This window comes from Sminthopsis crassicaudata, chromosome 4 (assembly GCF_048593235.1).
Source record: "Sminthopsis crassicaudata isolate SCR6 chromosome 4, ASM4859323v1, whole genome shotgun sequence".
NCBI classification, from domain to species: Eukaryota; Metazoa; Chordata; class Mammalia; order Dasyuromorphia; family Dasyuridae; genus Sminthopsis; species Sminthopsis crassicaudata.
Window position 1 is genome coordinate 357,420,556 of NC_133620.1, and position 72,089 is coordinate 357,492,644.

Genomic DNA, 72,089 nt, shown 5'->3' on the forward strand with positions numbered 1-72,089 from the left:
TGGGGGAGGGGAAAGGAATGACAAGGAATTCAGGATGACTTATAGGTCTGGCAGGATATTATTATTCTCTATGGTTATAGGGAAAATAGAAAGGAGGGAGGGTTTAGGGGGAAAGATAATAAATTCTGTTTTGGTTCATATCAAGTTCAAAATATCTATTGGACATCCAATTCAAGATATCTGAAAAACAGTTGCACATGCAAGATTGGATGTCAACAGAGAAGCTGGAAGGAAATAAGGAGGTGGTAATTAAGTCCATAAGTTACACAGTGAAGTAGTATAAGAGGAAAAAGAGAAGAGAACCCAGGATTGAAACCTGAGGGACAACTATGATTAGACAACATGTTCTAGAAAAGGATCTAGCAAAGGAGATGGAGAAGGAATGGTCAAAGAGGTTAGAGAAAAACTTGGAAAGAGTAGTGTCACAAAATGTAGAGTATCAAGAAAAAAGAGATAAATAATATCAAAGATTACAGAGGGCCCAAGGACATAGAGGATTGAGAAAATGCCATTAGATTTAACGACTCAGAGATCATTAGAATCTTCAGAGAAAGCAATTTTTTTAGAATGATTTTAGAAGCCAGATTGTAAAGGATTAAGAAGAGAGAGAAAGTATAGGTGCTCACAATAAACAGCCTTTTCAAGAAGTTTAGCCATAAAAGTAGTAATTATATAGAATGTTAGATGGCACGGATAGAGGGATCAAGTGAGGATTGTTTTTTTCTAGGATAGAGGAGAGATGAAAGAAATGATATAGTACAGAGGGAGAGTCTGAAAATAAGTGATAGCATGTGGATGACAGAAATGTATAAAATATATGTACAGTATTGTATAATATCAACTCAAATTTTACAATAAAGTACTGTAAATACTCCTTAAAAGAAAAGGAAAAAAAATCAGATTTTTTATATAGTAAGATGGGAGGACCCAAAATTTTAATGCAGATCAGGTTGCTCCAGCACCTAATCCCCACAATGTGGAAGGCATAACTGTATTCTGCAAAGGCTGAAAAGGATGACTAATCAACCTGCACCTGGCAAACTCAGCCACAACCCCAGGACCCTCTGGATTTCATATCCTATAACTTCCATTTAGTTTTTGGAGATGCTAAGAGAATACTTTGCACATACCATTACCTTCTTTTGCTAAATCTCCCAGGGAGAAAGAAATATGATATTATTATGCTTCCTATTGTAGCAAAGAGAAAAGTAGATCCAGGGTGGTTAAGTGCCTTGCTCCAGGGGTCCCAGTTAGCTAAAGCTAGATTGAACTAGTTAATTGCAGGCACTGAAGGATTTCTTACTGCTTAGCCAAGTTTGCTTCCCATTAGTTTTGACTTCTGCCTTTTTCTTCAGGTATTAAAATGGTACTTAAAATTTTTATGAGAAATAGAAACAGTTCAGAGTAAAGCTTTTTGGCAGATAAGCTGGTCTCTTCAGCCCTGCTCAGTTTTCTCTTCTTCCACCACAGTGGGGTAGTTAAGAATTGTTGAGCTATTGTTGGAATTAGAAGCATTATGATATGTTTATTTGGGGGGATAAGGGAAAAGAAAAGATCTAGGGGAGGCGGCAGAGAAATGAGAAAATCTTTTGTTCTGAGTCTTATAAATTTCTGTGATTCTTATAGCATTTAAGCTCTTTATTTATTAAAATATATTGCTTCATTTGACTTTCACAATAATCTGTTGTGTGTACTAAGAGCTAGAATCCCTGTTTCTCAGATGAAGAGAAAACCAATGTGAAGTAATGGATAGAGAGTTGACTTTAGAGCTAGGAATTATTGTATTCAAATCTTACCTCTGACAAATATTGTCTGCTATCTTGAGCAAGTCATAGAGCCTATCAATGCCAAAGACAGCCATCTAAATTAATTAGTTGCAAAGAAGGTGCTAACCTGAATCTACAGCAAGAATTTCTTCTTTCCTCAATTTCTCATATAAATGAAATCACAGGTCCTGTCTTCCTGCTTGTCATAGAAGAAGAAAATGACATTCTGAGAAGTGAAATGACTAGTCCTTGCTTATTCAATTGAAAAACAAAACAAAAGCAAAACAAAATAAACAAATATACTACTTTCTCCAAAAGTTTCATTAGATATTTCCCCTAAGTCAGAAATAACTTTTAGTTTATCTTTCTTTCGCCCTCAGTCTCCTGAGTCTCCTTCTCCTCTCTCCTCTTTCTTCCTTCTCCCTCCCTCTAACCTTATGTTCTTTTCCTCTCACAATTGTCTCTTTATTGCAGTGAGAGTGGAAATTCAATCCTAATGTTGAAACTTTAACCTGCTTCCCTTTATTGATGTTTGATCTGTTTACCTTACAATCCACAACCCAGTGATCTGCTCTCTGTGTTTGTACTTAGTGTGGATAAATAATTGACTTTAGTCTTGCTGAAACTCTGAATTCCCAAACTCCTCAAGCAATCTGCCTCAGCTTCAGTCTCCCACAGTGGGAGGCATTACAGGTATATTCCACCACATCAGACTCCTTTATCTCTCACAGAACATTTTGTTTATGTTTTTTTCAGCTCCTTTCATTTTTAGATATTATATTTATTGTATAATTATTACATAGTTATTTCCTCATATTAATAATTCACCAATATATGTTTATAACTAAATAGGCTATGAAGGTAGAAAACATTTTAATTATCTAATTATCTTCCCCAGGTTCCAGAGGAGGGTCTTTTCCATAGTAGCTCTTTGATAAGTGGTTGCTTACCAGGAAGATGAATATAATATGGTATAATGTAATGTGATATAATATATAATGTGATTTTCTTTATCTTTGCTAGATTATATTTGCTTTCCATCCTATCTAGTAGTGGGGGAAACATTGCCCTGTGACTGAAAAGTTGACCATCGTTAATCCAAAGATGAAATAATATACAATTGACCTTTTGAGGAAATTGGGTATATTTTTATCAAGATGAATATATGGAAGTGCTATCAGGGCTTCCTTTCCAACATGTGCCTTTCTGAGGATGATGTGGAATTGGGGTGCCTACTGATGCTGTCTTGTTCCTATTAAGAATCCCTTCTTTCTCTCTGGTACAGTGGGAGTAATACTGAGTTTGAGGTCAGCTTGGGGGGAAGGAGCTAGGGTTTGAATGTGGACCATGAAAAAGAAACCACTGGGCGGAACCAAGATAGTGGAGAAGGCACATATGAGAATCTGAGCTCCTCTCACCCTCATTACCAATTTTTAAAATCAGCCTCAAAATTAGCACTAAACTGGTAAGGTTCAGGAAGATTGGAAGTACAACAACTCACCAGCCAAAGATAATCTGGAATATCACCAGAAAAGGTTTTTCCTGAGGAGATGGGAGTAGACCAGCACAGGGCAGGGATAGAATCAGGAGCGGGGCAGCCTCTGTGGTTGGAAGGTTTACATAGAGCTCTCTGTCACAGCCTGACTGCTTTGCTTTGGTGGCAGAGTAGAGGACCAGCAGAGAAGTGGGAGCTTAGGGTAGTGGGTACACTGAGGGACACCAGAGCTTGAGAAGATCTGGCTGTACCCACCTAGGACCGGAAGTGACTCAGCACAGACCATAACACAGCTCTTCACAGCATTCTGCAGCTAGGGTCTCTTGTTGGGTGGCAGTCACACAAATCAGGGGCATAGCCTGGGGCAGCCTCTCATCTGCACAGTATGGGACTCAGCCTGGAGCAGTGGAATTTCCCCAGCTCGACTGCACTCCCCAGCCAGAGACATTTCTAGTTCGGTGAGAATAATGCAACTGCTAATACTCAAAGCCTGCATTTGGGGGGGGGGGCGGTAATACTTTTGCTGCTTAACCTCTAGTCCCAAGGCAGTCACTAATCTCACAGAGGGGCTCCTGGCAGGGCACTTATATAGCCCGGCCCTTGATACCTAGGCCTACTCACTTCCATATGGAACTTTTCCCAGAGCCCTCCCCCAGCTCTGCCATTCCTTGCAGCCCATTGAGAGGACAGTTACTGTCCATATACCCATCCTTGCTCTTCAGAGGAAGCTGGTAACCTCCTTGCCCTGAAGGCAGACCCTAAAGACTTTAAAAAAAAAAAAGTTAAAAAAATGAAGAGAACTATAGATAGTTTCTATACAGAAAGAGAGTGGGTTTCCAACCCCGAGGAAACTAATAGCAGACAGCCTCCAGACAATACCCAAATAAAGCTCTCCTAGAAGACACTATTAAAAATCTCAAAAGAGAGTTAAAAGAAAAATGGGGAAAGGAAATAGAAACTATGCAAGAGAATAACAACCTCCTGAAATATGAATTGGAAAAGGTAAACAACTTCCTGAAATGTGAATTGGAAAAGGTAAAGAATTCATAGGAAGTGCAGGGAAACAGAATTAGGGAATTGGAAAAGGTAAAAAAATCACATGAAAGTAGGATTTGTGAATTGGAAAAAGAAAATAACTCACTAAAAAACAAATTTAGTGAAATGAAAAAAAATTCCATAGAGCAAAACAACTCATTTAAAAACTCAATTGGACACATACAAAAAGAAGTATTAAAAAAAAAAGCTAATGAAGAAAATAACTCATTAAAATCAGAACTGAACAAATAGAAATGAGTGACTTATTGAGACACAAAGAATCAGTCAAGCAAAACCAAAAAAATGAAAATCTTGAGAAAAATGTCAAATATCTACTTGCCAAAATGACAGACCTGGAAAATATATCTAGGAGAGATAATCTGAGGATCATTGGACTTTCTGAAATTAAAAAAAAGAGCCTAGATATTACTTTACAGGAAATCATCAAAGAGAATTGCCCAGAGGTAATAGAACCAGAAGGTAAAATAGGCATTGAAAGAATTCATCAAACACCTTCTGAAAAAGACTCTAAAAAAACCAAAAAAACAAAAAACAAACAAACAAACAAAAAAACTCCACGAAACATTGTGGCCAAATTTCAGAACATCAGAGTAAGGAAAAATATTATAAGCATCCAGGAAAAACAAACAAACAAACAAACAAACAAACAAACAAACAAATTCAAACAACAAGGTGACACAATAAGGGTCATTCAAGATCTGGATGCCTCTACATTAAAGGATAAAAGGGCCTGGAATCTGATATTCTGAAAGGCAAAAGAACTTGGAATACAGCCAAGAATAAACTACCCAGCTAAGTTTAGCATTTTCTTCCATGAAAGAAGATGGACATTTAATGAAACAGATGAATTCCATATGTTTCTAAGGAAAAAAAACAGAAAAAATTTGATCTCCAATCGGGACTCAAAAGAAGCAGAACAAGCTAAAAGGAATCCTTGAAAACTGTATTTCTGTTGTGGATATACACTAAGGCAATATGTATAATTTGATTTTACTGATATAACAAAAAAAAGGAAGTAGAAATGGAAAGGGGATAGTGTCAGAAAAAGGGAAAAGGGGAGATAAAAAGGGGGAAACTACATCCCACAAAGAGGCAAAGAAAACCTATCATATCTTAGGGAAGTTGTGTGAACCTTACTCTCATCAGATTTGGCTCAAAGAGAAAATAATTGACAAATTTCTTTACAGAAAATTCTTTTTCACCTCATTAAAAAGGGGGAGATGAAAAGGGAAAAGGAAAAGAGTAATAAAAAAAGAGAACAAGAAAGGGAAAGGGATTTTTTTATAGTAACTACTCTTTATTTAAATTAATTTTTATAATTCTAACTTTTTTTGGACAGTACATATGCATAGGTATTTTTTTTACAACATTATCCCTTGTACTCCCTTCTGTTCTGAATTTTTCCCCTCCTTCCATCCCCTCCCCTAGATGGCAGGCATTCCCATACATATTAAATATCTTATAGTATATCCTAGATAAAATATATATGTGCAGAACCGAATTTTGTTGTTGTTATTGATGCAAAGGAAGAATTGTATTTGTAAGGTAAAAATAATCTGGGAAGAAAAACAAAACAACAACAACAACAAAAAAAAAAAAAAAAAAAAAAAAAGCTCACAGTTTACATGCATTTCCCAGTGTTCCTTTTCTGGATGTAGTTGATTCTGTCCATCATTGATCAATTGGAATTTGATTAGCTTTTCTCTATGTTGAGATATCCGCTTCCATCAGAATACATCCTCATACAGTATCATTGTTGAAGTGTATAATGATCTCCTAGTTCTGCTCATTTCATTCAGCATCAGTTAAGGTAAGTCTCTCCAAGCCTCCTGTATTCCTCCTGTTGGTCATTTCTTACAGAGCAATAATATTCCATAACATTCATATACCATAATTTACCCAACCATTCTCCAATTGATGGACATCCATTCATTTTCCAGTTTCTAGCCACTAGGGCTTCCACAAATATTTTGGCACATACAGGTCCCTTTAAGGGAAAGGGATTTAAAGGAAGGAGGGAGGGATACTACAGAGGGAAGGCTGTGTGACGCAAGTGAGGCTCGTAAGTTTAATACTGGGGAAGGGGTTCAGGGGCAAGGGAAAAAAAGCATAATCTGGGGATAATATGATGGCAGGAAATACAGAATTAGTAATTTTAATTGTAAATGTGAATGGGATGAACTCTCCCATTAAGCGGAGATGGATAGCAGACTGGATCAAAAGTCAGAACCCTACAATATGTTGTTTACAGGAAACACATTTAAAGCAGGGAGATACATACAAAGTAAAGGTAAAAGGCTGGAGCAGAATTTATTATGCTTCAAGTAAAGTCAAAAAAGCAGGGGTAGCCATTATTATCTCAGAGCAAGCAAAAGGAAAAATTGATCTAATCAAAAGAAATAAGGAAGGGAACTATATCTTGCTAAAGGGTAGCATAGACAATGAAGCAATATCAATACTAAACATATATGCACCAAGTGGTATAGCATCTAACTCCCTAAAGGAGAAGTAAAGAGAGTTGCAAGAAGAAATAGATAACAAAACTATAATAGTGGGAGATCTTAACCTTGTACTCTCACAATTAGATAAGTCAAGCAACAAAACAAATAAGAAAGAAATTAAAGAGGTAAACAGAATATTAGGAAAATTAAGTATGTTAGCTCTTTGGAGAAAACTGAATGGTGACAAAAAGGAGTATATTTTCTGTTCAGCAGTTCATGGGACCTATACAAAAATTGACTATATATTAGGATATAAAGATCTCAAAATTAAATGTAAGAAGCCAGAAGTAGTAAAGGCTTTCTTTTCAGAGCACAATGCAATAAAAACTACGTTCAACAAAAAGTTAGGGGTAAATAGACCAAAAATTAATTGGAAACTAAATAATCTCATCTTAAAGAATGATTGGGTGAAACAGCAAATTATAGACACAACTAATACTTTCACTCAAGAAAATGACAATGATGAGACATCATATCAAAATTTGTGGAATGCAGCTAAAGTGGTAATAAGGAAAAAAATTTATATCTTTAGAGGCTTACTTGAAGAAAATAGAGAAAGAGAAGATCAATGAATTGGGCTTATAACTTAAAAAGCTAGAAAAAAAAAAGATCAAATTAAAAACCCCCAATCAAATACTAAACTTGAAATTCCAAAATTAAAAGGAGAAATTAATATTGAAAGTTAAAAAAAAAACTATTGAACTAATAAATAAAACTAAGAGTTGGTTTTATGAAAAAAAACAATAAAATAGATAAATCTTTGGTAAATCTCATTAGAAAAAGGAGAGAGGAAAATCAAATGTTAGTCTTAAAAATGAAAAGTGGGAACTTTCCACCAATGAGGAGGAAATTAGAGAAATAATGAGTTACTTTGCCCAACTTTATGCCAATAAATTTGAGAACCTAAGTGAAATGGATGACTAACTCCACAAGTATAGGCTTTCCAGATTAACAGAGGAGGAAATAAATAGCTTCAACTGTCATATTTTAGAAAAATAAATAGAACAAGTAATTAATCAACTTCCTAAGAAAAAAATCTCCAGGACCAGATGGATTTACATGTGAATTATACCAAACATTCAAAGATCAATTAGTTCCAATGTTCTATAAACTATTTGAAAAAATAGGGAATGAAGGAGTCCTACCAAACTCCTTTTATGACTCAGATATGGTACTGATACCCAAACCAGGTAGGTTGAAAATGGAGAAAGAAAACTATAGACCAATCTCCCTAATGAATATTTATGCTAAAATCTTAAATAAGATATTAGCAAAAAGACTACAGAAAATCATCCCCAGAATAATACACCATGATCTAGTAGGATTTATACCAGGTATGCAGTGCTGGTTCAATATTAGGAAAATTATCAGTATAATTGGCCATATTAATAACCAACTTAACAAAAATCATACGATCATCTCAATAGATGCAGAAAAAGCATTTGATAAAATCCAACATCCATTTCTACTTAAAACACTTGAGAGTATAGGAATAAATGGACTTTTCCTTAAAATAATCAGTAGCATCTATTTAAAACCATCAATAAGCTTTATATGTAATGGGGAAAGACTGAAACCATTCCCATGGGTGAAACAAGATTGCCCACTATCACTATTACCATTCAAGATTGTATTAGAAATGCTAGCTTTGGCAATAAGAGTGGAGAAAGAGATTAAAGGAATTAGAGTAGGTAATGAGGAAACCAAATTATCCCTCTTTGCTGATGATATGATGGTATACTTAGAGAACCCCAAAGATTCTACTAAAAAGCTATTAGAAATAATTCAGAACTTTAGCAAAGTTGCAGGATACAAGATAAACCCACATAAATCATCAGCATTCTTATATGTCACTAACAAAATCCAGCAGTTAGAGTTACAAAGAGAAATTCCATTTAAAGTAACTACTGATAGTATAAAATATTTAGGAATCTATCTGCCAAGGGAAAATCGGAAACTACAAAACACTTTCTACACAAATTAAATGTGATCTAACCAATTGGAAAAATATTAAATGCTCTTGGATAGGGTGAGCGAATATAATAAAGATGACAATACTACCTAAATTAATCTATTTATTTAGCGTTATACCAATCAGAGTCCCAAAAAAACTATTTTAATGACAGAAAAAATAACAACAAAATTCATATGGAAAAACAAAAGGTCAAGAATTTCAAGGGAATTAATGAAAAAAATCAAATGAAGGTGGCCTAGCTGTACCAGATCTAAAATTATATTATAAAGCAAAGCAGCGGTTACCAAAACCATTTGGTATTGGCTAAGAAATAGACTAGTTGATAAGTGGAATAGGTCAAGTCCAAAGGACAAAATAATAACTCGAATAATCTAGTGTTTGACAAACCCAAGGATCCTAGCTTTTGGGATAAGAGCTCAGTGTTTGATAAAAATTGCTGGGAAAATTGGAATTTAATATGGCAGAAGCTAGGCATTGACCCACACTTAACACCATATACCAAGGTCAGGTCAAAATGGTTTCATGACCTACACATAAAGAATGAAATTATAAATAAATTAGAGGAACATAGCATAGTTTACCTCTCAGACCTGTGCAAGAGGAATGAATTCATGTCCAAAGAAGAACTAGAGATCATTATTGATCAGAAAAAAAGAAAACTTTGATTATATCAAATTGAAAAGTTTTTGTACAAACAAAACTAATGCAGATAAGTTTAGACGGGAAATGATAAACTAGGAAAAAGTTTTACAGTCAAAGGGTCCAATAAAAGCCTCATTTCCAAAATATATAGAGAATTGACTCTAATTTATAAGAAATCAAGTCAATCTCCAATTGATAAATGGTCAAAGGATATGAACAGACAATTCTCAGATGAAGAAATTGAAACTATTTCTAGTCATGTGAAAAGATTCTCCAAGTCATTATTAATCAGAGAAATGCAAATTAACACAACTCTGAGATACCATTACACACCTGTCAGATTGGCTAGAATGACAGGGAAAGATAATGCAGAATGTTGGAGGGGATGTGGGAAAACAGGGACACTGATACATTATTGGTGGAACTGTGAATACATCCAGCAATTCTGGAGAGCAATTTGGAATTATGCTAAAAAGTTATCAAACTGTGTATACACTTTGAGCCAGCAGTGTTACTACTCTTCTTAAAGAAGAGAAAGGGACCTGTATGTGCAAGAATGTTTGTGGCAGCCCTCTTTGTGGTGGCCAGAAACTGGAAACTGCATGGATCCCCATCATTTGGAGAATGGCTGAATAAATTGTGGTATATGAATATTATGGAATATTATAGTTCTGTAAGGTCATTTCAGAAAGGACTGGAGAGTCTTACATGAACTGATGCTGAGTGAAATGAGGAGGACCAGGAGATCATTGTATATTTCAACAACAATACTATATGATGATCAATTCTGATGGATATGGCCGTTTTCAACAATGAGATCAACCAAATTAGTTCCAATACAGCAGTAATGAACTGAACTAGCTACACCCAGCAAAAAATACTCTAGAGATGACTATGAACCACTACATAGAATTCTCAAACCGTCTAATTTTGTCTACCTGCATTCTGGACTTCCTTCACAGTCTATTTGTACATTATTTCTTTTTTTTTAATTAATAATTTTTTATTATATATATATATATATTTTTTTTTATAATATTATCCCTTGTATACATTTTTCCAATTTATCCCCTCCTCCCTCTATTCCCTCCCCCCGATGACAGGCAATCCCATACATTTTACATGTGTTACAATATAGCCTAGATACAATACATGTGTGTGAATATCATTTTCTTGTTGCACAATAAGCATTAGATTCCGAAGGTACATGCAACCTGGGCAGACAGATATTAGTGCTAACAATTTACATTCACTTCCCAGTGTTTCTTCTCTGGGTATAGCTACCTCTGTCCATCATTGATCAACTGGAAGTGAGTTGGCTTTTCTTTATGTTGAAGATTTCCACTTCCATCAGAATACATCCTCATACAGTATTGTTGTTGAAGTGTATAGTGATCTTCTGGTTCTGCTCATTTCACTCAGCATCAGTTGATTTAAGTCTCTCCAGGCCTCTCTGTATTCCTCCTGCTGGTCATTTCTTACAGAACAATAATATTCCATAACCTTCATATACCATAATTTACCCAACCATTCTCCAACTGGTGGACATCCATTCATCTTCCAGTTTCTAGCTACCACAAAAAGAGCTGCCACAAACATTTTGGCACATATATGTCTCTTTCCGCTCTTTAGTATTTCTTTGGGATATAAGCCCAGTAGTAGCACTGCGGGGTCAAAGGGTATGCACAGTTTGATAGCTTTTTGGGCATAATTCCAGATTGCTCTCTAGAATGGCTGGATTCTTTCGCAACTCCACCAGCAATGTATTAGTGTCCCAGTTTCCCCACATCCCCTCCAACATTCATCATTATTTGTTCCTGTCATCTTAGCCAATCTGACAGGTGTGTAGTGGTATATCAGAGTTGTCTTAATTTGCATTTCTCTGATCAGTAGTGATTTGGAACACTCTTTCATGTGAGTGGATATAGTTTCAATTTCTTCCTCTGAGAATTGTCTGTTCATATCCTTTGACCATTTATCAATTGGAGAATGGTTCGGTTTCTTATAAATTAGGGTCAGTTCTCTCTATATTTTGGAAATGAGACCTTTGTCAGAACCTTTGTTTTTAAAAATATTTTCCCAATTTGTTACTTCCCTTCTAATCTTGTTTGCATTGGTATTATTTGTACAGAAAATTTTTAGTTTGATGTAATCAAAATCTTCTATTTTGTGATCAATAATGATCTCTAGTTCTCCTCTGGTTATAAATTCCTTCCTTCTCCACAAGTCTGAGAGGTAGATTATACTCTGTTCCTCTAATCTATTTATTATCTCCCTCTTTATGCCTAAATCATGGACCCATTTTGATCTTATCTTGGTATATGGTGTTAAGTGTGGATGCATATCTAATTTCTGCCATATTAATTTCCAGTTTTCCCAACAGTTTTTTCCGAATAATGAATTTTTATCCCTAATGTTGCTATCTTTGGGTTTGTCAAAGATTAGATTGTTATAGATGTACCCTTTTTTGTCCTTTGTATCTAATCTGTTCCACTGATCGACTGTTCTATTTCTTAGCCAGTACCAAATGGTTTTGGTGACTGCTGCTATATAATATAGCTTTAGATCAGGTACACTTAGACCACCTTCCTATGACTTTTTTTTCATTAGTTCCCTTGCAATTCTCGACCTTTTATTCTTCCATATGAATTTTGTTGTTATTTTTTTCTAGGTCATTGAAATAGTTTCTTGGGAGTCTTATTGGTATAGCACTAAATAAATAGATTAGTTTGGGGAGTATTGTCATCTTTATTATATTCGCTCGGCCTATCCAAGAGCACTGAATGTCTTTCCAATTATTTAAATCTGATTTTATTTTTGTGGCAAGTGTTTTGTAATTTTTCTTATATAATTCCTGACTTTTCTTTGGTAGATGGATTCCCAAATACTTTATACTCTCAACATTTGTTTGGAATGGAATTTCTCTTTGTATCTCTTGCTGTTGCATTTTGTTAGTGATATATAAAAATGCCGAGGATTTATGTGGATTTATTTTGTATCCTGCCACTTTGCTGAAATTTTGAATTATTTCTAGTAGCTTTTTAGCAGAGACTTTGGGGTTCTCTAAGTATACCATCATGTCATCTGCAAAAAGTGATAGTTTGATTTCCTCATTTCCTACTCTAATTCCTTGAATCTCTTTCTCGGCTCTTATTGCCGAGGCTAGCGTTTCTAGTACTATATTGAATAGTAATGGTGATAGTGGGCAACCTTGTTTCACTCCTGATCTTACTGGGAAAGGTTGCAGTTTAGTTCTATTGCATATTATGCTTACTGAAGGTCTTAAATATATGCTCCTGATTATTCTAAGGAATAGTCCATTTATTCCTATACTCTCAAGAGTTTTTAGTAGGAATGGATGTTGGATTTTGTCAAGTGCTTTTTCTGCATCTATTGAGATGATCATATGGTTCTTATTAATTTGATTATTAATATGGTCAATTATATTAATAGTTTTCCTAATATTAAACCAGCCCTGCATTCCTGGAATAAATCCTACTTGATCATAGTGTATTATCCTGGAGATGATTTTCTGAAGTCTTTTTGCTAATATCTTATTTAAGATTTTAGCATCAATATTCATTAAGGAGATTGGTCTATAATTTTCTTTCTCAGTTTTCAATCAACCTGGTTTAGGTATCAGTACAATGTCTGTGTCATAAAAGGAGTTTGGTAGGACTCCTTCATCCCCTATTTTGTCAAATAATTTATATAACATTGGGGCTAATTGTTCTTTAAATGTTTGGTAGAATTCACATGTGAATCCATCTGGCCCTGGGGATTTTTTCCTGGGGAGTTGATTAATAGCTTGTTCTATTTCTTTTTTCTGAAATGGGACAATTTAAGCAATTTATCTCCTCCTCTGTTAATCTAGGGAGCCTATATTTTTGGAGAAAGTCATCCATTTCACTTAAGTTATCAAATTTATTGGCATAAAGTTGGGCAAAGTAGCTCCTTATTATTTCTCTAATTTCCTCTTCATTGGTGGAAAGATCCCCCTTTTCATTTGTAAGACTATCAATTTGATTTTCCTCTTTCTTTTTTCTGATCAAATTTACCAAAGGTTTATCTATTTTATTGGCTTTTTCATAAAACCAACTCTTGGTTTTATTTATTAATTCAATAGTTTTTTTTTTACTTTAAATATTATTGATTTCTCCTTTTAATTTTTGTATTTCAAGTTTAGTTTTTGGTTGGGGGTTTATAATATGGTCTCTTTCTAGCCTTTTAAGTTGTAAGCCCAATTCATTAATCTTCTCTTTCTCTATATTCTTCAAATAAGCCTCTAAAGATATAAAATTACCCCTTATTACTGCTTTAGCTGCATCCCACAGATATTGGTATGATGTCTTATCATTGTCATTATTTTGGGTGAAATTATTAATTGTTTCTATAATTTGCTCTTTCACCCAGTCATTCTTTAAGATGAGATTATTCAGTTTCCAATTACTTTTTGGTCTATTTAACCCTAACTTTTTACTGAATGTAGCTTTTATTGCATTTTTATCTGAGAAGAAGGCATTTATTATTTCTGCCTTCCTACATTTAATTTTGAGATCTTTATGTCCTAATATATGGTCTATTTTTGTATAGGATCCATGAACTGCTGAGAAGAAAGTATATTCCTTTCTATTGCCATTCAGTTTTCTCCAAAGCTCTATCATACCTAGTTTTTCTAATGTTCTATTTACTTTTTTAATTTCTTTCTTGTTTGTTTTGTGGTTTGATTTGTCTAAATCTGAGAGTGCAAGGTTGAGATCTCCCAGTATTATAGTTTTACTGTGTATTTCTTCTTGCAATTCTCTTAACTTTTCCTTTAGAAAGTTAGATGCTATACCACTTGGTGCATTTATGTTTAGTATTGATATGGCTTCCTTATTTATGCTACCTTTCTGCAGGATATAGTTTCCTTCCTTATCTTTTTTTAACTAGATCTACTTCTGCTTTTGCTTGATCTGAGATAAGGATAGCTACCTCTGCTTTTTTGGCTTTACCTGAAGCATAATAGGCTCTGTTCCAACCTTTTACCTTTACTCTGTATGTATCTCCCTGCTTTACGTGTGTTTCCTGCAGACAACATATTGTAGGGTTCTGCTTTTTGATCCAATCTGCTATCTGTCTCTGTTTGATGGGATCGTTCATCCCATTTACATTTACAGTTAAAATTACTAATTCTGTATTTCCTGCCATCATATTATCCCCAGATTATACTTTTTCCCTTGACCCCCCTGATCCCCCTCCCCGATATTTAATTTACAGACCCCCCTTGTGACGCGCAACCCTCCCTTTTTTTTTTAGTATCCCTCCCCCCTCCCTCCAAGTCCCTTCACTTATTCTCCTTTTCCTTTTCCCTTTTCCTCTCCCCACTTTTAATGAGGTGAGAGAAAATTCTCTGAAAAACAAATATGTTAATTATTTACTCTTTGAGCCTCTCCTGATGAGAGTAAGATTCACACAATGATTCTCCCCCTCACTAAATTCCCTCAGATATGGTGTATTTTCTATGCCTCTTCCTGGGATGTAGTTTCCCTCTTTTTATCTGAACCGACCTCCTTCCCTTTACTACACCCCCCTTTTTTTTCTTTTATATCAGTAAAATCAAATTATCCTTGAGTACTTTTTATATACCCACAACAGAGTTACAGTTCTCAAGGGTTCTGTGTACCTTTTTCTGTTTCTCTTCAGTCTTGTGGATGTAGATCAAATTTTTTGTTTAAGTCTGGTTTTTTTCTTAGAAACATATAGAATTCCTCTGTTTCATTGAATGACCATCTTCTTCCATGGAAAAAGATGCTAAACTTAGCTGGGTAGTTCATTCTTGGTTGCAGTCCTTGATCTTTTGCCTTACGGAATATCAGGTTCCAGGCCCTTCTATCTTTTAATGTGGAGGCAGCCAGATCTTGAGTGACCCTTATTGTGGCCCCTTGGTATTTAAATTGTTTTTTTCTAGCTGCTTGCAGGATTTTCTCCTTTGTGTGGTAATTCTGCAGCTTAGCCACAATATTCTGTGGTGTTCTTTTTTTAGGGTCTATTTCAGAAGGAGTTCGATGAATTCTTTCCACATCTACTTTCTCTACTGTTTCTATTATCTCTGGACAGTTCTCTTTGATAATTTCCTGTAAAATAGAATCTAGGCTCTTTTTTTGGTCATAGTTTTCGGGAAGTCCAATGATCCGCAGATTATCTCTCCTAGATCTATTTTCCAGGTCTATAGATTTTCCCAGTAAGTATTTGACATTGTTCTCCAGCTTCTCATTTTTTTTTTTTTTTTTTTTGTTTTGTTTGACTGATTCTTGGGTTCTCTGTGAATCATTCATTTCTATTTGTTCCATCCTGACTTTTAAGGAGTTATTTTCTTCTTTCACAGTTTTTAGTTCTTTTTGTAAATGCCCAATTTCGTTTTTAAATGAATTATTTTGCTCTATTGAATTTTTTTTCCATTTCCCTAATTTTTTTTTTTTGAGAATTATTTTCTTTTTCCAATTCAGAAATTCTATTTTCTTGAGACTTTTTTATCTTTTCCAATTCAGAAATCCTACTTTCCTGTGATTTTTTAACCTTTTCTAATTCACAAATTTTGTTTCCCTGCATCTCCTGTGAATTCTTTATTTTTTCCAACTCCAATTTCAGGACGTTGTTATTTTCTATCATAGCTTCCCTTTCCTTTCCCCATTTTTCTTCCAACTCCCTTAACTTTTTAATAGTCTCTTCAAGGAGAGAGTTATGTGATGGGGGGCAGGAATCATTCCCCTTTAGGTTGTTATCTGCTGTCTCTCTGCTATTAACTTCCTCGGGGTTGGATACCCACTATTTCTCTGTGTAGAAGGAATCTATGGTTTTTCTGGCTTTTTTGTTCATATTTAAAAAATCTTTTGGGGTCTGTCCCTGGGGTAGGAAATTATTTATTTACTTCTTTACCAGCTTCCTTCCAGAACAGATGGATGTAGCCGTTCTAGCGCCTGAGCTAAGATAGAGCTCTGGGAGAGAGTTTCCCACCCCCTCCCTGGAAGTGCCTCAGAGGTGATTAGCACTGCTGTGCCCCGAGGGCGCTGTGTTTTAGCGGCTTCCCTCAGGTTGAGATTGAACAGCAAATACAGCACAAAGCCTAGCCTATGTGTCCCAGTGGGGCGTGAATGTCTGCAGCAGGTGACGTGAAAAGCCCCTGTGCTCAAACTGGAAGTGTCTGCCAGAAACCGTGGTCCCTAGTTCAAAGGTTCTGCTTCTCTGGGACTTCCGGATCTGAGTTCCACTCCCTCCAGCTAAGCTAGGCAGTGTGTGTTGCCTTGGGCCGTATCCACCCACTTGTCAATCTCTTAACTATTCTCAGGAGGGAGCTGACGCCACACCCCCTGGTGCCAAGATCTGCTGAGTCACCCCCAGGGTCCTGAAAAATCTAATCTATCTGAATTTTTAAGGTATTTTAGCTTTCTCTTCTGAACTGCTATATTATAAGCAGAGAAGAGCTAACAGCCTGTGCCAGATTCCTTTATCTCAGTGGCTTCTCTGATCCCAGAGCCCTCCCCAGCGCGATTGGCGCTGTATGCTAGCACCCAGCCGTCTGTGCTGGCCTCTCTTCTTCCTCCCCTGGGAACTGACCTTTTCTGTTGAAACTCCAGATTCTCTTCAGCTGGTAAGTCGTGCTTCCAGTCTTTGTGGTATCTATCAGTCCAGGGCTATTTCTGAGGCTGATTTATCTAATTGGTTGTGAGGGAGTGAGGATGTTCACAGAGTCGTGTGTTTCTTCTCCGCCATCTTGGCTCCGCTATTTGTACACTATTTCAAAATTTGATTATTTTAGTACAGCAAAACAACTGTTTGGACATGTATACTATATTGTGTTTAATTTATACTTTAATATATTTAATATGTATTGGTCAATCTGCCGTTTGGGGGGGGTGGGAAGAAGGGGAAAATTAAGAAAAAAAATGTTTGGCAATTGTCAATGTTGTAAAATTACCCATGCATATATCTGGTAAATTAAAGCTATTAAAATAAAAAGAAAACACCTCTTTTTTTTTTTTTTTTTGACTGAAGTTTCTTATCTATAAAATGAGATACCTCTGAAACTATGTGAGAAAAAAAAGTGAGTCTGAAAACAAGAATCAATCAGGTAATTAACAAGCATTCGTTAACTGTGTGCTGTGTGCCAGGCATTATGTTAGGCACCGGGAATAAAAAAGGAAAAAAAAAAACCCTTAAATGTCTGATCTGTAAGAATTTTCATTCTGTTGAGATAAGATACAAGTTTTTTTTTTTTTTTTTTTCTTTTTGTTTCCACAGATAGTTCTATTTTTTTTTTTTTTTTTTTTTTTTTAAAGAGAGAATATATTTTGCCTAGTCTTCATTCTTGGCCAATGATACTGCCCATTTTTTCCCAACCTAAGGCTGAGACAAAACCTGCTTTAGTGCTTGTACTATTTGCATCACAGTACAGCAATATGATTAAGGAAATTCTGACCTGTTAGCATTACTCGCCTTAAACAATAATCCTAATAAGTCCTGCCATGGAATTTTTCTTGATGGGATCCAAGTACCTTCAGACATCATACACAGGCAATAATTTTGTGTTAATGGCCATGCTCATGGGCCCTTCAATGCTTTTAAATCATTCTTTAGTATTAAAGGGACTTCTTTTCTCCAAATTGCCATATAGCCAGACAAGGCATATGTCAAAAAAAGTATTCAGAAGGAATCAGAAGTGCCTAAGTCAACAAGGATAAAGACTTTTCCCTTCCACAAACTTTGTTTTACCAAATAAAGCTGCCTCTCAGGCATATTTTGAGATTAGAGTTAAAGGTAACATTGTTTCTACTACCTACTCAATACTGAATCAATTCGATTTACTTCCTACTCAATAAATAATCAATAAATATTGAATAAGAGTTTACTATGTATCAAGCACTATTTTAGGAAACCAGGATACTACAAAGAAAAATAAAAAAAATATTTTCTTCAAAAAATTGTTATTTGTGTCTATCCCTTCATGACTTCATGTACATACATAATATATTTATAGTATGTGTGTGTCTTTGTGTGTGTGTCTATGTGCGTGTGTGGTGTTGGTATTGAGGCTTGTCCAACTCTTTGTGACTTCATTTGGGGTTTTCTTGGCACAAATACTGGTGTAATTTACCATTTTCTTCTCCAGCTTATTTTACAAATGAGGAAACTGAGGCAAATAGCATTAAGTGACTCACCCAAGGTCATAACTCTAAGACCAGATTTAAACTCAGAAGAATGAGTGACTTTCAGCTTATGACTCTATTCACTGTGTCAACTAGCTGTAACATACACACACAGACATATGTAAGGATATTTATATATATGCACATAGATACAAATGTATTTGTGTATATATATCTGTATGTATATAAAGTTCTTAGATTTTCCTATACATGGGTAAAAAACTACTGAATAACAATAAGAAACATAAACATTATATAGATAGATAGATAGATAGATAGATAGATAGATAGATAGAGATATAGACATAGATATAGATATAAATATAGTATGATGTATAATAAATTATGATGCATATGTATATGCATATATATATATATGAATATGTACATGGATACCTATATGTTTCTCTAGCTAAATATATTTATCAATTATGTATAAATTTACATAGTCATTTATATATATATATATATATTATATACATATATATATATATATATAAATATATGTGTTCAGTTCAATTTTCTACAGACATTCCAATATTTTCCTTTTTTGGCAAATTTCCATTTTCACAGATATGATGTGGAACTTCACAATTGCCATAATTTGCTTTTGTTTAACTATTAGTGATTTGAAACTTTTGAAACTTTTTTTTTGCATTTGTTGATAGTTTAGATTTTATTTCTTGAAGACTCTTGCTTTGTACACATTTACATACATATATTTACATGTGTATACATATATATATAATATATATACATATATATACACACATATATATATATACACGCACATACACACAATCTCCTTTGGCAACTTATTAGTTGGGAAATAGCTCTTATTCTTATGTTAGAGTTTGTAAGGGGTGACATTCTAACAGAATAGCAACACATACATAACTAAGTACATACAAGGAAAAAAAAAAACAAAAAGTAGTATGAAAAATAATCTTGAAGGAGAAGATACTACTAAACAAGAGGTCCTTTTTATACCAAACATATTATATGATGGGAATACAAGGATAGAGTAATGAATCATAGAACATCTATCACCATAGTCACAGAGATTATATCAAAGCCAATGTTCCTCAGAAAAGTAAGAAAATGCTCTTATATTCAAGGATTAGTTTTATCATGATTTGTGCATAAGAGAGACACCTCTGAGTACTGAAACATAAATTTTCTAGATAATCTATTAATAGCCTTCAAGAACAGAAATATCTTTTAGAAGTTCTAGCGCACTTAGTATAGAATAGTTTATGAATGAGAAAGATCTGTCTTTATATACTATAGTACTGATGGTTTCCCAGAAACTTCCTCAACATGGTGATTCTTGATGATTAGATTGGAATGCTTCAGATTTCAAGCCTATTTATACATTGGATTCTATCCACCCCTCTAGCACCTGTCGATATGTTCATTTCTCTCATTTTAAAACATTATTAGATATTGATAAATTAATTTCCATGGTAAAGCAAGTATATATTCCTTTGAAATGCATATATTGACTCTTTGAGAAGAAGGTTATTTCCTTTAGAGACTTGTCTGGCAATTAATTATGGAAAATGGACGCTATTAGACTGCAGAATATTCATTTCCAGCTTATTGGTTCAAATACAATCTAGTTTGATGCCAATGAAATAATGTTCCTCTAGTACTTTTCTGTCTATTATTGATACAATGTAAAAAGAACAACTTCTTCTATGATACAGTGACAACTATGGTGCAGTAGAAAGAACATTGAAAATGTAGTAATTGGACATGGGTATGAATTCTGGGTATAGTACATACTAATTGTGTTCATTTAGGTATTTCCCTTAACCTTTCTAGACATTGATGTACCTCTTTATCAAACAAGTTATTAATATCTAATTCACAATTCATGCATCCACTTCCACATATATTATATTGTACATATCATAATACATGTACAAGTGTGCACATATTTATGACATAAACAATGTGAGAATTTATTTCAGTTGATCATCCATATTTGGATTAAGGTTATACTTTTCCTTCGTTCCTTCTTTTCTTCTTTCCTTCCTTGCCTCCCTTCCTTATTTCCTTCCTTCTTTCTCTTTATTATTTCTTCTCTCCCCCCATATTTTTCTCTTTCTTTTCATTTGCCTTTTATTTTTCCTTTCAATAGGGAAATGAGAGGGAGAGAAAATAGATTTTTATTAAATTAATGTCTTCCTCAGTTTCTCTGAATGATTTGCACCCATAATTTCTTATGGTTCAATATTTCATCACATTCATAACACTATAGGTTGTTCAGTAATTCCCTATTAGATGAACTTCTACTTTCTTTTTGGTGCTTTGCTATTACAAATACTGTAAATAATACTGACTCTTTGTGGTTTGGTCTTATGATACATACTCTTAAACTCCATGAGAGCAAGATCTATGCTATAACAAAATCTTTTATCTCTATTAGATTTGCCTTGGAGAGGACTCTGCACTTTTGAAATTGTTTTTGAAACACCAAATGAATGAATAAACTTCTGTCTTCTTCAAAATGAAAGAACATTATAAAAGAGAGTTTTTTAAAAAGTCAGTTATAACTTGCTTCCCTCTTTTATACTATAGCCCCCAAATCCTGTCAAATAAATCTCAGAGATCAAACAAATATTATAAATATTATAAACAGATTTTTATTCTTCTTCTTTAGATTAGCTATATATTTAACATTTCAAGTTCATATGTCTTTAGGAAGTCATATTCTATCCATATCTGATTAGTTTATATGCTATATATATTGGACTGCGACTCACTCTGGAAAATATCTAACTTGAAGAAAACAGAATAAATATTAGGATACTGGGGTGTCATTTGATATGTTGAGGAAATAATTATTTTTACGTACTTGGAGACTGTGTCTCAAAGATCAATGTGTTTGACTCTGTCTCAAGGAATCTGAGGTTACTCTGAAGGACTGTGCTTTGAAGAAACTAAGGATTTGGGGAAAGAAATATGAGAATAGACTGGATTTCAGACATGGGGAACTACTCATACAATGGCAAGGAGATTGCATATGTGTTTTACATATATATATATATATATATATATATATATATATAATAGACACATATAGACACACACATATATGTGTATGTATAAATATTCTTATGTTCTCCTAGAAGAATAGAAGAATAACTGAGTACCAATTATCGCTTTAAAACATCCTAATATTCATTCTACAGATGTCAAGATGATTCCAAGAGAGAACCTCAGATCAGATATTTTAGCATGCAAACTAATCATACATGGGAAGACTATAACTTGCTGAAGTCATATGAACTTGAAATATTAATTGCAGAGCTAATCTAAATAAATACAATAGAGATATGACAACAGTGATGTTTTCTTGAATTTGTAAAATTGAGAGAATTTGGAGGTTCTAATGTAAAGCAGAGAAGAATTTTACATCTGATCTTTTAAAAAAATTAATGAAACCACAAACTCTCCTTCATCTTGTTCTTCTATTTTGAGGAAGGCAGAGGTAGAATACAAATTCAAAGGAATGCCTTCTTACATTTACTTATTCATAATAAGTTCTTCTGGCATGATGACCTTTCAGATACCAGATTTACGAGGGAAAACTTAAGCGACTAACCTCTCTTCAGGTCAGTAAGAGAAGAGAAAATTTCTAGGAAGAATTAAAAATCTCCATCATATACCTATCTATATCTTGCCACTCTAGAGATTTCGGGGAAATTTCCCTTCTCATGAGCTCTTGGACTTTCTCTTCGTTTTCTGGAATTACCTTGCTCCTAACAGGAGAGTTCTTTCAATCTGTATTGTCTGTTAAATATTCTCATATGTATACTTTCTCTAATTTATATTTTGCAACTGACTTGGATAAATGGATTTCTTTGATATTTGCTATATGTGTTCATCAGGGAAATGGCATTTGATGGAAAGGAAGCCAAGCCTGGACATAAAGCCTGGGGCCTTCCTTTCACATCAAGAAATAATCAGGAGCTATAGCTTGAACCTTAAAATTACTTCTATAGAGTAACAATATTTAAGAGAGTAGGTAAATGTAATTCTTGCCAAATACTTTCTTTCTTTAATCAGAGTAGAGTGGGTGGCTTATGGCTACAACTTGCTTCTTTTCTTGGCAGAGATCAATGATTTCCTTGAATAAGATGGGGAAAAGATATATATTCTTGAATCCCTGTGACTGACATAAAAACATTATACTTTGAATGCATATTGTTCAAGGTAGCCTGGAGATTTAAAATATTAAAGAAAGCAGCAGTCATTAAAACGTATTTCTTAAGGTTTTATATGGGTCATTTTTTTCTTTTTGTCAAAAAGCTTAGGCAATTTGTTGGGAAAGGAGATGATAAGTATCTTCAAGTGGAAGGGTTAATGTGAAATGATTAAATTTGTTTTGTTTAGCCTTATTTTGTGAAGAAACAGAGACAATGAATACAAGTTGTAGAGGCAGATTTAGGTTTAATGGAGAAGCTTACTAACTAGTAGAAATGTACAACAATATAATGATCTGCCAAGAGAAGTATCAAGTTTCCCCAAGGTTGTGCTTATAAATGTTTAACAATGTGGTCTTAAAAAAAGGTATACAAAACGCACTTTCAAGTTTATCACATGGACCCACAGTTAATACCACATACTAAGATAAGATCAAAAAGAGTCCATGATTTAGGCATAAAGAACGAGATCATAAATAAATTAGAGGAACAGAGGATAGTTTACCTCTCAGACTTGTGGAGGAGGAAGGAATTTGTAACAAAAGAAGAACTAGAGATCATTATTGACTACAAAATAGAAAATTTTATTTGCATCAAATTAAAAAGCTTTTGTGCAAACAAAACTAATGTAAACAAGATCAGAAGGGAAGTAACAAATTGGGAAAACATTTTTACAGTTAAAGGTTCTGATAAAGGCCTCATCTCCAAAATATATAGATAATTGACTCTATAAGAAATCAAGCCATTCTCCAATTGATAAATGGTCAAAGTATATGAATAGACAATTTTCAGATGATGAAATTAAAACTCATATAAAAGAGTGTTCCAAATAGCTATTGATCAGAGAAAGGCAAATTGAGACAACTCTGAGATACCACTACATACCTGTCAGATTGGCTAAGATGACAGGAAAAAATAATGATGAATGTTGGAGGGGCTGTGGGAAAACTAGGACACTGATGCATTGTTGGTGGAGTTGTGAAAGAATCCAACCATTCTGGAGAGCAATCTGGAATTATGCCCAAAAAGTTATCAAAACGTGCATATCCTTTGATCCAGCAGTGCTACTACTGGGCTTATATCCCAAGGAAATACTAAAGAAAGGAAAGGGAGTTGTATGTGCCAAAATGTTTTTGGCAGCCCTTTTTGAAGTGGCTAGAAACTGGAAAATGAATGGATGCCCATCAATTGGAGAATGGTTGGGTAAATTATGGTATATGAATATTATGGAATATTATTGTTGTGTAAGAAATGACCAGCAGGATGAATACATAGAAGCTTGGAGAGACTTACATCAACTGATGCTGAGTGAAATGAGCAGAACTAGGAGATCTTCATTTCAACAACAGTACTATATGAGGATGTACTATGATGGAAATGGATATTTCCAACATGGAGAAGATCTAATCCAGTTCCAATTGATCAATGATGGACAGAATCAGCTACACCCAGAGAAGGAGCGCTGGGAAATGAGTATAAACTGTTTGCATTTTTTGTTTTTCTTCCCAGGTTATTTTTATCTTCCAAATCCAATTCTTCCTTTGAAACAACAACAACAACAAAATTCGGTTCTGCACATATATATTGTATCTAGAATATACTATGACATATTTAATATGTATGAGAATGCCTGCCATTTAGGGGAGGGAAGGAGAGAAAAAATTCGGAACAGAAAAGAGTACAAAGGATAATGTTGTAAAAAATTATCTATGCATATGTACTGTCAAAAATGTTATAATTATAAAATTAATAAAAAAAATTTACAAAGGTTTATCACATTTAATCTGCATTATCAACAATTTATCCATCACTTTCTTAAGTTTAAAAATCAACAAAACAATAATTCAAACACTGGCTTATAATGTTTGCTAATTTCCAAGGTGTAAATTCTCAAATTGAACATTTAATAATTTGCTCTCTCAAGTCAGTAGGAGCTGACTCCACATCCCTGATTCCTACTCAATGGATATGACTCCCATTCAGATTTGAATTAGATCCATTCAGATTTGAATTAGACCAGATAGCCCTTCTAATTCTGATATTTGATGAAAAGATCCATATGTTTAATTCTGTTCATGTACAAAACTCCCAAAGGAAGAAACTCCCTCTATCAAAGCACTTTGATAATTTCTCTATAAATATATTAGGGAGTTGCTTATAGAACTGAGAGGATAGCCACAATTATATGGCAAGACTTTGTTTTTATGAACAAAATGATCCTTTCCTCCCAAACTCTTCAATCTGATCCCCTCAGTATTCTACTTAAGATCAGCCCATAATTCCACTCTATTCTTTGGGATGCGTACTCCATAGTTAACAAAATTAGTTTTATTTTAAACCTTTTCCCTCTATGATTCCCTTATCACTCCTTCCATCTTCTGGCTCTCTGAAAACTGTATCTTTCCTCACAACCTCATCCAGGCATTTTAATTTCATTCTCCATAACTCAATGGTCCTAGAGGGAATTAGAATGTTCCTTGTTCTCTATGATTACTTTCAGACTCTTCTTTCATTACCACTATCACTCCTTCTTTAAAGTTCATTCTATCCAAATCATCCAGTCACAATCCTGGAAGCTGTTATTTACAAAACCCCAGAACAATCTTCTTCTTCCCTCAATGAGTTCAGTGCTTAGCTTATAGTATTTCTCTTCATTTCAACAGTTACCTCCTATTCTAAGGGACATGCTATACATATTGATAGTCCCTCAAATCACCTAATTTTTAAATTCTTCAACTAACTCAATTCCCATGACTCATCTATTCTATCCTAGCTAGACATAGAAATGGTCATATCTTTTTTTCCTTGTCATCGTCCATGAAAGCTTTATTTTGATATTTACGAATTCTAAAATTCTTTTATATAATCCCTTTTATTATTTAATTTTTTTCCTATGCTTTATGAATCTCAACTATTTTTTGCCCTCATTGTAACCTCTAATTCTTTCATTCTTCAGTTCTTCCTTCCCTATCTTGCTGAATGAGTTCAATTCTATATTAAGCCCTAACCTTAGAGTAATTTTACCATCATTCAAATATTGCTGAATGGAAATGGGGAAAAAACCATAAAAGTGTTCTGACTGGTTGAACTACAAATTTATAAGATCTCAATTGGCCTTTTACTGTGGCTAGGCAATCTCTAATACTTTTCTATTGCACTCATAATGATTTTTCCAAGCCTTCTCTTCCTTCAAACATTCTTTTCATCCTTCTTTCACATCTTCCTTTGTTTTCTTCCTCCTATTTTCTCAAGTAAGAACTCTGACTTTTTCACTGGCTTAAAAAACAAACAATTGAAACTTTTTGCCCAGAGTAACCTCTTCTTTTCTCCTCATCAAAGTCTCTTTCTTCATTTCTGTCTCACATGAACTCTTGGGCCTTCTCATTGCCAAGGGAAAACTTATATATGTCTTAATATTCCATCTTTTATTTTTCTTTAGCTGATTGCTTATACTACTATTCCTACTTTCTCACTAGTCAATAATCTTTCATTATTTACTGGTTCCTTCATTACTGTCATACCACACAAGCATATGTCTCTCATTTTTAAAAAGGACATTTGATCTATCAATTCCACTATTGTCTCATTTCCCTTTTGAGACTGAACTTCTTAAGAAATATGTATTTGGGACTTCCGGCCAAGATGGTGGCATGGAGGCAGACAGCTGCTTGACCTCGCTGTTTTCTCTCAGGATTTACTTCATGAGAAGCCTCGGAGTTAATGCTTGACCGGAAAAGAAACCCACAAATAATCACCAACAGAAGACATCCTTGAAATTCACCAGAGAAAGTCTGTGTTTGCTTGGGGGAGGGGACAACAGACTGGGCGCAGACTGAGGGCAGGCAGCCAGAGCAAGACAGTCAGCTCACACTGCAGACCAGAGTGGGAAGGGGTACGATCTCTTCCATTTCTGCAAAAAGACTTTTACCCCAGAGTGGATGTTCCCTCTTGGCAGCAAGAGAAGGGGTAATTACCCGAGATGAAGAATAAAACCCCAGAAAGCTAGCATCTCTCAGGACCAGCTACCCCCACCCCCACCAAGAGTAATTCAGAGCTTTCTTAGAGCCTCAGAGCATAGACACAGCACAGCCATCTCCTCTCTGCTGTCTCCCTCAGTCTATAGAGGAAGCTCCATAACAACATCTAGCTCCACCCCCCCCCAAAACTGACCAATTGTTTCTCTTGTCAAACTATTTTCTTTGATTCTGCTCTGACAAAATGAACAAAAAATTTAAAAGGGCTCTAACCATTGACAGCTTCTGTATGGAGAGAGAACAGACTTCAAATACTGAGGACACTAAAAGGAGATTGTCTCCAGAGGAATCCCCTAAGGGGGATATGATCTGCTCTTCAATACAAAAGAATCTCATAGAGGAAATCAAAAAAGCTCTCACAAGAGAGCTAGAAGAGAAATGGGAAAAGGAAAGGGAAGCTTGGCAAGAGAGTCTGGAGAAGTCATTCCACACATTTAAAGACAGAGTGGATAAAGAAAATAAATCATTGAGAAATAAAATTAGTGAATTAGAAAAGGTAAACAACTCTAAGGAAAACAGGATTAGTGAGCTGGAAAAGGAAAACAGATCTGTAAAAAATAAAATGGATGAAATGGAAGAAAATTCCATAGAAGAAAAAAACTCACTTAAAAACTCAATTGGACAATTACAAAAAGATATAAAAAAGTGATCAAGAAAATACATCATTGAAAATTAGACTCGAACAAGTAGAAATGATTTTCTCAAGGAGAAACCAAGAAGTAGTCAAGCAAAAACAACTGAAAAGAATGTCAAGTACCTTATTGGAAAGACAACAGACTTGGAAAACAGATCCAGGAGACACAATTTGAGAATAATTGGACTAACTCCAATGCTATATAAACTATTTGAAAAATAGGGATTGAAGAAGTCCTGCCAAATTCCTTTTATGACACAGACATGGTACTGATACCTAAACCAGGTAGATTGAAAACTGAGAAAGAATACTATAGACAAATGTCCTTAATAAATATTTGATGCTAAAATCTTAAATAAGATGATGTTAGGATTACTAAGTGAGAACTCAGGTTTTCTGGACAATTACAAGGTGAGAACTCAGGTTGACTTGATAGAGGGGGCAAGCTCATTGGCTGAGGTGGTTCTTCCCAGAAGCCCTTGCATTATCCCACGCCCATTCTCTGGGAGAATAAAAGAGAGGACAGCACTGGGCGCAGAGAGCAGATCGGCCTGAAGAAGAATAAGAGTTGGAGGAGATTCAGAGCCAGGATTCAAGAGGAAGACTCTGAATTGCATCAGGCTTGACGGGGCTCTCTGCAGGAAGGGAAGTCACTTCTTTGGACAAGAGTTAACAGCAACTGCCTGGAGACAACGGTTTGTTACAGGAAGAAGAATCTGTCGGAGAGATTTGAGTAGACACAGCAGATCTCTTCCCAGAGAGTGATCCGGCAGCTTCTGGAGACAACAGCTCGCTACAATTGGCGCCCAATGTGGGGCAAGGACATTTGCTTATCCTGACAAGAAGAGCTAGACCAGACCTTCGCATTTTGGCGCCCGAACAGGGACAGACACGGTCCTGATTCCAGTGGAAAAGCTTCCGATCCAGATCTCAGTCTCTCTGACCCAGAACAGTGAGTAATGAGGAAACTTTGTTAAAGATTAAGTGAGCGTGCTAATAGATAAATAAGGAACTTAACTTGCTAAGGGCTAAACCAGCAATCTCTTATAGTGAAACAATAGTGACTTCCCTTCCTGCAGAGAGCCCCGTCAAGCCTGATGCAATGCAGAGTCTTTCTCTTGCATCCTGGCTCTGTATCTCCTCCAACTCTTATCCTTCTTCAGGCCGATCTGCTCTCTGCGCCCAGTGCTGTCTCTTTTTATCCTCCCAGAGAATGGGCGTGGGATAATGCAAGGGCTTCTGGGAAGAACCACCCCAGCCAATGAGCTTGCCCCCTCTATCAAGTCAACCTGAGTTCTCACCTTGTAATTGTCCAGAAAACCTGAATTCTCACCTTGTCACTGTCCAGACAACCTCAGTTCTCACTTAGTAATCCCAACAAGATATTAGCAAAAAGACTTCAGAATATAATCCCCAGGATAATACACCATGATCAAGTAGGAGTTATACCAGGAATGCAGGGCTGGTTTAATATTAGGAAAACTATTAGTATAATTGACCATATTAATAATCAAATTAATAAAAAACATATGATCATCTCAATAGATGCAGAAAAAGCATTTGATAACATATAACATTCAATCCTACTAAAAATGCTTGAGAGTATAGGAATAAATGGACTATTCCTTAAAATAATAAAGACCATATATTTAAAACTGTCAGTAAACATCATATGTAATGGCAATAAACTGGAACCTTTCCCTGTAAGATCAGGGGTGAAACAAGGTTGCCCACTATCACCATTATTATTAAGTATAGTACTAGAAATGCTAGCCTTGGCAATAAGAGCCAAGAAAGATATTCAAGGAATTAGAGTAGGAAATGAGGAAATCAAATTATCACTCTTTGCAGATTATATGATGGTATACTTAGAGAAACCCAAAGACTCTGCTAAAAACTATTAGAAATAATTCAGAATTTTAGCAAAGTTGCGGAATACAAAATAAATCCACATAAATCTTCAGCATTTTTATACATTACCAACACAATCCAACAGCAAGAGATACAAAGAGAAATTCCATTCAAAATAACTGTTGATAGTATAAAATATTTGGGAATATATCTACCAAAGGAAAGTCAGGAATTAAATGATCAAAATTACGAAAACTTGCCACAAAAATAAAGTCAGATTTAAATAATTAGAAAGACATTGAGGGCTCTTGGATAGGCCAAGTGAATATAATTAAGATGACAATGATCTAAAACTAATCTATTTATTTAGTGCTATACCAAACAGACTCCCAAGAAACTATTTTAATGACCTAGAAAAAAAAATAACAACAGAAATCATATGGAAGAACAAAAGGTCGAGAATTTCAAGAGAAGTGATGAAAAAAAAATTGAATGAAGGTGGTCTAGCTGTACCTGATCTAGAACTATATTATAAAGTAACAGTCACCAAAATCATTTGGTTTTGGTTGAGAAATAGACCAGTTGATCAGTGGAATAGGTTAGGTTCACAGGGCAAGATAGCGAATAAAAATAGCAATCTAGTGTTTGACAAACCCAAAGACCCCAACTTTTGGGATAAGAATTCATTATTTTACAAAAACTGCTGGGAAAACTGTAAATTAGTATGGCAGAAACTAGGCATGCACCCACATTTAACACCACATACTAAGATAAGATAAAAATGGTTCCAAGATTTAGGGATAAAGAATGAGATCATAAATAAATTGGAGGAACATAGAATAGTTTCCTCTCAGACTTGTGGCGGAGAAAGGAATTTGTGTCCAAAGGAGAACTAGAGATCATTATTGATCACAAAATAGAAAATTTTGATTACATCAAATTAAAAAAATTTTGCGCAAATTAAACTAATGCAAACAAGATTAAATGGGAAGTAACAAATTGGGAAAATATTTTTACAGTTAAAGGTTCTGATAAAGGCCTTATCTCCAAAATATACAGAGAATCGACTCTAATTTATAAGAAATCAAGCCATTCTCCAATTGATAAATGGTCAAAGGATATGAACAGACAATTTTCAGATGATGAAATTAAAACTATTTCCACTCATATGAAAGTGTTCCAAATCACTATTGATCAGAGAAATGCAAATTGAGACAACTCTGAGATACCACTACACACCTGTCAGATTGGCTAAGATGACAGGAACAAATAATGATGAATGTTGGAGAGGCTGTGGGAAAACTGGGACACTGATGCATTGTTGGTGGAGTTGTGAAAGAATCCAACCATTCTGGAGAGCAATCTGGAATTATGCCCAAAAAGGTATCAAACTGTGCATACCTTTGACCCAGCAGTGCTACTACTAGGCTTATATCCCTCCCCAGTGCGACCTTTGCAGTGTGCCACTATCCCACCATCTGCGTTGGCCTCTCTTCTTCCTCCCCTGGGAGCTGACCTTTCCTATTGAAACTCCAGATTCTCTTCAGCTGGTAAGTCGTGATTCCTGTCCTTGTGGATTCTATCAGTCTAGCGCTATTTCTGAGGCTGATTATATCTAGTTGGTTGTGAGGGAAGAAAGGAGCTTACACAGTAGTGTGTATTTTCTCCGCCATCTTGGCTCCGCCCCTGGGCTCCTCTTTGATAATTTCCTGGAAAATAGTGTGCAGGCTCTTTTTTTCCTCACATTTTTCAGGGATTCTGATTATTCTCAAATTGTCTCTCCTGGATCTGTTTTCCAAGTCTGTTGTCTTTCCAATAAGGTACTTGACCTTCTTTTCAATTGTTTTGTTTTTCTGGTTTTGCTTGACTACTTCTTGGTTTCTCCTTGAGTCATTCATTTCCACTTGTTTGAGTCTAATTTTCAATGATGTATTTTCTTCACTCACTTTTTAAATATCTTTTTGTAATTGTCCAATTGAGTTTTTTTCTTCTATGGAATTTTTTTTCTCATTTCATCCATTTTATTTTTTAGAGAGCTGTTTTCTTTTTCCAACTCACTAATTTTATTTCTCAATGATTTGATCTCTTTATCCACTCTGGATGACTTCTCCAGTCACTCTTACCAAGATTCCCTTTCCTTTTCCCATTTCTATCCTAGCTCTCTTCTGAGAGCCTTTTTGATTTCCTCTATGAGAGTTTTGTATATTGAAGAGCAGATCATATCCCTCTTAGTGGATTCCTCTGGAGACAATCTGCTTTTATTCTCCTCACGGTTTGAAGTCTGCTCTCTATCTTTACAGAAGCTGTCAATGCTTAGAGCCCTTTTAAATTTTTGTTTATTTTGTCAGAGTGGGAATTGAAGAAAACAAATTGAAAAGAGAAACAATTGGCCTCTTTCTGGGCGGGGGTGGGGTGGGGGGTGGGGCTGGATAGTGTCACTGCTCTTCCTCTACAGAGTTCGGGAGACAGCAGCGAGGCACTAACAGGACAGTGGTGGCTGTGATGTATCTGTGCTCTAAGGCTCTAAGAACGAGCTGAGTCACTCTTGTGGGGAGTGGGGCTAGCCAGTTCAGTAGAGATGCTAGTTTTCCAGGGTTTTATTCTTTACCTCCAGTGTTTACACGCTCTCTGTTGCTCCTGGCTGCTGCCAGAATATCCACACTGGGTTAAAGATCGTTTCCCAGAAATGGAAGAAATTGCACTTCTCCCTCCTTGGGTCTGAGCAGTGTGAACTGCCTGCCTTGCTCTCGCTCCTGTCCTCAGCCTGAGCCCAGTCTGTTTTTCCTCTCCCCTGAGCAAACACAGATCTTTTTAGGCAAATTTCAAGGATATCTTCTGTTGGTGATTATTTGTGTTTGTTTGTTTGTTTGTTTGTTTGTTTGTTTGTTTGTTTTTCTGGTCAAGCATTAATTCTGAGGCTTGTCATGAAGTAAATTCTGAGAGAAAACGTGGAGCTCAAGCAGCTGTGTGCCTCCTTGCCACCATCTTGGCCTGGAGGTCTATCCCTTTGAAGTTGATGCTCAAATCGGTTTATTCTATTCTACCCTCTCTCCTGACCTCTATTCTCATATTACCAATTGCATATTAAAATCTTCAACTAGTTGACTTGTGGACATTTTTAAACTCAAAATAGTCAAAGCAAAGTTCATTTTCTTCCTCTCTTATACTTCTTCTGAACTTTCCTTCTTCTGAACTTATCTATTACTGTTTTGGACAATATCTCCCAGAGGAATTTTCAACTTCTCATTGACTCTATATTAAATTTTATTTAAATATTAAATTTTTATTTAAATTCAAATTTAAATTGAAAATTAAATTTTTATTTAAATATTAAATTGGCATATTTAACCTGTTGCCAGTTCTTGCTATTTCTACCTTTATAAGGTTGAAATCTTATAACATCTTTCATCTAACATTTATAATATCTCTCATCTACCTCTCCTCTATTATCATACCATTAATACCCTGAAAGAGGTCTGTATACCTCATACCTAGAATATTTCAAACATCTTCTGGTAAATCTTGATTCAAAACAAAATTTCACTTCAGTCCATTCTTCACTTAGCTAGCAAAGGTACTCCCTTACCAATATATTATAATGGCTCCAAATAATCTCTAAGATCAAATACATTTTTTGTCTCTTAAATCTCTTTACAATGGTGCCCCTCCTATCTTTCTAATATTTTTATACTTTTCCCCTTCTACATATTATACACTCCAGCTACTCTGATCTTTTCCTTCACAGAACACTCCCTTTATCAACTTTGTGATTTTTTTTTTTACTGGTTGACCACCTCAACTCTACTTTATGACTTTTAGATTCAACTCAAAACCACCTTCTTTAAGAAGCATGACCATGTCCAGCCTTCCTCCACAACTGATAGTATCTTAACTCTCAGTTCACCCTTTTGTATTGTATATATTCTATTTTTGCATACTTATTTGCATGTCATTTTACCCATTAAAAAGGGAGCACCTTGGGGGCATGGATTATTTTTGGGGTGGCAAGCTTCTTTGTATCCCTAGTGCTTATCACAATGCCTAGAACACAGTAAATATTTAACAAATTGATTGAATGATTATCCAATATGTCATGCTGCTTCTAATTTTTTTGTGAATTAAAAAAATGGATTTGATTCAACTTTCTTAGGTAACTTGGCATTTCTTTCATTTGAAGTTTTTCAAACATTTTCTGTTTCATTGGGAACATGGTAAAAAATATTTCATACTAAGATTTTATATAAAGTAAAATATGCTAGGGGGAGAATGACAAATTGTTATCTTCACTATTATCATCTTCACTATCCATCCTTCACTAGTCCATCCATCCTTCAATATATCAATCCATCATACATCCTTCCTTCATCCTCCATACATCCACCTTTTATCTGTTATTCATCATCCCTATAATTATTGTTCCATTATAAATAACTACAGAGCTCTATACTGTACTATAGTTGTATACTATAGTATACAAAGTATACTATCCTATATACTGTATATAAGGTGCTATAGAGTTATAAAATAAGTACCTACCATCTTTAATGATATTTAGATAATTAAACCCTAGTTAAAGAGGTAGGATATATGCATATGAAAAGATAAATAATGATACCATGTAGTATGGTGTAGTAAAAGAAATTTTGAATTTGGAGTCAAGTAAGGACTAGGTTGTCTTCTTGCCTCTAATTAATGTCCCCTGAGTCTCAATTTCTTCTCTGTAAAATAGGGTTAATCATATCTACCTCAGCATTTGATTATTCAGTATATCTGGGGTACATAACCCAGATCCACCACAGATTCTTGCATTCCAAACATGCAGTAATTTTCTGTGACCTCAAAGCCAAAAGTGAAATGAAGACTTGTCAAAGGAAATGCATCATGAATACTTGGAGTGTCCTATTTAGCCCCAATATAAGGATAGCATTGATAAGGATTTAGAATTTCATTTAATGAAGGAGTCTAAAGAGTTACAACTTTATTTGATACAGTAAAGTAGGAAGGAGTTAAATAATAATAATTATGATACTGACAATAATTATAGCTTGCATTTATGTGGCACTTTAAGGTTTACAAAATATTTTCCAAATTTTTTGATCCTTAATAACAATTCTGAGAAATAGGTATTATTATTATTATCACCTCCATTTTAGAAATGAGGAAACTGAGATATCAAAGACTAAGTTATGTGCTCAGAGTAACATAGCTACTAAGTTTCAACTTTCAACTTCTCATTGACTCTCACTTTACAAATTTAACCTGTTGCCAATTCTTGTTCTTTCTATCTTTATAAGGTAGAAACCTTATAACATCTATCATCTAACATTAATAATATCTCTTATCTACCTCTCCTCTATTGTCATACCATTGATACCCTGATAGAGATCTGCATAACTCATAGCTAGAATATTTCAAACATCTTTTGGTAATTCTTCCTGATTTGAACTTTAGATACTCCTAACTCTATGTCCAATACTTTATTCACTATTTCAGCTGGTTGCTTCCATATGTTGCCCACTCAGTGAACCATTCAAATATCAAAGCCTTCAGATTAACATCCTAATCCTTGAGACTGAACTCTTTAGCTTTGCCATAGGAATATTGTCTTTTAATGTCTCCTTGTTGTAGCATAGGTATCCTGTGCTCTAAATTGTTGGAGTTATAAAATAATTAGCAAAGCAGTTTATACTTTAATTTATATTTATTTTCTGCTTTATATTTTATCCTTCCACCTTCTCCCCACCTAGTTCTTCTTCTTAAATTCACCTTCTTAGTTATGTGAAATACAACCAAACAGAAAAAACAATGCTCTTTTTTCGGTGAGATCAAAGCAATAATAATTATAAAATACAATATAAACCTTAAAGTATTATATTTAATTATTGTATTATAATTATGATTATGATGTTATTATATCCCATTAAGTGGTATGAACAATGGAAGCTATAAAAATCACAGAAGAGTACAATCACTATGAATTATAGAGATCATGGGAAGGCTTCATTGAGGTACTTGCTTGAGGTATTAGGTTGAACTATCCTGGCAAAAGTCAATAAGAATATTGAGTTGTTAGATTGTGCATGTGTGTGTGTGTACCTACATATATCTACATATATATATGTATATATATATATATATGTACATATATATATATATATATACATATATATGTATATATGAGAGAGAGAGAGAGAGAGAGAGAGAGAGAGAGAGAGAGAGAGAGAAAGAGAGAGATATTTTCTTTCTTTTTAAACATTTAGGTTTATTGACACTTTCTATCACAATCATTATGAATACACTTTTCTCAATGACCATTCCCTCGTAACAAAGAAAAACATTTAAGTAAAAATACCCCACACCATTATCACATTTGACTAGGGGATATCTAATAGTTTCTTCTACTTTCTCTAGAAAGCTAGATAAAAATACATACAGAGAGACACATACCTTTTAGGTCTGGTCTATTTCATAACTAATTTTTTTTTTTTTTTTTAATAAGAAACTTGGGTTATTTCTTTTAACTCTTTTTTTAATCCCCTAAGAGTGAATAGTAGGTCTGAAAAGACATTTTCTTCATCTGAAACTCAGGGGTAGGAACATTTCAATGGTCACTGGAGCCTATCCTATAAAGCTTGTAAATCCCCTCATTAGTATTCATCATACTTGGTAAGCAATGCTTCTGAGTATAGGCTTTAAATCAAAGGCTTTGCTCCACATTTTCATCTCCTTGCAAATCACAATGAATAGCAATGATTCTGTAGAAATTTAAATTTGTGTTCAGGTAAACATTTTGGAAAGGGATCTCCAACCTTTATATAAATCAAACATCTAAGATTGTAGCCCAAAAAGGACTCCATTTCCATGTCTCCCCCAAGCTTGAGGTTGGACAGTATATGATCTTACATCTACTATAAGAAAAGATAGAGGCTTCATTAGATTTGTTTATAATGAATGTTGCATAAAGTGAAACAGGGGTCAGCTATAGCATGAAATAATACATTTTACTTTAAAAGTAGTATTAAATTGTTTTTAATTTATGGAATAAAATAAGAATTCCCATAACATAGTATAATAATAAAAAAGAAGGCTCAAACGATAAAACTTCAATTCTATTGTGTATAACTTGCTATGCCTTTTAAGTGCATAATAAAGTTATGTAAATTTCTTCCCCCCTCTTTTTTTTTTTTTTTCTTTCTTCCTCTTTTCTGCTATTCCCCAGTCATAGAGATGATTAGGATAAAAGAAATTGGGTTGTAATTGGTCTTAGAAATCATCTAATTTCTTCCCATTATTTTTAGTTATGCATCATAGTATAATCAATAGAAAACTGGCTTCAGAGTTGGAATGATTTGGATATAAGTAGTTCTAAGATGCATACGTACTGACTATGAGATCCTAAGCAAGTCATAGTTTTAAAAGTCAAAACAATTAATTAATAACTAATGTCTCTGTGTCTTACTATCCTTATCTTTACCTACTTATTTTGGTAAAGTTTTTTTCATTTGAAAACTTCTTTTACAAATGAAATACTGGAATTATTTTTTACTCATATCCTCTAAAATAAACATTCTATTTCTAAAAAGCAACTTTGGATAGATAGTTGACTTGGCCATGAGGATGCTTAGTAGTTATGTGATCCTGAGTTTGTCACTGAATATTATGATGCCTCAGGCAAGTCTCTAAAACTATATATTATAGAGAACTCAGCAATTTAAATTGAAAGAGGGATTTCCCAACCATAATGAAATCAAGTAGATATAAGTTGATATAACTTCCATATTATTTCAGTATCAGTTAAATACAAACTGATATCAAACTTGTGTCTGGCAGTATTTGCAACATTCCATGTTCATGTTTCTCCTCCTGTAAAGAAGGTGCCTTCCTCATTTCTTTGAGTTAACCAACTCCACATTTCACAAAAGAGGAAACTGAGGTCCAAAGAAGGAAAATGGTTGACCCTTGATCATACAGCATATGGTAGAACTGAGATTTGAGTCTAAGTCCTCTCCTCTAACATCTAATTCAATGCTCTTTCCACTATCTCAGGACGACATTTTTTTTTATTATAGTTTTTATTTACCAGATATATGTATGGGTAATTTTACAGCATTGACAATTGCCAAACCTTTTGTTGCAATTTTTCCCCCCTTCCCCTCCCAAGATGGCAGGTTGACCCATACATGTTAAATATGTTAAAGTATAAATTAAGTACAATATATGTATACTTGTCCAAACAGGACAACATTTTTTAAGGCCGGAGAAAACGTTTAGATTTCAGGAAAAAAGGCATTTGCTTAGGAGAAGAAAAAAAATAACTTGAAATCAATTTTATAAATGGAAGAGGAGGTTGAGACATTATAAATTATTTGCCTAGATGGAGTATTCCATGGAAGAAATCATTTTACCTATAGGATTTTAGAAACTATTGAATTCTAAGTTTGGACTTTCATTTTCTCTTAAGATTTAACTCTTCTCTCTCTTTAAGAGGTCACTAAAATACTTTGTTTATCAAAGAAGTTTAGGCCAAACTCTGCTCCAAAATATGGAATAAGTCTTATTATTATCATTTTCTGAATCTTGATACAAACAGAAACACTGATTTTTCAATTGACTGAGTAACTATGGAGCACTTAAAATCAATTCTGCTTTGTTTATAGAGCACAGCACCTTCTCTGATAAGCTAGTGCTTCACCATCCATTTGTGGAACCACATTGTGAACTTTTGCATGTTGTGGATAAGTGCAACATGTTTTCTAGTGATGTCCACATTGATAAGGACATTAATACATTGCCAGAGCTAGCTTAGTGTTTGGGAGACTCCAAAGGAAAGTGTGGGAGAGGAGTATTATCAGAGACCAGTGAGATGCTGAATTCTGTGGCCCTAACTAAGGACATAAAAAATGTTCCCAGAATGAAGATAATGCAATTGGCTAGAATATTCAGACAGTTGGATTTGAATTGGGATTCATCACATAGACAACATTGAAGCACATGATTAGAAGAGAAATTGTATGATTAAAAGGAGAAATAGCTTGAGGAAAGATATGATAGAGGGGACAATATTGATATATGAAGAATAAAAAAAGGTCAATAGACTGAAGTAGAAGATGTGTATTAAGGAATATTAAACTTTGGATTATCAAATTCAAACATTATTAGATTGTGGCACTTGTTTTCTAAAGAGGAAGCAAAACAAAAGTCTTTCTCTATTCTCCTTTGCCAAAAAAAAAGTATTATCTGAAAACTCAATTGAAAGCATTGCTTTTCTAATTGAACAAGAACAAAATTGAAAGTTAAAATATTCTCTGAATCAAATCTGAATTGACTTGAATTTAATTATTAAAGAAAATTTTACAAAGTGTTTACAATGTGCCATGTAGTATGCTGAGGATACAGACACAATATCAGGACAGTGTCTGCCCTCAAGGAGCTTATAGTTAATTTGGGCATGAGGAGGATATAACATGTTCACAAAAAGGTAAATTTTATATACATTTATACATCGATACATATACACAAATATATATGTATGTTTGTAGATTATCTATATATTCCTATATCTATTTTCCAAAAGGCCTCCTTCAAGAGGCCTTTCCTAGTTTTTTCAGTTGTTCATTGGATGGAATGAGACTAGTTTCTAACAAATGAAAAAACTAGGAAAGTCCTCTTGAAGGAGATCATGCTTGAGCTGACTTTAAAGATAGGAAGAGGTTCTAAGAGTGTTCTAAGTCCTCTGGGTGAGGAAGAAAAGCTTTTCAAGCATATGGGATAATTGGTTCAGTTAGGTTTATGGGGATGATAAGAGTGACAAGTTTTGCAATAACAACTAAGCTGAATTAGGTTGATTGTAGAATGTATGAAAGGTAATAAGATAAAGCAAGGAAAGCACTTGAGATAGCAGCTTATTGATGAGCAGTAGGCAATTATTTTCTTTTCATGTAACTCTGAGATTTCAGCGAAGGATGAGGAAAGACTCACCTTGGTGACCTTGCCAACATGTCAGTTAATTCAGTTAATTCATGCCAGCTAATTGTTGTTGTTTGTCTTTTGTTCTTAAAGAGGACCAAGACATCAGAAATGTAATGCCATGACATGCAAGTGAATTGGGTTTAAGTGAGGGAGGGCAATGCAAAGTCACCTGCCTCACTTTCCCCTCCAGAGCCATCTGGGTCCAGTAGCAAGATATAGATCAAGACAACTGGAGAAAGTCCTGGATGAACTCAGCTAGGTGACATTATGCTTAGACTCCTTACTATTTTTACACTTTCTGTTCTTTCCTAATCTTAAATAAATGAATATCTATTACAAGATAGGATAAGCTTAGAGTTGAGTTTCTGATTTTAAAAGATTGGAGGCTCTGGATTTTTGGGTCAGAGATAAATGGTGATGAGAGAAGATTCCCCTAGCAACTACTTTAGTGCTCCTAAAGAAGATAACCTTTGAAAAGAGAAACTGTCTAAACCTGGCCTACTTTTTTTTTTTTTTTTTTTTTTTTTTTTTTTTAGCAGAAGACATGTACCTAGAGATTAAAGAGTGCAAAGTTGAGGTGAAATGTAAACTGCCTAGACAGCAATTGCACACTTTGCTTCATGTTTAGATGGTTTTAAAAAACAACTTGCTGGTCAATATAACAATAGTTAGTATGTACTCTTATTTGGTTTGTCATATTGTCATATTGTCACCAAATACCAAATGATCAGTTATCTCTGCAGTAGCATCAAACCAGTGCCAGTTAATATCTTCTCAATATCTGTGATAGTGTTCTTAGTGGAAAACTACAATTTAATCAACTAACAACAAATAGCTTTTACAAAGATACATTTACTGAGAAACTACAGCTAAGAACAAAATCATTTTCCCCAAATAGCAGGACCATACATTGTTCCGAATCTTTGAGGAGAGTGAGTTCAAGCTTAAAATGATTATTACAAAGACTTTGACCCACAAAGTTCATTTCTTTTTTTTTTATTTAGAATTTTTTTCACAGTATATATGCATGAGTAATTTTTAAAATAATATTATCCCTTGTATTCATTTTTCCAAATTATCCCCCCTCCCTCCATTCTCTCCCCCCAATGACAGGCAATCCCATACATTTTACATGTGTTACAATAAAACCTAGATACAATATATGTGTGTAAATACCATTTTCTTGTTGCACATTAAGTATTAGATTCCGAAGGTATAAGTAACCTGGGCAAATAGACAGTAGTGCTAACAATTTACATTCACTTCCCAGTGTTCCATCTCTGGGTGTGGTTATTTCTGTCCATCATTGATCAACTGGAAGTGAGTTGGATCTTCTTTATGTTGAAGATATCCAACAAAGTTCATTTCTAATTATGGCAAGCTGCTCTGGCACTTAAGAGATACTCTTTTGTTCTATGAACTGGTAATAGGGCTACTGGATTAAATCATTGCTGGATTAGATTCATTAGGCCGGAGTCAGTACCTTATCTTTGTGAAGCCACTATAAAACTGTTATGGATTATAGTTCTTGGACCTCTGATGGCTCACTTTTCTGACCTTTAAAAATTCTCATGATCATAGTCATTTCCAAAATTTCTTTATACAAAACCTGGAAAGAATAAAAACACAAAAGGAAAGAATATCAGTATAATATATTCGTAGTCACATGTGGTCCCACATAGAGAAAGGAGACTAGGGAGGCTGGTGCTATCTGTTTAGAGTTCTTTAATAATAGGACAAAGAATATTATGGAGTCATTGGTGTCTTTTGCACACACACTCAATTTTAATCAGTAGCCAATCAAAACGTATCTTTTTACTAAACAGGAAACAGACATGGAACAGTCACAGAATGCCTGTGCAGACTTGAACTGAATATCCATTATTTGTACCTAGAAGCAGACTCATTAAACATGTATTTGTTCCCAAACTTGGGGCCTTTTTAACCATTATATCTGGCACACTATATTTCTTTTAAAATTTTCTTTCATATATAGAAATAAGCATCAATTTTAACCTAATTCATATTGTAAATTGACTAGCATTCTCCTTTAGGAGAAACCCTTTTTGTTACCATAAACCTAAATTTAAAAAAAAAAAAATTGTCCCTAGGGCTCTAGTATGAGGGTTTAATAAGCTAAAGAAAAGAAAATCTCTGTCTCATTAAAGGACAGGTTCTCCTAAGCCTGAACCTAGTATAGACTGATCTTCCTGGTCCCATAATACAATGGCCCATTTAATAGCAAGAGTGTGGTTTTCAAGTGATTCCATTTCATCTCATCTCCTGCAAAGATAGCCTTCCCTATCATCCTCATTCTAGCACTTATTTTCAACACATTCTTCTTTCTTGATTCATTCCTTATGATGTACAAACATCTATGTCTTATCATGAAAAACAAAAACAAAAACAAAAACAAAAACCTCTTACTTGATCCTACTGTCCCTGACGTTGCCTTTTATTTATTTTGTTTTTTTTTTTTTTTTGACTAACTTCCTTAAAAAGATTATCCAGGATAGGTACCTCCACTTTTTCTCCTCAAATCTCTTTTTAATCCTTTATAATCTAGCTTCCAACTTTAGCATTCTGCTGAAACTGCTCTCTCCAAAATTATCATTAGTTGTCTTAGTTGACAAATCCAATGATCTTTTCTCAATCCCCTTTCTTCTCAATCTTTCTGCAGCCTTTGTTGCATACTTTGTTTCTCTTTCATTTTTTTGGGATCCTATTCTTTTCTGGTTTTCTCCAATTTGTCTGATTTCTCTTTCTCCTTTGCTAGATCTTTGTGCAGATTAAGACATCTAACTATAGCTGTTCCTCAGGGATCTGTCTTAGATTCTCTTTTCTTCTCCTTTATAATACTTTACATAACTTCATCAATGTCCAAGTACTTAATTACCACCTCTATTCTGATGATTCTCAAATGTAGTTATTCCTTCCCAAGCTCTCAGCTGCCTTTCAATCTTGTATCTCCAATTATTTTTCTTACATCTCAATCTGGAAGTCCAATAAGTCTTTTTTAAGGGACAAGTCAATTACAGCTGTGGATCTTAACATCTGAAGGAACTGCAAGGCACTCTTTGCTGACACAGGTGTTGCAGACTAAGAATGAGATAAACTGGAGACAGAGGGAAGAGGAGAGAGGTCAGACAGCACAATGACCTTTCAGTGGAGAGGTCAGAACAACAACTGCTTCTTTTTATCATCCTCTCACATAAGGAGATCCATTCTGGGTTGGATCTCCAAGCAGCCACTGTCAGGTGGCTCCCATGTATTCCAACAGCTCTCCCGTGTATTCCAAAAAGTCTTAAAATGCAATATATTCAAAATAAAGTTTATTATCTTTTCTCCTAAGTTCCCATATCATTCCCCATACTATCCTCTGACTACTTTTCTTATTATTATAGAGTGCAACACCATCTTCCCCGTCAATAAAAATTTAGGTTTTATCCTCAACTTTTCACTATCTTTTATTTTCTCTTCCCCCATCCAATTTGTTGGCAAGATTTCTCAATCTTATCTCTGCAACATCTTCTTTCTTATGACACTGTCACTCCTCTAATGCATCATCACCTTACTTATGTACTATAGTAATAAACTGATTCAAGTATTTGCTCATTCCAATATGTTTTTCTTTCAGTTATTTAAGTGAGTTTCTTTCCCCCTTTTTTATAATAGTTTTTTTTATTTCTCCTATACATATAAAAATCTAGTTTTCAGTATTCTCCTTTGCAAATCCTTCCAATTTTTTCTCCCTTCTTCACTCCTCTCTTCCCTTATACAGCAAACAATCCAATATCGGTTAAACATGTGCAGTTCTTCTAAATATATTTCCATATCCATCATTCTGTACAAGAAAAGTCAGATCAAAGGGGAATAAAACATAAGAAAAAAATTGCAAATAAACAAACAACAAAAAAGTGAAAATGCTATGCTTTTATCCCATTTAGTCTCCAGGTCCTCTCTTGAGATGCAGATGGAAAACATCACAAGTCCAGTGCAATTGCCTTGAATCACCTCATTTTTGACAAGAGTCGAGTCCATCACAGTTGATCATCACATCAGCTTGTTGTTGCTGTGTTGCTGTGTTGTTGCCATGCTCTCATTGTTCTGCTCATGAAATGACTTTCCTTAAGCACAATTTCTATCATGTCACCCTGTCCCTAGTACTCAACAATGGCCTCCTATTATTTCAAGGATCAAATACCAAATTCTCTGTTTGATGTACAAAACCCTTCATAATGTAACTCTTCTACCTTCACAATTTTCTTATATCTTAATCCCCACCATGATCCAATGACTTGAACTTTCTTATTGTTGCAAGAAGACATTCCATATCTTCACTCTAGGTATTTTCCATGCTGATCCCCCATGACTGGAATGCTTTCTTCTCTTTTCTCTATCTATTGGCTTCCATGGCTTCCTTAAAGTCCCAACTAAAATCTCATTGTCTACAGAAAGTCTTCTTCAAACTTTCCAAATTCTAGTGCTTCCCCTTTTTTATTTATCCTGTAACTAGCTTGTTTGTATATATTTGTTTTCATTTTGTCTCTCCCTCATCACTTTAGATTGTAAAATTCCTTGAAGACAGAAACTGTCTTTTGTTTCTTTTTTGTATCTTTAGTATCTAGGAGAGTATAATACATATAGTATGGGCTTAAGTAATGTTTATTAATCATTAAGTAGTAGACAACTATTATATGTCTTTAACTGGGCTAACTAATAAACATGATGTTACTGTTGTTGCTTAGTCATTTTCAAATTTTTCTGAATCTCTATGACTCTATTTAGGATTTTCTTGACAAAGACACTGCAGTGATTTGGTATTTCCTTCTTTCCTTTACAGATGACGAAACTGAGGCAAATAGGGCTAAGTGGCTTTGCCAAAAATCTTATAGCTAATAAGGCTCCAGATTTGAAATCAGCAAGATAATGCTTGCTGACTCAAGAACCAGAGAACTCTATCTACTGTGCACTACCTAGCTACTCAAACAATAAAGATACAAATACCAAAAATCAATGATCACTATCCTCAAGGAATTTACATTTTAGCAGAAGAAGTAAAACTTAAAATTCAATAATCCACATTATGTATGTGTGCACATACAACACATATATACATATATATATGTTTGCATATAAACAGATATCTATCTATATATACCTATGTGTGAATTCTTATTATAAATTACGTTTTAATTGTTTTCAGTTTCATAAAATTACTCATATATGTGTATATTCATCATCTATTTATCTATATCTATTCATCTATCTATGTTCTATTTCACATCTGTTTATCCCTCTGTCTGTATGTCTATCTATCTATCCATCCATCTATCCATACCTATCTATTATGTATATCTATATTTATCTTCTACTTATCATCTATTTATCTATCTACCTTCCTATTTACATTCATATATACACAAACAGACAAAGTAATTTTATGTGGTTGTGTGGTAAAACTAGGGGGAATTAGGAAAGATCTCTTTATGGAAGGTGAGCCTTGTAAGGAGTTAGCAATTCTGAAAAACAACGGGGAAGGAGACAGCCTGTAAAAAGACATCAAGGTGGGCATGGAGAATATTAGATAGTACAGTTTGAATGAAGTATAAAATACAGGAGGGGAAATAATGTATAACAACATGGAAAAATAGAATGGACATAGATATCGAAGGGTGTCAAAGCAGAGGAATCTTTATATTTTATCTTAAAGGCAGTAGAAGGTCATTGAAGCTTCTTGAGCAAAGAAGGTGACATGGGCATTAATTTTGAGCATGATTTCATTTCACTGGGTTTGAATATCCTGGTTTGTAATGAAACTGCTATTGAACAACTATCATAGCTTGCTTGTCAAGTTTCATAAGACTAAAAAGCTAATTGGAAATGACTCAGTCACCTTCTGAGCACCAAATTCTTTCATTTTCACCAGAGCTGTTTGTTTCCTTTTCATCTCCCAACTCAATCAATATGGAAAGAGTTCTCTTGTTAGTGTTAGATACAGTCAGACAGAAATGTTGCTTTTTATCCTTGACTTTATCACATCTAAGATTCCTCTGTTCTTTCAATATTTGTAAGAACTGTTGGAAAATATGTCCTTTTTAAAATCATTTCTTGGCCTCTCATGCCAACCAAACTCTGCCCAGCTGTCCAGGCCTGTCATTTTCCACATTAGATTTCTAGCCTCACTCTCCTGCATGTGATTAAATAAGATTTCAACCTCAACAGGTGGTGGAAATGGGGGTAAAAAGAGGGAGGCATCTTATATATCTGAATTAGTTGAATCCTGAAATTACCTACTTGCTGATTTTGTATCTTTATTTGGCTTTTTAACCATCATGGTCCTTTGATCATTTCAAAAGTTTTCAGTTGTTACAACTCCTTTGTGACCCCATTTGGGTTTTTGTTGGCAGAGATGTTAGAATGATTTGTCATTTCCTTTTCCAGCTCATTTTACAGATAAGTAAACTGAGGGAAATAGGGTTATGTGAGTTGTCCAAGATCACACATCTAGAGGGAAGATGAGCCTTCCTGACTCCAGACCCAGCCTCTGCAGTATAGTGCTACATCACTGCACCTTCAACTGATTAAGAGTGTATTTTATTCCCTACATTTTATATGTATCACATACATAGTTATTAAGGCAGCTAGATGACACAGTGGATAATGCTCTGATCCTGGAGACAGGAAGACCTGATTTCAAATCCAACCTCAAATACTTACTCAAAAACCTTGGCAAGTGACTTTTCCCCTCTACTGTAAATTGAGATTTTTATCTCAATTTCCTAAAATTGCAAATTAGGAACAATAATAACACCTATCTCCCAGAGTTATGTGGATCAAATGAGATAATATTTGAAATATGGTAAGCATATTGCCTCACACATAGTTGTTGTTGCTATTATTATTATTATTATTATTAAGCACTGCTTGATATCAAATATTATTTACATGTATATATCATATTATTAAATATATATTTTCTCCCAAACTTCACATTCCATAACTTAGATTTTTCTTCCACATATCAAATACTAAAAAGTCTTGATAGTTCATTGCCAAGACCCATCATTATGAAATTTATTGTTCTGCAGTACAACAATGTCCAATGAAGTCATTGGTTTAGGTGAATATACTTCTGAACTACATGAATATGCTTCTATACTAATTATCCCCAAACTTTTGACTTTGGTAAGCTCTTGTGTTTTTGCAATGGCTTTCTAACCTCTCTCTTACTTATTGTTAAACATCAAAGGTGTCAGTCAGTGCATCCCAGGGCACTGCCAATGATTTTGACTTTTGATTTGCCACTAGACTTTCATGACTCTGGAAGAGACAGAATGGTTGATGATTATACAATTCTGTCTCTCTTAAGTCCACTTCATGAACAAGTCAAGGCATCACGCTGTGACATAGTTCACAAGATGAATTGTAAACAATAATACTCATTTCCGGCTAAAACTTCTCACTGTTGTTATTGTAGCTACATCAAGCATCTTCTTCCACTTCATCATGGAATACCCATTATTTCGAATCTACTGGACGAACCAGAAGTTTGTCTAAACTCAAAAAGGAAATAGATTCTAAGTTAATGAGTGTTAGATTATCATATCTCTTTTGGCTGCTTACAAGGAATTTTGGTGTTGCCAAATAAGTACTATTTAAATAAGTGAAATTTTCCTAAAATTCAATGTGTATATGTATATTACAAGTTTTTTGTACTTCTACTTTCTCATCTATAAAATGAGAAGAATAATTTCTGTTCTACCTACTGGAGAGTATTGTTATAAAGGTCCAATGAGATGATATATTTAAAATCACCTTGAAGAATATAGGGAAACATACAAAAGGAAAATATGTTTGATAATTAAAAGCAATGCAACTGTCATAGGTGCATATAAAGTGTGGCTAATATCTGAAGTAGGGAATAACATTATTAAGAAAATCATGAACCATGCCTTTCATTGTGAAGCATCAAAATTTCCTTGAAGCAGGATGGTCTGAATTTTTTTAGAACAATTGAATGAAAATTGAAAAAAAAAGAAAATATACTTAGGTATTCCACTCTTTCTGGGATTCACAAGGAGGTACCAGATTTCATCAGTATTTTCTGATGTCATAATAGAGTCAAAGAACCTTACTTAAATAACAGACTTCAGGCATAAACATCCTCAAAATATAGCCTGGTGATCAGGCTATAAAGGTGATCAACCAGAAACTAATTTTCTTTACTCATTGTCTTGTAATGTGTTAAGGCCAGTAAGGGATGTGCTTTAAGGTTTCTATATAAATAAGAAAATTATAACATTTTTCATTCACTTAACAATTTGTTCTGAATCTCATTGAAGTTTACTAAATATGATCTTTATTTAGTAAACAGTGAAACCTCTTTTGCCAAAAGCATATTCTCTCTGTTTCTTATTCCCCTTGTTTCTCTCTTTCTCTTTTATTCCCCTTCAAATATTCTATTCTGTTAGATAAATAAGTGATATCAGATAAATAAAAAATAAATACTAAGATTATAAAATAAAATCAAGATTACTGACTTTGTATGCTATTTATTACAAGTATAACATATACTTAAACATAGACATAAATAAGATTTAACAGTATGTCAATTGTGAGAAAAATCGTAGCCAAAGTCACCTTTAAACCAAATGTTTATTGAAGTCATCCTGAACTAGCTTGAGAAAAGTAATTGTTAAATCTTTAGTGAAAGTATTAAAAGCTCAGAGATAAGCAAATATCAGGATTTTAGTTTAGTTTTGTTTCAATGATTATCTAGACTTTATAACATGATGCAAAAAATGTTAATTATGCACTTTAAACTTAAGTTGTTCAATGAATAAATCCCTTTTTACATCTATGTATATGAAAACATATATATCTTATACATATATACATATATATATACAAACATATCACATATATGGATGTGTATATATATATATATATATATATATATATATATATATATATATATATACACACACATTCATATATACAAATGTGCCATATATTCACACATACATAATGTTATCCAATATTTACTAATACAACACTGTGTTTAACTATCACTGCAGCTGCTGACATCACATCTGAAAATAGTCCTATTATTCAGTTCTTGAGGATACTAATTAACATCTTTTCTCAAGAATTCACTTTGTTTTTCTTGAAAAGAAAAAGGTAAAATGAAGTTCTGAGAAAATAAATTTTCTTAGTCCTTTTTCCCTGTTCACTCTTTAGCTATAAATTAGCAATCTTTCCAGAATTACTGGTAAACTTTCTCTCATCATAGACTCTTCATAGGACAGTTAAATTCTTACCATAAAAGGCGATTGCTTCTTAAATATTCAGGGAAAAAGTCATATAGTCTCTTATATTTAAGTTAAGCAATGATTATCCTTCATAATAGAAATGGAAATGGGATCTGCTTGGGTTTGCCAGTTGACATTTTCAGCTAGCTTTAATCTCTAGTCATAGCACGATCTAATAATGACTTGATAAGCTCCTACTTCTTGCAGGTATCCTAGATGTTAAGTGAATGAAAACTTTATCTGTATGCATCATCCCTTCTAGGTTTTTCTAGAATTAATTATTTACTTCTCAAAAGTTTTGGGGCAGTTAATAATTTAATAATGATAAAATTTAGAACCATCTAGTACAATCACATTTTGTAGTTGGGGAAACTGCACCCTAAGGAAGAAAAGTGACTTGCTCAAAATCACATAGAAAATATCAGAAATGAAATTTGAGTAGAGATTTTCTGACTTTGGAATCATAAGATCAGATCTTTCGAGCTAGAAAGAACATGCTTATTTTAGATATGAGTAATCTGTTACAACAGAGAAGTTATGTAACTTGCCTAAGGTCACACAGTTAGTATCTAGTTGAGACAGGATTCAAATCCAGCTCTTTCTGGCTCTAAAATATAATGGTTCCTGTCTACTATACCATGTTGCCAATTTCTGCCATCCTGTGATCAGTTCCACACTTGTCCTCTTCATAGTGAGGAAGCATAATTTTGCCCTATTTGATCACACATTCTTTATATGTTAGCTTGTTTTGCTAAACTGCTTTTTTATGTTAAAAGGGAGTATTTTGTTGAGGTATAGAATTTCAGCAAATGGCAGTGATATAAAAATATTAGAAAAGCATCAATAATGTATTTAAAAAATTATAAGAAGCTGGGCAAAATGATGTCTGAAGTCTCTTTTAGCTCTAAGTCATTGAATCCAGGATACATTTTTATTGTCACTGAAGAAGTGAGAATTCAGTCTACTCTACCAGAGAACAAAATGTTGAATTCTCCTCAATGAACCATTTCCCCTTCTTAGGTGTCTTTGTATTATTATAATCCCAATTTGGGTGTGTGGGAACCTATAAGAGCCACTGAGATATATGACTGTGAAGACAATGCCAAATGAAGGAGCATTAGACAATAAATTTACATTTTATCTTGAATATTAGTCATGCAATCATCCAATTAAGTATATAATGGAGACTGTAATGATTTCCCACATTTTAAACTAATGTGAACCACATTAAGGGGATTGCTTTGTTCATAATGTACATAAAAATAAACTGCTGACTTGTAAGTTAAATAGTTCTTGGTAAGAACAAGAACTTTTCAGTTCTACAAGGGAATTTGTTTAGAGCAAGAGCCAAAAAGCTATAGGGGGAAGTGGGCTAATAGGCAATAACTGTGTGAGGACTCGGGCATATTTAGGAAAATATCTTTCAAAGGTAGATTGACCCACTTTACTGCTGCTCCTATAGCAGAAGAGAGATTTTCTTAAGTACAGAGATTCCTGTAGCACAGATATAGGCCTTAGCACAGAAGATGCATTAAAAGTCTTGGGAGGTGTGATGCTGGTTATGGTGGGTGATTAATGTTATGAGGGAAGTGGTTGTTCTTAGCCCCCCACCTGACTCCAGGTAAGAAGATGGAAAAGGATTGTCTCTCTTTCTGTTCTATGAAATATTCTTCTCCCTTAGATCATTAACAAAGAAGCAATTTTGGAGCTTCTTGGTGTGACCCACTTATTTTATCAGCAGGGTCAGAACTGGAGGGAAATATTGAAGTTATTTCAGGATTGAGAAAATGAAGGCTTTTTGATAACTTTCACATAATGTAGTCAGTAGTCATTAAAAATGTATTAAGTACCTACTATGTGTCAGGTACTACACCAAGAACTGGGGATACAAAAGCAGCAAAAACCAGTGCCTGTCCTCAAGAAGCTTATAATCTAATGAGTCTAATTAGCCACTTACTATGTCTATTCAAAAGGCTGATTTCATAGAATGGAATAATAATATGATGAAGATACATACACTGTTGCTGCTGCTCCTGATGGTGACAAGGGAAACAGGTGACTGGGCCTAATTCCCAGTAAAGGGACTCTGATTCTTGACTCTTATATAACTTAGGTTCATGCTTGCAGCAGCTTGATGTGAAAGAGGGAGTAATTAGCCTATTCCTTTAAGGTGATTATACCGCCCACCCTTAAGTTCCAGGGAAAATCTCTACCATTGAGCTTAGATATGATACAGGTCTAGGGTTTCTTTTAGAGCTGTTAATGGGATCTTTGCCAGAAAAGGTACTCAATGTACAAAACAAACATAAGACTTAGGAGAACTGTATATTTCCTCCAACCATTCTTAAAATACAAAAGATTCCTAAGTACATATTAACATAAAACAATGATCCTTCATATTAACAAAAAACAATGACCCTTCATATATATTATTTTTTTTCCTGAGGTAAAGGCAATTGAAATGCTAAGTAAATAGTTCAAAAGAACTGATGAGCAGAAATTTTGCATTCACTTTAGTTCTAAACTGACCAACTAATACAGTCTAGCTATTCTGAATATACTGTTCCTGACACACAGTAGACATTTAATAAATCCTTATCAGTAACTGATTTTACAAAGCTGAGTTATTACAAGAATGCATCTCTTTTTTGTGCAGCCAGCACTGATTTCTCAAACTCACATTGCACTGTTACCACTAAGGATAAAATTTCCATCTTTCAGAATCTATATTTGGTCAACTAGATTCAGGGAAAGAAACATAAAACAGAAGAAGTAGACAGGAACATGAGATATAGTCTCAGACAAACATATGTTCCTGTTGCCAAGTATTTGTAGCCATCATTGTTTTTTGGGAGATGGAGTGAGAAATCTTTTCTCATTAAAATTCTAAGGGAAACTTGTCAATAACTCAAATAGCATGCTCAAAAGGCAGAGACTGAAACCCTTTTATAGCTTTTTTTCTAATAACCTACTGAGGGAGTGACTTTTCCTGATTTTTGTCACCAGTCATTTAAAATATAATCTTATATTTAATATGTATGGGAATGCCTGCCATCTAGGGGAGGGGGTGGAGGAAAAGAGAGGAAAAAATTCGGAACAGAAGGGAGTACAAGGGATAATGTTGTAAAAAAAATACCTATGCATATGTATGTCAAAAAAGTTATAATTATAAAAAATTAATAAAAAATAAAAATAAAATAAAAAATAAAATATAATCTTAAAGTCATGGAATGAAGTGACAAATTACAAGCTACTTACTTTGTGCATGTTCCATGGGAAGGGGCCAGAAAGTGGGACTAATTCCATCAGATGTGCTCTACTCAAAGCTCATCTTCACTTATATTTATGTAGCACTTTGGGATTGCAAAGCCATGCATATGAGAAATTAGTTTATATTTATGTCCATATATTTACATATGTATACATAAAAACAAAATATAAACATATATGTATGTTTTATATAACTATATATGTTTTTATAACATGTATATGTATACACATTTAACTATTATGAAAACTGTGAATTTATAAGTAGTTCAAATGGTATTATTTCTACCTTACAAATGAAGAACCCAAGAGTTAGAGAGGTTAAATGACTTTTGCTGTTATTTCAGTAATATCTGTCTCTTTGTGACCCCTTTTGGGACAGTCTGTTTCTTTTTGCTTTTTGAACTTAAATTATATTTATTTAATATTTCCCAATTTACATTCAAAGTAATTTTCTTACATTTGTTTTTAAGATTTTTGAATTCTATGTTCTCTCCCTTATCCCCACCCACAATTAAGAAACCACATGTACAAAGTTATATAAAACATTTCCATAAAAGTCAGGTTTTGAAAGAAAGCATAGATCTTCTACCCTAATGAAAATCAAAACCATCAGGAAAAATTAAGTTACAAATAAAGAGAGAGAGAGAGAGAGAGAAGAGAGAGAGAGAGAGAGAGAGAGAGAGAGAGAGAGAGAGAGAGAGAGAGAGAGAGAGAGAAAGTAGTAGAGAGTTCTTTGATATATATTCATTCCTGGTTAGTTCCTTTTTTGGGTTTGGATAGGATTTTTGATCTTAAGTGCTTCAACATAAGTGTGGATGATTGTACCATGGAGAATAACAGAGACATTTACATCTGATCATCTCAGAATATTGCTATTACTTTGTATACTTCACTATTTCATTTTGTATTTCCCCCATTTATTCTCCACTCTTTTCATCCTGTCATTCCTCAAAAGTTTTGCTACTGATCACTCCCTTTCCCAATATATCTTCTCTTTTATCACCTTCCCTCTCTTCCCACATTCCATTCCCCTACTATTTTCCTGCAAGTAAGATCAATTTCTATGCCTTTATTAAATATGTATGTTATTTCCTCTTTGAGTCTATTCTACTTCCTCTCTTCTCGTCCTTTTCTCCTCTACTGTAAAAGTTTTTTCTTGCCTATTTTTTAATGACAAATAATTTGAACCATTCCAATTCTCCCTTTCTTTTTCTTCCATTGCAATCCTTTCTCACCTGTTAATTTCATCATTAAAAAAAAAGATATTATCCCTTCATATTTGATTCACACCTATGCCCTCTGTCCATATATAATACTTCTAAATGCCATAATAATGATGATAATGTCCTGAGTTACAAATATCATCCTCCCATGTAAGAAATATAAACATAATTAAGTCCCTTATGATATCACATTTCTGATTACCTACTTATGCTTTTCTAAAGTTCTGTATTTGAAAATCAAATTTTCCATACAGATTTTCCTCTGAAGAATTTTACTCAGTTTTGTTGGGTAGATGATTGTTGGTTGCAATCCTAGCTACATTGCTCTCTGGAATATCATATTCCAAGCCCTCTGGTGCTTTAATGTATATCTTGTAGATTTCCAGCCAAGATGGTGGAGAGGAGGCAAACAGCTGCTTGAGCTCCATGTTTTCTCTCAGATTTTACTTCATGACATGTAATGTTCTGATCGTCTCTCAGTTGTAATCCTTCTCTGGGAGGAGGTTTCTTTTCTGTATAATCTTTTCCTCTATGAGCAGGTTTCTTGGGAGGCTTCTGGAGCCTCCAGCCAGCCTCTTCTTCCTGAATCCTGGCTCTGAATCTTCTCCAGCTCTTGTCCTTCCCCAGGCCAGACTGCTTTCCAGGCTCAATGTTGCCTCTTTTTATCCTCCCAGAGAATAGGCGTGGGATAATGCAAGGGCTTCTGGGAAGAACCACTTTAACCAATGAGCTTGCTCCTCTTAGAATTCCTAAGGTGTAAACTCCCTTTAAAGGCCCAAACCAAAGGTCTGAGCCAGAGAACTGTCAAGACAACCTGAATTCTCACCTTGTCACTGTCCAGACAACCTGAGTTCTCACCTGGTAATCCTAACAATGACAAGCCTCAGAATTAATGCTTGACTGGAAAAGAAAACCATGAATAATCACCAACAGAAGACATCCTTGGCATTCACCAGAAAAGGTCTGTGTTTGCTTGGGGGTGGGGACAAACAGACTAGGCACAGACTGAGGGCAAGCAGCGAGAGCAAGGCAGGCAGCTCACACTGCTCAGACCAGAGGGGGAAAGGTGTGATCTCTTCCACTTCTATGAAACAATGTTTACACCAGTGTGGATACTCTGTCTTGGCAGCAAGCCAGGAGCAGCAGAGAAGGGGTAAAAACCAGAGGTAAAGAATAAAACCCCAGAAAGCTAGGGTCTCTCAGGACCTGGACACCCCCCCGCCCCCCACTGAGAGTGACTCAGTGTGTTCTTAGAGCCTCAGAGCACAAACACAGTACAGCCTTCATTGTCCTGCTAGTACCTTGCTGCTGTCTCCCATAGTCTGTAGAGGAAGCCCAGTAACACCATCCAGCCCCATTCCCCCCCCAGAAACAGACCAATTGTTTCTCTTGTCAATCTGTTTTCTTTAATTCCCGCTCTGTCAAAATGAAGAAAAAAAATTTAAAGGGCTCTAACCATTGACAAATTCTGTATGGAAAGAGAGCAGACATCAAACCCTGAGGAGACTAAAAGTAGACTGTCTCCAGAGGAATCCCCTAAGGGAGATATGAGCTGCTCCTCAATACAAAAGACTCTCATAGAGGAAATCAAAAAGGCTCTCACAAGACAGCTAGATGAGAAATGGGAAAAGGAAAGGGAAGCTTGGCAAGAGAGTCTGGAGAAGTCATCCAATGCATTTAAAGACAGAGTGGATAAAGAAAACAAATCATTGAGAAATCAAATTAGTGAGTTGGAAAAAGAAAACAGCTCTCTAAAAAATAAAATGGATGAAATGGAAAAAAAAATTCCATAGAAGAAAATAACTCACTTAAAAACTCAACTGGTCAATTATAAAAAGATATTAAAAAAGTAAGTGAAGAAAATACATCATTGAAAATTAAACTTGAACAAGTAGAAATGAATGACTCAAGGAGAAAACAAGAAGTAATCAAGCAAAACCAGAAAAATGAAACAGTTGAAAAGAATGTCAAGTACCTTATTGGAAAGACAACTTTGGAAAACAGATCCGGGAGAGACAATTTGAGAATAATCGGGACTCCCTGAAAAATGTGAGGGAAAAAAAAGAGCCTGCACTCTATTTTATAGGAAATTATCAAAGAGAACTGGCCAAATGTTTTAGAAACAGAGGGTAAAATAAACATTGAAAAAATTCATCAATCACCTACTGAAAAAGACCCTAAAATCAAAACACCAAGAAATATATTGGCCAAGTTCAAGAACCATCTGACGAAAAAAAAATACTGGAATCTGCTAGAAAAAAGCAATTCAGATATGGAGGAACCACAAAAAGGATAACCCAGGATCTAGCAGCATCCACATTAAAGGAAAAAAAGGCCTGGAATATGATATTCTGCTGGTATGCAGCCAAGAATAACTTACCCAGCAAAAATAAGCATCGTTTTCCAGGGAAGAAGATGGACATTTAACAAAATAAATGAATTCCATCTATTCTCTATGAAAAAAAAAAAAACAAATCTACACAAAATGTTTGATCTTCAAATACAGAACTCAAGAGATTTTTTAAAAAGGTAAAAAGAAATCTTGAGAACTATATTTCTACCATAAAGATATGTAAAGAACACATGTATAATTTGTCCTAGAAACCAGAGGTGGAAAGGAAATTATATCATAAAAAAAGGGTAAAGTGGTGGTACTACATCTTATGAAGAGGCAAAGGTAACCTATTATATCTGAGAGAAAGAAAGGAGGGAGATTAACATAGTGTGTATCAATTGACATATTCGACTTATGGTGAAACTTCTTCCACTTCATTGAAAAGTAGGTGGGAAGGAATAAGCTAAGGGGAAGGGAAATAGAAATTGTGAGGAAAAGGGGTAAAATAGGGAAAGGAACTTTAAGGTGGGGGAAGGATACTAAAAAGGGAGGGCTGTGAAAAGAAAGTGGTGCTCAAAAGTTTAATACTGGGTAAGGGGGTAAGAGGGAAGGAAAGGAGAAAAGCATAAACAGGGCTTAACAGGATGGCAAGCAATATAGAATTAGTCATTCTAACAATAAATGTGAATGGGGTAAACTCCCCCATAAAGAGGAAGCAGTTAGTAGACTGGATTAAAAGAAAGAATACTACTATATGTTGTTTACACCTGAAACAGAGTGATACATTCAGAATAAAAGTAAAAGGGTGGAGCAGAATCTACTATGCTTCAGGTGAAGCCAAAAAAGCAGGAGTAGCCACCTCATCTCAGATCAAACAAAAACAAAAATTGATCTAATTAAAAGAGATAAGGAAGGGCATTATATCTTGCTAAAGGGTAGCATAGATAATGAAGCAGTATCAATATTAAACATATATGCACCAAGTGGTACAGCATCTAAATTCTGAAAAGAGAAATTAAGAGAGCTGCAAGAAGAAATAGACAGCAAAACTATAATAGTGGGAGATCTCAACCTTGCACTCTCAGAATTAGATAAATCAAACCACAAAATAAATAAGAAAGAAGTCAAAGAGGTAAATAGAATACTAGAAAAGTTTGATATGATATACCTTTGGTGAAAGCTAAATGGAGACAGAAAGGAGTATACTTTCTTCTCAGCAGTCCATGGAACCTATACAAAAATTGATCATATACTAGGACATAAAAACCTCAAAATCAAATGCAATAAGGCAGAAATAGTAAAGGCATCCTTTTCAGACCACAATGCAATCAAAATTACATTCAATAAAAAGCCTGGGGAAAATAGATCAAAAAAATAATTGGAAACTAAATAATCTCATACTAAAGAAGGATTGGGTGAAACAGCAAATCATAGACATAATTAATAACGTCACCCAAGAAAATGACAATAATGAGACATCATACCAAAATGTGTGGGATACAGCCAAAGCAGTAATAAGGGGAAGTTTTATATCTCTACAGGCCTACTTGCATAAAATAGAGAAAGAGAAGGTCAACAAATTGGGCTTAAAACTAAAAATGCTAGAAAAAGAACAAATTAAAAACTCCCAGACAAACACCAAACTTGAAATTCTAAAAATAAAAGGTGAGATTAATAAAATTGAAAGTAAAAAAACTATTGAATTAATTTATAAAACTAAGAGTTGGTTCTATGAAAAAACTAACAAGACAGACAAACCCTTAGTAAATCTGATTTAAACAAGGAAAGAGGAAAAACAGATTGTTAGTCTTAAAAATGAAAAGGGAGAACTCACCACTAATGAAGAGGAAATTAGAACAATAGTTATGTGCTCCTTTGCCCAACTTTATGGCAATAGATTCGATAACTTAAATGACATGGAAGAATACCTTCAAAAATATAGCTTGCCCAGATTACTATTAGTAAATAGTCTAAATAGTCCCATTTCAGAAAAAGAAATAGAACAAGCTAATAACCAACTCCCTAAGAAAAAAATCCCCAGGACCAGATGGATTTACATGTGATTTCTAGAAAACATTTAAAGAACAACTAACTCCAATGCTATGTAAACTATTTGAAAAAATAGGGATTGAAGAGTCCTACCAAATTCCTTTTATGACACAGACATGGTACTGATACCTAAACCAGGTAGGCTGAAAACAGAGAAAGAATATTATAGAACAATCTCCATAATGAATATTGATGTTAAAATCTTAAATAAAATATTAGCAAAAAAGACTTCAGAAAATCATCCCCAGGATAATATACTATGACCAAGTGGGATTTATACCAGGAATGAAGGGCTAGTTCAATTTTAGGAAAACTATTAGCCTATTCGACCATATCAATAACCAAATGATCATCTCAATAGATGCAGAAAAAGCATTTGATAAAATCCAACATCCATCCCTACTAAAAACACTTGAGTGTATAGGAATAATTGGACTATTCCTTAAAATAGTAAGGAGCATATATTTAAAACCGTGAGCAAATATCATATGTAATGGCAATAAACTGGAACCTTTCCCAGTAAGATCATGAGTGAAAGAAGGTTGCCCACTATCACCATTACTATTCAATATTGTACTAGAAACTTACGGTGAAAGAAGATTCAAGGAAATAGAGTAGGTAATGAGGAACTCAAACTGTCACTCTTTGCAGATGATATGATGGTATACTTAGAGAACCCCAAAGACTCTGCTAAAAAGCTATTAGAAATATTTCAGAACTTTAGCAAAGTTGCAGGATACAAAATAAATCCACATAAATCTCAGCATTTTTATACATTACCAACACAATCCAACAGCAAGAGATACAAAGAGAAATTCCATTCAAAATAACTGTTGAGAGTATATAATATTTGGGAATATATCTACCAAAGGAAAGTCAGGAATTATATGAGGAAAATTGTAAAATACTTGCCACAAAAATAAAGTCAGATTTAAATAATTGGAAAGACATTAAGTGCTCTTGGATAGGGCAAGTGAATATAATCAAGATGACAATACTCCCTAAACTAATTTTTTATTTAGTGGTATACCAATCAGACTTCCAAGAAACTATTTTAATCACCTAGAAAAAAATAACAAGAAAATTCATATGGAAGACAAAAGGTCGAGAATTTCAAGGGAAGTAATGAAAAAAAAATCAAATGAAGGTGGCCTAGTTGTACCTGATCTAGAACTATATTATAAAGCATCAGTCACCAAAACCATTTGATATTGGCTAAGAAATAGACTAGTTGATCAGTGGAATAGGTTAGGTTCACAGGGCAAGATAGTGAATAAAAATAGCTATCTATTATTTGACAAAAACAAAGATCCCAACTTTTGGGATACGAATTTACTATTTGACAAAAACTGCAGGGAAAACTGGAAATTAGTATGCCAGAAACTAGGTATGGAGCCATACTTAACACCACATACTAAGATAACATCAAAATGGGTCCATGATTTAGGCATAAAGAATGAAATCATAAATAAATTAGAGGAACATAGAATAGTTTACCTCTCAGACTTGCGGAGGAGGAAGGAATTTGTGACCAAAGGAGAACTAGAGATCATTATTGATCACAAAATAGAAAATTTTGATTGCATCAATTTAAGAAGCTTTTGTACAAACAAAACTAATGCAAACAAGATTAGATGGGAAGTAACAAATTGGGAAAATATTTTTACAGTTAAAGGTTCTGATAAAGGTCTTATCTCCAAAATATACAGATAATTGACTCTAATTTATAACAAATCAAGCCAGTCTCCAATTGATAAATGGTCAAAGGATATGAACAGACAATTTTCAGATGATGAAATTGAAACTATTTCCACTCATATGAAAGAATGTTCCAAATCACTATTGATCAGAGAAATGCAAACCTCCACAGCAGGGACTGAGGTTTCCATGCAGACACTTCCAGTTTGAGTGCAGGGGCTTTTCTTGTCAGCTGCTAATATCCACGCCCCCACAGTAGACTTTGGCTGTGGTTTGTGATGCTTTCACTGTTCAGCCTTAAAACTCAGGGAAGTCGCTAGGCCACACAGAGGGGTTCCTCAATGGGCACTCCTCACAGCACAGTGGTGCTAACCACCTCTGAGGCATTTCCTGGGATGGGGGAAGGGGAACTCTCTCCCAGAGCCCTCTCTTAGCCCAGCCACAGGATTGCTGCATACATCCATTCTGGAAGGAAACTGATAAATAAATTTCTTACGTAAGGGCAGAACCCCCACAGAATATTAACAATGAAAAAGTAGCGGAAGAGAATGATTGACACCTTCTATACATAGAAAGAAGGGGTATCCAACCCTCTGGAGGCTAACAGCAGAGAGTTTCCAGATAATACCCTAAAGGGGAATGATACCTGCCCCCCATCATATAATTCTCTCCTAGAAGAGACTAATAAAAATTTAAGAGAGTTTTAAGAAAAATGGGGAAAGGAAAGAGAAGCTATGATGGAGAATAACAACGTCCTGAAATTTGAGTTGGAGAAATTAAAGAATTCACAGGAGGTGCAGGGAAACAAAATTTGTGCATTAGAAAGGTTAAAAAATCACAGCAAAGTAGGATTTCTGAATTGGAAAAGATAAAAAATTCCCAAGATCAGGAGTGAAACAAGGTTGCCCACTATTGCCATTACTATTCAATATAGTACTAGAAACGCTAGCCTCGGCAATAAGAGCTGAGAAAGAGATTAAAGGAATTAGAGTAGGAAATGAGGAAATCAAACTATCACTCTTTGCAGATGACATGATGGTATACTTAGAGAATCCCAAAGACTCCTCTAAAAAGCTATCAGAAATAATTCAGAATTTTAGCAAAGTTGCAGGATACAAAATAAATGCACATAAATCCTCAGCATTTTTATACATCACCAACAAAGTAAAACAGCAAGAAATACAAACAGAAATTCCATTTCAAACAAATGTTGAGAGTATAAAATATTTGGGAATCCATCTACCAAAGAATAGTCAGGAATTATATGAGGAAAATTACGAAACACTTGCCACAAAAATAAAGTCAGATTTAAATAATTGGAAAGACATTCAGTGCTCTTGGATAGGCCGAGTGAATATAATAAAGATGACAATACTCCCCAAACTAATCTATTTATTTAGTGCTATACCAATCAGACTCCCAAGAAACTATTTTAATGACCTAGAAAAAATAACAACAAAATTCATATGGAAGAATAAAAGGTCGAGAATTGCAAGGGAACTAATGGAAAAAAAAGTCAGATGAAGGTGGTCTAAGTGTACCTGATCTAAAGATATATTATATAGCAGCAGTCACCAAAACTATTTGGTATTGGCTAAGATATAGACCAGTCGATCAGTGGAATAGATTAGATACAAAGGACAAAAAAGGGTACATCTATAGCAATCTAATCTTTGACAAACCCAAAGATACCAACATTAGGGATAAAAATTCATTATTTGGAAAAAACTGTTGGGAAAACTGGAAATTAGTATGGCAGAAATTAGATATGGATCCACACTTAACACCATATACCAAGATAAGATCAAAATGGGTCCATGATTTAGGCATAAAGAATGAGATCATAAATAGATTAGAGGAATAGAGAATAGTCTACCTCTCAGACCTGTGGTGGAGGAAGGAATTTATGACCAGAGGAGAACTAGAGATCATTATTGATCACAAAATAGAAGATTTTGATTACATCAAACTAAAAAGTTTCTGTACAAACAATAGTAATGCAAACAAGATTAGAAGGGAAGTAACAAATTGGGAAAATATTTTTACAGTTAAAGGTTCCGATAAAGGTCTCATTTACAAAATATATAGAGAACTGCCCTAATTTATAAGAAATCAAATCATTCTCCAATTGATAAATGGTCAAAAGATATGAACAGACAATTCTCAGATGGTGATATTGAAATTATATCCACTCGTATGAAAGAGTGTTCCAAATCACTACTGATCAGAGAAATGCAAATTAAGACCACTCTGAGATACCACTACACACCTGTCAGATTGGCTAAGATGATAGGAACAAATAATGATGAATGTTGAAGGGGATGTTGGAAAACTGGGACACTAATACATTGTTGGTGGAGTTGTGAAAGAATCCAGCCATTCTGGAGAGCAATTTGGAACTATGCCTAAAAAGTTATCAAACTGTGCATACCCTTTGATCCAGCATTGCTGTTATTGGGCTTATATCCCAAAGAAATACTGAGGAGGGGAAAGGGACCTGTATGTGCCAAAATGTTTGTGGCAGCTCTTTTTGTAGTGGCTAGAAACTGGAAAATGAATGGATGTCCATCAATTGGAGAATGGTTGGGTAAATTATGGTATATGAATATTATAGAATATTATTGCTCTGTAAGAAATGACTAGCAGGAGGAATTTAGAGCAGCTTGGAGAGACTTAAATCAACTGATGCTGAGTGAAATGAGCAGAACCAGAAGATCACTGTATACTTCAACAACAATGCTGTATGAGGATGTATTCTGATGGAAGTGGATATCTTCAACATAAAGAAGATCCAACTCATTTCCAGTTGATCAATGATGGACAGAAACAACTACACCCAGAGAAGGAACACTGGGAAGTGAATGTAAATTGTTAGCACTACTGTCTATCTACCCAGTTTACTTATACCTTTGGGAATCTAATACTTAATGAGTAACAAGAAAATGGTATTTACACACATATATTGTATCTAGGTTATATTGTAACACATGTAAAATATATGGGATTGCCTGTCATCAAGGGGAAGGAGTAGAGGGAGGGAGGGGATAATTTGGAAAAATGAATACAAGGGATAATGTTATAAAAAAATTACTCATGCATATATAATTTCAAAAAAAATTTTATAAATAAAATTAAAAAAAAATCCCAAGAAAATAGGATTTGTGATTTGGAAAAAGAAAATAACTCACTAAAAAACAACAACAACAACAACAATAAACAAATTAGTGAAATGGAAAAAATTCAACAGAGCAAAATAATTCATTTAAAAAATCAATTGGACATATACAAAAAGAACTAAAAAGTGGGAATGAAGAAAATAAGTCATTTAAAATCAGGACTGAAAAAATAGAAATGAAGATTCATTGAGAAGCCAAGAATCACTCAAACAAAACAAAACAAAACAAAAAAAAAAAAAAAAAGAAAAAAAGAAAAAAGAAAAGCTGGAGAATAACCTCAAATATTTACTGGGAAAATCTATAGACCAGGAAAATAGATCTAGGAGAGATAATCTGAGAATCATTGGACTTCCTGAAAATTATGCTGATAAAAAAGAGCCTAGATTCTATTTTACAGGAAATCATCAAAGAGAACTGCCCAGAGATAATAGAAACAAAAGGGAAAATAGGCATTGAAAGAATTCATTGAATACCTTCTGAAAAAGACCCTAAAAAAAGAACTCCATGGAATATTGTGGCTAAGCTGCAGAATTACCACACAAAGGAAAGAATATTGCAAGCAGCTAGGAAAAAACAATTCAAATATTAAGGTGACACAATAAGGGTCACTCAAGATCTGGCTGCCTCCACATTAAAGGACTGAAGGGCCTGGAACCTGATATTCTGAAAGGCAAAAGAACAAGTATTGCAACCAAGAATAAACTACCCAGCCCCAGCTAAGTTTAGCATTTTCTTTCTTGGAAGAAGATGGGCATTTAATGAAACAGAGGAATTCCATTTGTTTCTAAGAAAAAAGCCAGACTTAATTTTTTTTTTAATTTTTTATTTTATTTTATAATTATAACATTTTTTGACAGTACATATGCATGGGTAATTTTTTACAACATTATCCCTTGCACTTACTTCTATTCAGATTTTTTCCCTTCCTCCCCCAACCCCCTCCCCCAGATGGCAAGCAGTCTTATATATGTTAAATATATTACAGTATAATTTAGATACAATATATGTGTGTAGAACCGAATTTTTTGTTGCACAGGAAGAATTGGATTCAGAAGGTAAAAATAACAGTTTACATTCATTTCCCAGTGTTCCTTTTCTGGATGTAGCTGGTTCTGTCCATCATTAATCAATTGGAATTGGATTAGCTCTTCTCTATGTTGAAGAAATCCACTTCCATCAGCATACATCCTCGTACAGTATCATTGTTGAAGTGTATAATGATCTTCTGGTTCTGCTCGTTTCACTCAGCATCAGTTGATGTAAGTCTCTCCAGGCCTCTCTGTATTTCTCCTGTTGGTCATTTCTTATAGAACAATAATATTCCATAACATTTATATACCATAGTTTACCCAACCATTCTCCAATTGATGGACATCCATTCATCTTCCAGCTTCTAGCCACTATGAAAAGGGCTGCCACAAACATTTTGGCACATACAGGACCCTTTCCCTTCTCTAGTAGTTCCTTGGGGTATAAGCCCAGTAGTAGTATGGCTGGGTCAAAGGGTATGCACATTTGATAACTTTTTGGGCATAATTCCAGATTGCTCTCCAGAATGGTTGGATTCTTTCACAACTCCACCAACAATGCATCAGTGTCCCAGTTTTCCCACAGCCCCTCCAACATTCATCGTTATTTGTTCCTGTCATCTTAGCCAATCTGACAGGTGTGTAATGATACCTCAGAGTTGTCTTAATTTGCATTTCTCTGATCAGTAGTGATTTGGAACACTCTTTCATATGAGTGGAAATAGTTTTAATTTCATCATCTGAAAATTGTCTGTTCATATCCTTTGACCATTTATCAATTGGAGAATGACTTGATTTCTTATAAATTAAAGTCAATTCTCTGTATATTTTGGAGATGAGGCCTTTATCAGAACCTTTAACTGTAAAAATGTTTTCCCAATTTGTTACTTCCCTTCTAATCTTGTTTGCATTAGTTTTGTTTGTGCAGAAATTTTTTAATTTGGTGTAATCAAAATGTTCTATTTTGTGATCAATAATGGTCTCTAGTTCTCCCTTGGACACAAACTCCTTCCTCCTCCACAAGTCTGAGAGGTAAACCATCCCATGTTCCTCCAATTTATTTATGATTTCGTTCTTTATGCCTAAATCTTGGACCCATTTTGATCTAATCTTAGTATGTGGTGTTAAATGTGGGTCCATGCCTAGTTTCTGCCATACTAATTTCCAGTTTTCCCAGCAGTTTTTGTCAAATAATGAATTCTTATCCCAAAATTTGGGATCTTTGGGTTTGTCAAAGATTAGATTGCTATTTTTATTCACTATCTTGCCCTGTGAACCTAACCTATGCCACTGATCAACTATTCTATTTCTTAGCCAATACCAAATGGTTTTGGTGACTGTTGCTTTATAATATAGCTTTAAATCAGGTACACTTAGACCACCTTCCTCTGACTTTTTTTTCATTAGTTCCCTTGCAATTCTCGACCTTTTATTCTTCCATATGAATTTTGTTGTTATTTTTTCTAGGCCATTAAAATAGTTTCTTGGGAGTCTGATTGGTTTAGCACTAAATAAATAGATTAGTTTGGGGAGTATTGTCATCTTTATTATATTCGAAAAGCCAGACTTAAACAAAAAATTAGATCTACATCAACAAGACTCAAGAGAAGCAGAAAAAGGTAAATAGAACCCTTGAGAAATGTATCTCTGTTGTGGATATACAGGAAGTCAACATGGACAATTTAATTTGACTGATATAACATTAAACGGGGAAGTAGTAAAGGGAAGGGGATAGAATCAGAAAAAGGGAAAGGAGAGACAAAAAGAGGGAAATTACAAATCAGGAAAAGGCATAGAAAATCTACCACATCTGAGGGAATTTAGAGAGGGGGAAAAACATTGTGTGAATCTTACTCTCATCAGAGTAGGCTCAAAGAGTAAATAATTGACATATTTGTTTTTCGAAGAATTCTCTCTCACCTCATTATAAGGGGGGAGAGGAAAAGTGAACAGACAAAGGGGAATAAGGGAAGAGTACAAGAAAGGGAAAGGGACTTAAAAGGAGGGGGGAGGGATACTAAAAAGGAAGGGCTTCATGTCACAAGTGGGGTCCATAAAATATATACTGGGGAAGGGGTTCAGGGGGGACAAGGGAAAAAAGCATAATCAGGGGACAATATAATGGCAGGAAATACAGAATTAGTAATTTTAACTGTAAATGGGATGAACTCTTCCATTAAACGGAGGTGGATAGCAGACTGGATAAAAAGTCAGAACCCTGCAATATGTTGTTTACAGGAAACACACTTAAAGCAGGGAGATATATACAGAGTAAAGGAGCAAGGTTGGAGTAGAATCTATTACGCTTCAGGTAAAGCCAAAAAAGCAGGGGTAGCCATCATTATCTCAGATCAAGCAAAATTAGAAATTGATCTAATTCAAAGAGATAAGGAAGGAAACTATATCCTGCTAAAAGGTAGCATAGACAATGAAGCCATATCAATACTAAAGATATATGCACCAAGGGGTATAGCATCTAACTTCCTAAAGGAAAAGTTAAGAGAGTTGTAAGAAGAAATAGAGAGCAAAACTATAATAGTGGGAGATCTCAACCTTGTACTCTCAGAATTAGATAAATCAAACCACAAAACAAATAAGAAAGAAACTAAAGAGGTAAACAGAACATTAGAAAACTAGGTATGATAGATCTTTGGAGAAAACTAAATGGTGATAGAAAGGAGTATATTTTCTTCTCAGCAGTTCATGGAACCTATACCAAAATTGACCATATATTGGGACATAAAGATCTCAAAATTAAATGCAGGAAGGCAGAAATAGTAAATGCCTTCTTCTCAGATCACAATGCAATAAAAACTACATTCAATAAGAAGTTAGGGATAAATAGACCAAAAAATAATTGGAAACTAAATAATCTTATCTTAAAGAATGACTGGGTGAAACAGCAAATTATAGAAACAATTAATAATTTCACCCAAGATAATGACAACGATGAGACATCATACCAAAATTTGTGGTATGCAGCTAAAGTGGTAATAAGGAGAAATTTTATATCTTTAGAAGCTTATTTAAATAAAATAGAGAAAGAGAAGATTAATGAATTGGGCCTGCAACTTAAAAAGCTCGAAAAAGACCAAACTAAAAACCCCCAACCAAAAATTAAACTTGAAATTCTAAAATTAAAAGGAGAAATCAATAATATTGAAAAAAAAACTATTGAAATAATAAATAAAACCAAGAGTTGGTTTTGTGAAAAGGCCAATAAAATAGATAAACCTTTGGTAAATCTGATTAGAAAAAGGAAAGAGGAAAATGAAATTGTTAGTCTTACAAATGAAAAGGGGGATCTTTCCACCAATGAAGAGGAAATTAGAGAAATAATTGGACTAACTCCAATGCTATATAAACTATTTGAAAAATAGGGATTAAAGGAGTCCTACCAAATTCCTTTAATGACACAGACATGATACTGATACCTAAACCAGGTAGATTGAAAACTGGGAAAAAATACTATAGACCAATCTCCTCAATGAATATTGATGCTAAAATCTTAAATAAGATATTAGCAAAAAGACTTCAGAAAATCATCCTAAGATAATACACTATGATTAAGTAGGATTTATACCAAGAATGCAGGGCTGGTTTAATATTAGGAAAACTATTAGTATAATTGACCATATTAATAATCACATTTATAAAAATCATATGATCATCTCAATAGATGCAGAAAAAGCATTTGATAAAATCCAACATCCATTCCTACTAAAAATGCTTGAGAGTATAGGAATAAATGGATTATTCCTTAAAATAGTCAGCAGCATATATTTAAGACTGTCAGTAAGCATAATATGTAATGGAGATAAATTGGAACCTTTCCCAGTAATATCAGGAGTGAAACAAGGTTGCCCACTATCACCATTACTATTCAATATTGTATTAGAAATGCTAGCCGTGGCAATAAGAGTGGAGAAAGAGATTAAAGGAATAAGAGTAGGTATTGAGGAAATCAAACTGTCACTCTTTGCAGATGACATGATGGTATACTTAGAGAACGCCCCGAGATTCTAATAAAAAGTTATTAGAAATAATTCACAACTTTAGCAAAGTTGCAGGATACAAAATAAATCCACATAAATCCTCAGCATTTTTATACATCACCAACAAAATGCAACAGCAAGAGATACAAAGGGAAATTCCATTCAAAACAAATGTCGAGAATATAAAATATTTGGAATTTCATCTACCAAAGAAAAATCCGGAATTATATGAGCAAAATTACAAAACACTTGCCACAAAAATAAAGTCAGATTTAAATAATTGGAAAAACATTAAGTGCTCTTGGATAGGCCAAGTGAACATAATAAAGATGACAATCCTCCCCAAACTAATCTATTTATTTAGTGCTATACCACTCAGACTCCCAAGAAACTATTTTAATGACCTAGAAAAAATAACAACAAAATTCATATGGAAGAACAAAAGGTCGAGAATTTCAAGGGAAGTAATGAAAAAAAAAATCAAATGAAGGTGGCCTAGCTGTACCTGATCTAGAACTATATTATAAAGCATCAGTCACCAAAACTTATTGGCTAAGAAATAGACTAGATGATCAGTGGAATAGGTTTGGTTCACAGGGCAAGATAGTGAATAAAAATAACTATCTATTATTTGACAAAAACAAAGATCCCAACTTTTGGGATAAGAATTCACTATTTGACAAAAACTGCAGGGAAAACTGGAAATTAGTATGGCAGAAAGTAGGCATGGACCCACACTTAACATCACATACTAAGATAACATCAAAATGGGTCCATGATTTAGGCATAAAGAACAAGATCATAAATAAATTAGAGGAACATAGAATAGATTACCTCTCAGACTTGTGGAGGAGGAAGGAATTTGTGACCAAAGGAGAACTAGATATCATTATCGATCACAAAATAGAAAATTTTGATTACATCAAATTAAATAGCTTTTGCACAAACAAAACTAATGCAAACAAGATTAGATGGGAAGTAACAAATTGGGAAAATATTTTTACAGGTAAAGGTTCTGATAAGCGCCTCATTTCCAAAATATATAGAGAACTGACCCTAATTTATAAGAAATCAAACCATTTTCCAATTGATAAATAGTCAAAGGATATGAACAGACAATTCTCAGATGATGAAATTGAAACTATATCCACTCATATGAAAGTGTTCCAAATCACTACTGATCAGAGAAATGCAAATTAAGACAACTCTGAGATACCACTGTCAGATTGGCTAAGATGACAGGAACAAATAATGATGAATGTTGGAGGGGATGTGGGAAGACTGGGACACTAATGCATTGTTGGTGGAGTTGTGAAAGAATCCAGACATTCTGGAGAGCAATTTGGAACTATGCCCAAAAAGTTATCAAACTATGCATACCCTTTCATCCAGCAGTGCTACTACTGGGCTTATATCCCAAAGAAATACTAAAGATGAGTAAGGGACCTGTTTGTGCCAAAATGTTTGTGGCAGCTCTTTTTGTAGTGGCCAGAAACTGGAAAATGAATGGATGTCCATCAATTGGAGAATGGTTGAGTAAATTATGTTATATGAATATTATGGAATATTATTGCTCTGTAAGAAATGACCAGCAGGATGAATACAGAGAGGTTTGCAGAGATCTACATGAACTGATGCTGAGTGAAATGAGCAGAACCAGAAGATCACTATACACTTCAACAACAATACTGTATGAGGATGTATTCTGATGGAAGTGGATATCTTCAATATAAAGAAGATCCAACTCACTTCTAGTTGATCAATGATGGACAGAAACAGCTACACCCAGAGAAGGAACACTGGGAATTGAATGTAAACTATTAGCACTACTGTCTTTCTACCCAAGTTACTTTTACTTTTGGAATGCAATTCTTAACATGCAACAAGAAAATTGGATTTACACACATATATTGTACCTAGGTTATACTGTAACACATTTAATATGTATGGGTTTGCCTGTTATCTAGGGGAGGGAGTGGAAGGAGGGAGGGGATAATGCCATAAAAAATTACTCATGCATATGTAGTAAAAAAAAAATATATATATACATATATATAATTATAAAATTAATAAAAAAACAGTGAAAAAATTTTTGGTTTTGCTTTATTGTATCTTGATTTCTCATAAAGTCATTAGCTTCCATTTGCTAAATTCTGTTTTTAAGGAATTATTTTCCTTAGTGAGCTTTTGTACCTCATTTCCCAATTGCCCAATTTTGCTTTTTAAAACATTCTTCTCCTCATCACATTTTTTGTCTTTCCTTTTGCACCTCTCAATTATTTCCCTATTTTTTTTTAATCTCTGTCTTAATTGATTTTCAAAGTCCCTTTTGAGCTCTTCCATGGTCTGAGCCGAATTTTTATTTATGTTGGAGTCTTTGGATGTAGAAGTTTTGACTTTGTTATCATCTTCTGAGTGTGTACTTTTGACCCTGCTTATCACCATAATAACTTTCAGTGTTCAGGACCTTTATTATCATCATTATTATTATTTGCTGTCTGCTCATTTTCCTAGCCTATTACTCAGTTCTTAACTGTTTGCTAAAGTAGGACTCTGTTTCCGTGGTAAAGTTTGCATTGTCCCAAGCTTCAGGGGGTTTTGAAGCTGTTTTCATAAATCCTTCTAGGAATCTGAACACAAGCACTCTTTTCTGCCCCGGAACTTTTAGGTATGTCTCACCCCAGTGTAGGTGTAAGATCTAATTGGGGGGGATGGGGCTCAACTGATCAAGATGCATTAAGACACATCAGACTCTCACCTTGAAGTCACAGACCCTCTCCACTGACTATCCCAGTTGGCCCCTGATATTCCCCAAACTGAGAGCCTCCAGCACTGCTGCTGATTCAGAGGTCTCACCTCATTGATGCTGGGGTCTGGGCTGAAGCTGGGGCCTGGGCCAGGCCTGTGCTGGGATTCCATGCTGGGCTCCTACTCGAATTACAGAGACATTTTCTGCTGACCTTCTAGCTGCTCTTTTATGTCTCCGGACTGATAGTCCTGGAAGCCACTACTAATGCTGCTGATTCAGAGGTGGACCCCTAGCTGGCCTATGCCTGGGTCCAAGGCTGCACTGTTGGGTCCTGTCCCAGTGTTCCTATCCTGGTGTTCTAGACTTTTTCTGCTGAGCTTCTTAGTTGCCTTGGGCTGGAAAATACTCTACTCTGTCTTTTTGGGTATCATTATTTAAAAGAAATTTGTTATTTTTTATTTAAATAATTTATTTATTTAGAGTTATTATTTAAATAAATTTGAAGCAATTTGGGGGAGGAGTTAGGCAAGTTCCTGCCTTTATTCCATCATCTCACCTTCCTTTTGGGATTTTCTTAGAAGAGTGGTTTGCCATTTTCTTCTCCAGTTCATTTCACTGAAGCAAACAGCATTAAGTGACATACCCAAGATCACACACCATAGTTAACTTCTGAAGCCAGATTTAAATTCAGGTCATTCTGACTTCAGGTCTGGCACTCTATTTACTGTATGTGTCACCTAAGTATGAAAATATTGATGTTGAACCAATGCATCCTACATGAAGTCAGAAAGTTTTTCTTTTTGTAACTCCAGCACTAACAAAAACTTTGCATACAATAAGTATTTAATAAATGTTAATGAAATTGAATTGAATTAATATTTTCTGGATTATGTAATTAAAAAATAGGAGACCAGAAACTCACACAAATTTATCTATATACTAAGAGTCAACCGAAAAATTTGAACTCTGACTTTAAAGTTAGTACTGTGGGATGAACATTTCAGTTTCTTGATCATTCAACCTTGGGAAACTTGTTCAAAGGGCCTCAGTGGTATTATGTTATTACTTTGCCTATGACCTTGAACATATCAATTCCTGGAATAGGGGAGAAGAAAATAGCCATCCCTAACTTCCTTGCAACTCTATCATACTTTGGGTCTACAATAATATTGGGGTATATCCCTGAGCAGTGAGTTCAGGGAATATGATAAGACTTAAAGGGTTGAAGAAATCCACAATAACTCAGCTCTGCCTTTTTTACTTTGTTAATGGATTACTTAATACATTTCCTTGCCTCATTGATTCATTGCTGCATGATGTAGGGTTGTAGGTATCATAACTCTGTGAGTATTTGTGCTGGGCAATAGGAACTATGATATTGTAGTAGAGAGAATGATTGGATTTTGGTCTCATTTGCTTTTAAAATTTTTTTTCTCCCTGTTTTTAAAAACATTTTTATTTAAATTTTAAGTTCTGAATTCTCTCTCTCTTCTTTCCATTATCCTTTCTTCCCTTTCTCCCTCCCTGAGAAAGTACATAATCATAAATAGATCATAATTGTGTGAGCATATAAAACATTTCCATATTATTCATTTTGTATAAAAAGATTTGAATAAAAGTTTAAAAAAAGAAGATGAAAGTAAAAAATAGTATAGTCTGTATTTGATCAATATCTGTTCTTTCTCTGGAGGCAGATAATATACTTCATCATTAGTCTTTTAGGATTGTTTTGGATCATTGTGTTGCTGAGAATCACTAAGTCATTTACTGTTAAGGGACAGGTCAATTCTCTGAGAGCCTCCACAGCCATGGATCATAGCATGTGAAGGAGTTGCAGGGCAGCCTTTGCTAACACAGGTGTTGTGGACTGGGAATGAGATAAATTGGAGGCAGAGGGAAGAGGAGAAAGGTCAGACAACACAACAGCTTC